Source organism: Corvus kubaryi, unplaced genomic scaffold (assembly GCF_017639235.1).
Source record: "Corvus kubaryi isolate FWS band 111438036 unplaced genomic scaffold, C.kubaryi_AGA036_p1.0 138, whole genome shotgun sequence".
NCBI classification, from domain to species: Eukaryota; Metazoa; Chordata; class Aves; order Passeriformes; family Corvidae; genus Corvus; species Corvus kubaryi.
Window position 1 is genome coordinate 18,519,249 of NW_024580672.1, and position 70,567 is coordinate 18,589,815.

The 70,567-nt window shown below is 41.0% G+C and overlaps 3 protein-coding genes across 4 annotated transcripts in view; 2 read left to right on the plus strand and 1 right to left on the minus strand.

The window, feature by feature from the left end:
- INPP5F (inositol polyphosphate-5-phosphatase F) overlaps positions 1–6,428 on the plus strand; it is a 41,551-nt gene extending 35,123 nt beyond the window's left edge. The window contains exons 16-21 of the mRNA XM_042019458.1: positions 1–35; positions 908–979; positions 1,073–1,146; positions 2,354–2,482; positions 3,215–3,302; positions 3,786–6,428. The exon at positions 1–35 is cut by the window's left edge and continues 164 nt beyond it. Coding sequence (XP_041875392.1) covers positions 1–35; positions 908–979; positions 1,073–1,146; positions 2,354–2,482; positions 3,215–3,302; positions 3,786–4,920 — 1,533 coding nt within the window. The 3' untranslated portion in view covers positions 4,921–6,428. The remainder of the gene's footprint in view (positions 36–907; positions 980–1,072; positions 1,147–2,353; positions 2,483–3,214; positions 3,303–3,785) is intronic.
- Positions 6,429–7,903: 1,475 nt separating this feature from the next.
- On the minus strand, positions 7,904–22,332 carry LOC121660249 (minichromosome maintenance complex binding protein). Its single transcript, XM_042019461.1, has 16 exons — positions 22,171–22,332; positions 21,487–21,572; positions 19,724–19,864; positions 19,377–19,418; positions 18,813–18,914; positions 18,205–18,334; positions 17,448–17,599; positions 16,624–16,724; positions 14,670–14,839; positions 13,723–13,846; positions 12,470–12,587; positions 11,674–11,839; positions 9,759–9,892; positions 9,034–9,198; positions 8,548–8,636; positions 7,904–8,281 (listed from the first exon to the last, which is right to left on the minus strand). The coding sequence occupies exons 1-16, from the start codon at positions 22,226–22,228 to the stop codon at positions 8,155–8,157; spliced, it is 1,905 nt and encodes a 634-aa protein (XP_041875395.1). The 5' UTR covers positions 22,229–22,332; the 3' UTR covers positions 7,904–8,154.
- Positions 22,333–22,418: 86 nt separating this feature from the next.
- On the plus strand, positions 22,419–57,162 carry LOC121660248 (SEC23 interacting protein). 2 transcript variants are annotated; one of them, XM_042019460.1, is made up of 19 exons: positions 22,419–22,607; positions 26,309–26,829; positions 28,232–28,427; positions 28,869–29,062; positions 29,383–29,472; positions 31,090–31,210; positions 31,543–31,632; positions 32,283–32,424; positions 33,667–33,875; positions 34,500–34,618; positions 35,205–35,375; positions 35,761–35,856; positions 36,037–36,243; positions 36,404–36,559; positions 37,129–37,231; positions 38,138–38,323; positions 38,729–38,891; positions 40,881–40,981; positions 50,581–57,162. In XM_042019460.1, exons 1-18 carry the CDS (start codon positions 22,466–22,468, stop codon positions 40,960–40,962), a joined length of 2,988 nt encoding a protein of 995 aa, XP_041875394.1. In that variant the 5' UTR covers positions 22,419–22,465; the 3' UTR covers positions 40,963–40,981; positions 50,581–57,162. The 2 variants fall into 2 exon arrangements, with proteins under 2 accessions (XP_041875394.1, XP_041875393.1); XM_042019459.1 differs by lacking the exon at positions 50,581–57,162 and adding an exon at positions 43,202–44,572.
- The last annotated feature ends 13,405 nt before the right edge of the window (positions 57,163–70,567 follow it).

The following is a 70,567-nucleotide window of genomic DNA, read 5'->3' on the forward strand; positions in this document are numbered from 1 at the left end:
CATGGAGGTTGGGCACTCATTGACTGTGATCCCAGGTTTGTTGAGCAAAGTTAAAATTGATCAGCTGCTGCTCTGACACCTCTGTTAATTACTCCTGATGTTAAAAGGTTTTGATAGCTGATGTGTAAACAGAAAACAAGTGGACAGTTCCTGTAGAAGGACAAGAATGCTTGAAGGGTTTGAATACTTAAAGTTATAAAAGAAAAGGTCCTCTGAACATGTGCTTTTCCCTAAGTGCTGTAAAAACGGTGCATGCTGGAATTACCTTTGAGATGTCATCTGGAAATGGATGCATTTGCTTAATATTGCCAAAACGTGGCAGGTACCATGAGGAGAACTAAGAAGGGTTAGAAGGGAGTGCTTGAGGAGCTGTTCGTTATTGCTTTATAGGGAAAGTGTACCTTGACTGATCAGATTGAATCCCTGGGGAATGAGTCAGCAGTAGGTCAGTCCTAGATTTCTGTTCATGGAAAGTAATGGGCATAAACTCTGGATTTCACTCCTTATCAAGGTCAGAGTTCAGTAGCCTGTAAGAGATAAACAGTGGTTAGATCTCCTGCAGTTTAAACGTCAGCACCTAAAACCAGCACAGAGCTGGTTGTTACAACAGCTATTCAGGGCACAGACTCATCACCCTCACTGAGTCTGAGGTATTTTTCCATTTCTCTGGTAACATTTTTAATAGCTTGTGGGCTATTTATTTTTGGACCTTCTGGTGACGTATTTGAGCTAACTTCAGGTTTGAGAAAGAGTGTTGCTCACATGGATCCATTTGATAACACACCATGATTGAAGCTTCTTGTAACTTGTGGTCAGCTGTAAAAGACTGTCCCCAGAACACACTGGGCATGGGTTACAGCTCTGCAGATAAAACCTTCTACCCTGTATTTATTTTTCTTCCCTTCAGTCTCATCGATGCCACTCACAGGGATGTGGATGTGCTGCTTTTACTTTCAAATTCTGCCTACTATGTGGCTTAGTAAGTTACCACTTTCCCTTACTGTGTGTAGTTTATTTTAGTAGCTTTGCTTTAGATTAGCAGGAAGCACTAAATTCTGTTTTTTTCTTCTAGTTATGATGATGAAATCGACAAAGTGAATCAGTACCAAAGGTTAAGTCTTGAAGCTCTGGAAAAAATAGAGATAGGTAAGAAAACAGTCACTCTGTGTCTTTTTTTGAGTGCTCTTAACGACGGCTTGATCACTTACCAAAGCATCCTGCAGCTGCATTGAAGCAGCAGTCCTTGAAGTGTGGCACATACCCTGGGCAGCCCACCTAGAAATGGCCCTTGTGGCTGATAACAGATGCCAGGTTCTTCCTACTGCTGCAGGTGGAAGCTTTGATCACCAGAAGGGTTCTCAAGTTTTCCCTCTTTCAAACGGAAAGAACCACAGAGTTATCCAAACAGATTTCATTATTTATCAAATGGCAGTAACAATTTGATCAACTTCTGCAATGAGTCATGGGTTTGTGCATTCAGTGCTCTCTTCCTTTGATCCAAACACAGCAGCTGGCTTGGAATTGTACTTTAGATCTGTTTCAGAGCTTTGTAAAACTTCTTTCTCAAGGTCTGATAACAAACATGCTATTACAAAAGCACCTGGTTATGCTGATTTAAGTTATTTGCTATAGAATGTAATATCTGCAGGCTAAATTCAGCATTTTCTGCTGGAAGCATTAAAGATGTGATGTCTTTGGATCATGAGAAAGGTGATCCAGTTGGAGAGAAGGGAGTGTGTGGCCCCCTGATGGAGTTTAATCCTCCATTACACAATACACAGTGATGTCATCATCCCTTGACTGTAACTTTCACTGTGTCTCTGCAATTTCTAAGAGTTCAGGGGAGAGGTCTCCCTCACCTGTGTATTGTGGAGAGCTGTATCCTGAGGTACAGAACGGAGAGAAACATCTACATCTACACCTCCTTTAATGCTGTAAATGATGCAGTGCACTGAAGAGTTGAAGTACTTGATCTAAATCTTGAAACTTAAATTATGTCCTCTTGATAAAAATATATTAGCTTTCCCTTTAATCCTTGCAGGAGCATTCCCTAAAAAACCCACAGGATGTAAAAAGTGTAAAATTTTTTTTTCCTTCTGTTTGAAAGGGTGATCTGTAATAAACAATCAGGCTGGATTGTAATAGACACACAGAGTCTAATTGCTTTTTGTAAGTTATTGATTGTTTAGTTAGTGTGCAAATCTTTCATTTAAAGTGTCTATCCTGCTCTAATGAAAACATGATGCCTTTTAGGCTGAAAAAGACTGTCAGCATTTACATGCCTTTAGGTACAGACTCTGCAGTATCTCTTTCAGTGTTTGGTTAAAGATTTCTAATCTGGTTTCTCTCTCAGGGCCTGAGCCTACTCTCTTTGGCAAACCCAAGTTCTCTTGCATGAGGCTGCATTACAAATACAAAGAAATGAGTGGATATTTTCACACTCTCAGGGCTGTGGTTCGCAGCCCAGAAGAGGATGGAAAAGGTTTGTATCCTATGTAAAAGATTGAGACATAAAAGTGTATTCAGGGTATCAGTGTTTCCCTAAAAAACAATTGTTCCATTGCTCTTATCCTTCTTCAGAAGTCATTCCAATAAAAATCCATTTGTGTGAAGTGGGAAAACAATTTAAAAAAATCACTCAGATGTTACTGTTGTAATAGAAAGGAAAATAAGTTTCAGATACAGCTTTGAAGCAATACATCTTTCTAGAACTGGAGTAATTCCTGTCCAGGTCTTAACTGCTCCAAAAACTTACAAAATCAAGTTAAAATTAGCTCCTAAAGACGTAAAGAAATGGATTTCTTTAGTGAAATCAATGTTTGGAAATGTTCTTGCTTGTTGTTTATCTAGATTAAATGAACACTAGCAGGGGAAAAAGTATTACTTCATACCTGGAGCACTGAGTTTTGTCAACAAGGATTAGAATAAATAAAATTGCTTCTCTTCCTTCCCCAAATGAAGCAGCGTGGCAGTGATCCACTTAATGCTGAGTATTTAGGGCTGAAGGAGAGTTTATTCTTTAGGCTTGTTTTGTAAGCTTTAAATGAGAATTGCAATTTGTAGGGCACAACCGTTCTGTGAGGTGAAAGGAAAAAAAAAACCAATAAAATCAAACAAAATTATGTTAAAATTAGACCTGTTACTTTGTAGATTGTGGAATATGGGTTTTTAAGGGTGTTTTTAAGGGTCTGACAGGCTGCTGCTTGGGTTTCAGACACTCTTCAGTGCATTGCAGAAATGCTGAGAATCACAAAGCAAGCAATGGGAATGGATGTGCCCATTATTGAGAAGAAGCTGGAGAGGTGAGTACCTAAATGATGTGAACCTTCTGTATCCCGCTTTTGCTCTCAACTCTACTGCTTTTCCCAGCTGAGTAGAAAGTGTAGTAAAAAAATCTTTTTTTACAGGTATTGCAGACTGAATCTTTGCTAAATATGGCTCTCGAGTACAGCATACACAAAGTCAGGGTTACAAAAATGGAGAATTCAAATCCTTTTTCATCGAAAACTAAAGTGACTGGAGAAACTGCCTGCTCCCCTTGTTTGGCTACTCTTCTGTATCAGCCCTCCTTTGTTTTTGTTGGTTTGAGCTTGATTAGCTTATATGGCTACAATATTATTATGTAAAAAAAGGATTAAATTTATTACTTATCTAAGGAAGGGGTAACTTAGGAATGCAAATGTCCATGTCTGTTAGAGAAATAGACTGGAAGACAATGAATACTTGGTGCTTATAAAAAAGACTGCTTTGATTGTACATTAAAGATCTTTTTCTTCCTCTTCTAGGAGGAGCAGCAAACCTCATGAAGACATCATTGGCATTCGGTCTCAGAACAGAGGGTCCCTGGCCCAAGGCAAGAATTATTTACTGAGCAAGTTTTCCTCTCTCAATCAAAAGGTGAAACAAACCAAATCCAATGTAAACATCAGCAACCTTCGGAAGCTGGGCAGCTTTGCCAAACCTGAAGTAAAAGTCAATTTTTTAAAGCCAAATCTGAAAGTGAATCTTTGGAAATCAGACAGCAGCCTTGAAACTCTGGATAATCCAGGAGTAGATGCTAAAGCCCCCAGTGAATCTGACACAGAAGGCTCGGACAATGACTCGTTCCACTCCGATGACTTCCTGACTAACTCCAAATCGGATGAGGACACCCAGCTGACGGATTCCCTGGAAAACATTGGCCCCACAGACTATGTGCTGCCCAGCTGTGGCATCATCGCCTCGGCCCCGCGGCTGGGCAGCCGCTCGCAGTCCATCAGCAGCACGGACCTGAGCATCAGCATTCCCGTTCCGGCTGAGGGCCAGGGCTGCCCGGCCGGCCGCTCCGACTGCGAGGACGTGCCCATGCCTTCTGCTGACAGCACAGAGCTGCAGTTTGCTAAGCCCATGGATGTGTACTGCCAGAGGTTCGTGCAGGATGCCCAGAGCAAGGGGTCCGATGTTCTGGAGCCCGAGGCTGGTTCTCGAGAGCCCCATCACACACTGACCCGAGCCAGCAGGAACACAGCCAAGAGGGCAGAACCTAAGGCTGAAGCTGTTGCAGACATTCCTTCCAGGCCGTCCAAGCTGGATGTTCAGTCTTCTGAGCCAAATCCTCAGCTCTTGGCTGTCGGTGGGCCTGACTTCGGTAAATCCCCCAGAAGCCCGGGATCTGTGTCTGGGAACCACGAGCCAGGACTCCACACCACTCCTTCCCCTGCTGACGGTAGCGGCAGCAGGGCCGTGTCTCCCTTTGCTAAAATCCGCAGCTCCATGGTCCAGGTTGCCAACATCACCCAGGCAGGATTGACTCAAGGGATTAATTTTGCTGTGGCAAAGGTCCAGAAGAGCCCTGCAGAACCAGAAGCTTTAAATGAAATCAAACAAAAAGAACTGAGAGAAATGTTTACGCAATGCCAGACACGAATAATTCAGATCTAGTTGCTAATTTGGGAAGTGTTCTTCTAGCTGTGGCTTCTAATAAAGTAACACAATGACATCAGGACTATTGTGGCATGAACTGCTACTGGATACTGGGATTGATAACAGGTAATTTGTTTACAGGCACTGAGAGATGCAAATGAATTTGGTTCTGATCAAGCTTCAGAATTCCCTCAGGCAGGTGAGACAGAACCTGTGTCAACCATATTTAAACAGGTAGCTTAGACACTGGGATTCAATAAGCATGCTGTCTGTCTTAGATGTGTTGCACAGTTATTTTTTCGAGACTAATTTTGTAGCTCCTCTGAATTATGTAGAAGGTATTTATACTCAAAAGGTGATACTGCACTTCTCTGACCTTACTTACCTTGCACTACACCAGCAAAATAAAGTACCGGTAAATTACATTTTATTTATTTTTGGACTAGTATTTTTACTTGTTTTCATTGAAGTTCTAGATGCAGCTCCATGAATTGTGCCTCTACAATGGGAACTGATGTGTTTTTGTTGAATTTGAGTATGTTAACCAGAAAGTAAGATTTCTTTGCTATCCTTTTCTTTCCAGACATCCTGGGACACTTTCATTATAAATAAAACGGAAAGACCCAATCTGAAATATCCACAATCCTGCGGTGCAAATTTCTTCTGTAGATTGGGTTTTTTCCTCACATGTTTTGAGGTGAGGGAAATGAAGCAAATGTCTTTGAATTGTCTTGCCCATGTTAAAAGCAATTCTGTTTTTTTAAAATTCCAAACTCTGCCAATTTGCTCTAATTTTTTGTCTCTGTGTAAAGCAAGACGAGCCAGATACCTGCCCATCAAGCACTGTGTCCCTGTGTGCTAGGATTCTCTTTAAATGTATCCTAGCTGCCCAGGTGCAAAATCCCAGCTAGCATCTAGAGCAGGAGGCCAGTGCACTGCTTTGTAAGATCAGTGTTGCATTAGAGCACAGCTGTCAGCATCTGCTCAAGACCAAATTCATGACCAACTCCAGCTTTGCAACTCGCAGGGTAAAGCGTCCGCTCATGCTGGGAACTGGATAAAAAATCCCTTCTCTCGGTGTGTCAAAGGATCCCATCTGTTAAATGCTCTTTCCCAGGAATGCCTTGCCATGCCATGCTCTAGTCTAGGACATTGTCCAAAAGCTGCTGTGAAGCAGGACCTTCCTGTGCTGTGGTTTGTGACTATAACCACCCCGACAGACCCAGTGCCTCTGTCCTCGTCCCTGTACTGTAGATAGGCTGCACGTGGTGTCCCCACAACGTCGTGTCCTGGGTAGGGTAGCTCTGTGTCTTAGGACTTGTACTGTGTCTGAAATCATTTATCACCTAACCCTATGGTCTGAAACTTTGATAAACAAATTTGGTTTATTTATTTTATTAAAGTGATGTGGGTTTGGGTTTTTTTTGAGTGTCTATAATTGTGGCTATATTTAAAATTAAACTACTGCTGTATTTTAATGTGAGCAATATACATGAGATATTTTAATAAAAAAAGTGGAATCAAAAGATGGGTTTGGTATGTGATGTTAAGGGATGTGGGACTGCAGGGCTCTGGGTGTTTGTTTCAAAGTTACAGACACGAGCCCCTGGCAGTCAAGGGATACAGCCATGGCTTCAGTTCTTTATCCTTTTAAAATGGTGCTGCTACAACTCTAAAAAGCATCTCTGGGCAACCTGTGCCAGGGCCTCACGACAATAACAGGGAAGAATTTCTTCATATTTAATCTCAATCCACCCTCTGTTAGTTTGAAGTCATCAGCCCTTGTCCTGTCCCTGTCCCTCTCCAGCTCAATGTCCTTCCAGCTTGGGAACTGTCCCATCCCTGGCTGTGAAATATTGGAGATGACAATGTGCACAAAACCATCCTCTGAGGCAATCTTAGAACCCAACTCTGCATTCCAGCCCAGCTGCCTTTTGAAGAGAGACTTCATTTTCTTCCTCGTATTTGTTGCTTCACTTCACAGTAATGCAGCACAAGTCAGCTGAAACCATGAATATTCATTTTTAGTGTTCAAAAAAAGAAATCGGTGATTTGAAATGGCATCAAGCTTGGCTCAGGTTTAGGATACACAAAAATGTTTCTCACAATAAGTACTCATTTTTAGTGTGAAGAGACAAAATAGCCAGATTGGCTGTACAGCAAAACCCCTCATGTTTAGAACAGGAAAATGCAGTAAAAAAGGGGATTCCTGTCCCTGTGATTTCAGTTAGGAGAAAGGACTTAGTAAAGGGGGGGTCTGAGCTTAATGAAAATTTGGCAGGAGCCTTTTGTGTTATTCAGAACAAGAGTAATTAAAATGTAGAAGTGGCTCCATCACAGGCTCCTGCAGGCTCTCTCCACACAGCAGCCTCCCTGGATTACTCCCAGCATTTCACTCTTTAAGCCACCCTTGGTAAATGAGTTCTGCAACTCCCATGATGGGCAGCACATCCTCTTGAGGACCAGCTCAAACTGTCCAGCAGGAATCAGGGATGGAGAGACCATTCTTAATGCTTCAATGATGTTATTCAAACCCTTTACCCAACCCTGCAGTCCTGCTAAGGCAGAAAGTAAAGATACATTTTATATGAGCATGTGCCTATCACCCATTGTCCAGTCACTGTGGGTTTTTTTTAAGCTGCACCAGAATAAAGCTCATCCAAGAAATTTGAGAAGTCATGGTCTGCTCTAAGCATAAGGAAAATGTATTTCATACCTGAGCTGGTTATGGGTAAGATCAAATCACTGCTTGATACCACACTGATCACAATGCTGCTGCTGCTCTGAGTGTGATGTGCCTCAGCTCACAGAACAGCACAGAGAATGAAGTCAGCACCTCCTCCAGCTGCAGCTGCTGGCCAGCTGAGAACTCTGATCCTCACAATTCAGCCATGCAGGAATTAGAGCACAAATGTATTCCAGAGCAGAGCCTACCACTGCTGTGTATGAAGGACTCTGGCTTAAATTATCTTCTTATTAAAGGAAATAAGTTTACACAACCTCATTATTAAAGTTTAATATCAAACAATTTGCTCAATGTTACCAATTTTCAATTACAAAACAGGGTCCAAAAAAATTCCATAAAATATGTTTAGGTGGCTGAACAGAGTTAAGTGTGTTCAGACTGCAAGGGTAAATATCCATAACTTTTTGGTATAAATTATCTACAAAAACTGGTATAAACAATATTCCAATCTTAGTATGGTTTCCACCTAGGATTAGAGAAATTTTCAGGGTGACATCTAGCAGGTGTTAAAGCTCATTGCCATTGACACATTTCTGCTGCTGCAGCCTGGCCTTCCGCAGAGCCTCGAGTTGCTTTGCTCTCAGCCACCTCTCCCTCGACAGCGTCGTCTGCCCCGCACTGAGCGACAGGAACCTGGGGGAGCACAAAGAGCCAGTCAGGAGCAGCTCCTGCAGCTGCTGATAAACCAGTACAGCTCAAACCCAGCTGGCTTTCAGGATCCCAGGAATTAGAAAGCATGGGATGAAAGTAGGGAGGGAATACTTTGCCTAAGAGGAACAGAATTGCCTGTGCCTGTATCTGGCTAGTCTGGCACAACTCAATTCAGCTGCAGACCAAGCCCTGGCTCAATTTGCAGCTTGCAGGGAAGCCTGGAGTGGTGACAAGGGCACCACACCCACCTGGCCACGAGCAGCATTTTGTGCAGGTCATCGGCCGTGACGCTCTCGGGGTCATTCTTGCGCATTTCCACAAAGTCTTCTTCTACTGCCTGGAACAACACAGCGTGGAATTACGGAGAAGAACAGATCTCCACTCCAAGATGGGCTTTTGAGGAGCTGCAACTACCTTTAGACTACAGGAGAACATTTCAATTCATTGCTGTCCAGAAGTGAGCCTGAGCAAAACCAGCTTACCTTCTCGTCTTTGAGAAGGACTAAGCTTGCAACCTGAGTGTTAGAAATCAGGCTACATGCACTGTTCCTTATCTGTAATAAATTCAGTATATACTTTACAAATCATTGAAAGAACATTCCCATGTGAAAATGCTTCTGTTTGGTTTTATAAAACTTAACGGAGAATCACTGACAGGGAAAGTACAGTAACTGTCTACTAAGGTGCTTTCTATCCAAATACACAGTTGAAAACTTATTAGTGAAGTGCCATACCTTGGTCACCTCATCAGATATACTGTAGTCCAGGAGCCTCAATAAACTCAGGTAAATTCGGAATTTGTTCAGCACAGAGGGCAGCACTGCAGTGAGGAGGCTGCTCATGTACTCTTCCATGTTTGGGGGAATAATCTGTGGTTGTAAGTGGACTTGGCAATCTGACTGAAAGAGAAAATTACATTTCATCTTTTTCCACATCCCACAGTTTTCTGTTCCAAGACTAATCTACTCTCAGAACCAGCAGAAGTCACTATTTCCCCGAATGAAGATAAGACAATTCTTTAAACATTCCACGGCTCCCATTTTGAACAGCTCCTGATTCAAGCAGGAGAGCAAAGGCTCAGCAGACAAAGCTGGAATGTCAGAGAGCAGACCTTTGCAAGCTCAGGCTACTGCAGGGGCAATGCCACATCTGTGGGCAGCACCTCAGAACCTGCCATGCCAGAGGGAGGCTTTGAGAATGGCACTTCTCTGCAGCTTTAGCCATCCCCGGGACCTTCACCACCTCACCATCCCTGTTCAGAAAGGAGGAGGGAAGCTCCAGCTCCATGTTTTCCCATGAAGAGGTTTTCTGGCCTGGCTGCAGCCATGAGGGAGAAGGCAGCAGCTCCTGCCAGTGTCACACCCTCCCTGGTCACAAGACACGTTTCCTGTCCCCACTTGTCCCTGGCAGGGCCTGCTCTGAGCAGCAGCTGCAGTTCCCCAGGAAGCCCTGCCCATACCGGCAGGAGGGAGCGGCCCTCGGAAGTGATCAGAACATTAATGTTGCATGGGAATTCCATCCGGTGGTAATTGAAGTCATAATCCACCTTCTGCCAAGTGATCAGGTTACCCAGTGCTGTCACATTATGGACACCTGCAAGAGCAAGAACAAATTCCCTGACCACTGCACCTAAACAAAAGTCAGCCCTGATTTTTGTCTCCCATCTGTCTTTAAGCAGCCAGAAGGATTCTTGCAAACATCCTGTTCCTTCTTGTGTTTGAGGTGTCTTCCAGATAGAGACAACCACTTCTTAATGTGAATCAAAAATAAGAATTCTTGATTTCAGGCCTAAACTTTGTCTGGCTTAGTACATGTGTTTATAGCTCATGTTTTCATTGGCCCTACAAAGCCAGCTATCTATTTACAGAGGAAAAACTAAAACAGAAATCTCTCCTCAAAAGTAGAAAAAACCCCTATCAATTTAATTTTGCCAAATTTTTTTATACTACTCACTTGCCTTACCTGGAATTAAGTTATTTAAAATATAACATGCTAAAATTGACAAATTAACTGGTTGACCCTTGGAATTTTCTCTTTGAAATACCAACATGTACCTGACAAATTCAATTTCTCTTCAGCAGTTACTGCATCAAATGACAAAACTAGTTATGGTTTTGCCTTTAAATAATTAGTAATAATTCAGTGTATTGTAAATAAAGGCAAAGTTAGCAAAATAAAGGCAAATTTGATACTAGGGGTTGACTTCTGGGACATTTTTCCATTTGAAATTTCTAAGCTGTTAATTCCAAGAGTTCCAAACCAATTACTACATCTGAAGACACTCTTCTCTAGGATTAAATTTTGTTCCCAATGTTGCTATAAGAAATTAAAAATTTTTACTTCTTTGCTCTAAATTCAGTAGAGAACAATATCAAACCAGCAAAAATGAAATAAAATTACCAAGCCTTTTTATCTGCAACTTTTAATACCTAAAGTATTATTTTCCACTAAATGCTGAGGTTTTTTAGACATTACAGACAAACATTTTAGAAAACCTATAAAGCAGCATAGCAAGAGTTCTCTCTAAATGGGAATTTATCATATTTTGAATTTTTTTTTTGAAACAGTGCAAAGCTTGTTACTAGTTTTACTATTTTCTTTAGTATAATTCTGTAGCTTTACTAAAGCTGAATAATAAAAAAATTACTGAAAACGGAATAATTTCAATTAGCAGCTTTTAAGAGCAGTAATTAAAAAAACTAAAGCAGCTTTCTCAAGACAGCATTTTTATTTTAAAATAAAGTTACTTGCAGTTATTTCCTGTTGTTCTTTCACAGAATCTCCTGAGTTGGAAGGGACCCACCAGGACCATTGGTGTCCACCTCCTGGCCTTGCACAGGACAGCCCCAGGAGTCACCACAGACACCTGTACTGTGCATGCTCCAGTTTTTAATATGCAACTCACCTCTTTTATGTGAGTTATAATTATATTAATTTCTAAAGCCCCGCTGAAAGCATGCTACACAGTGCTACACCAGCTTGTAAGAGAGAATCCCCACTCTTTTAAACACGGTAATAGCAACCTTCTCCAGTTTTTAGCTGTGTTCTCAGGGTGCTTTCCAGATATACAGTAGAAGTATAGAGCATATTGCATCAGCATATGCTTTGCCCACTTCATGCACTATCACAGGAAACTGAAAGGCCACTCTAATGAATCAGAGTTATTTTAGTAATAAAGAATTCTCCAATTTATCTTAAGTTGGCTGAGAAGGCTGCAGGAAGCTGCATTAAAGCAATGAAATAGGATGTAGAAACCACAAACAGTTTTGCAATAGACCCTTATCATCAGGACAGATCACAATTATCACAATTATCTTAAAACACATCAGCTTTTAACCTCCCAAATGAGATTTTAAACAGCAAAACCTGTGTACCTGCTGTGTCCAGCTGTCCTTGCTCGAGCTGGGTCTCATCTATGACCAGGGAGGTGTTGCTGGCCAGCTGCAGCAGCCCACTGACCAGGCGATTGGCCGTGTAGTCCTTGTGAGGGATGAAGCGCGAGTGGTTCATGCTCTCGATGCTCATCCGGAGGTGGTAGGACTGCAACGAGACAACAAACCATCAGCACCTCTCCTGTCCTCCAGCTTCCCTAGGGAATGCTGCTTCCTTCAGCTAGAGCTGGGCTGGGAACCTGCACAGTAAAACAAAATTTGTCAGCTCAACTCTTTATCCCAAATATCCAAATGCCGTACGCTTAAAAATTTCCCAAAGGAAAACATTGCTGTTAAGAACTCCTACCACCTCTCTTGCACATCTAGGATGAGCTCAATAACAAATTATTTATTGCAGCAGTACTGTTAGTGTGACCCCAAAATGAATTACCATGAATTTTCTGCAGAGCACTACGCACAAATTTGGGAATAAACCATAATGATAGCATAATTAAATGACCCAAATGTCTAAACACATCAATCCAAAAGACAAAATAAAGCAGGCAGCAGCTGTCTGTCAGTTCAATACCTCTGAGGAGAGGATTTCATTCCATATTCATCCTAGATGATGAGGTACAGAGACTACAACACACAGGCCAACCACATCTCTGTCGTTGTCTGCTCTCTAAATGGGTAGCAGGACAGCATTTAATCAACCTGCCCTGACCTAAAGCACTGTTTGCCTGGCTGAATCAATGAGAACACGTCCCCCCAGAGCCCTGCCCAGGGCAATGCTTACTGCTGGCACCAGCTGCTGGATGAGGCGGTACAGGTGCTCTGTGAAGGCGCTGTTCCGGGGACACCCGCTCAGGTTGACAGTGAATTTTCCCAGAGGAAGCACATCCCGTCTGGCATAACTGCACCAAAAATGACACAGGTTAGGCAAACAGCTGGCTAACACTGAATACAGGTGTCATTCAGCTTGAGCATTGTGTGGTGTCTCTGACAGCCAGCAGGATTTCACAACTAACACACCAAAATCAGCCAACTCCTCTTCCTTCCTTCTGCAGTGCCCAAGGAGCTGAGCCAGGCTGAACCTGCTCCTCAAGGCTTTGCAGCACCACACAAAAGCACTAATTTACAGCACTTGGGATCCTGCAGTGGCCTTTCAGACATTCTGCTCTCCTTGTACTATGCTGTTACTCAGTGAACACACTTCATTCTTTTCCTTACTCGTGTCCAATCTCAATTTCCCTGCTTACCACACTTGTCCATCTCCTTTACCTGCCCTCAGCTTTCCTCTCCCTCTTCTCACTGTGTATCTTCTCCCCATTCTTGACAACTCTCAACCTTTCTGTGATACCAGCTAAGAAAGAAAATACATTCTAGTCTAAGTGTTGGAACATTCACATTCCCACTAAAAAGAATGAAAACAGAACTCATTTTGATTTTGAAGACTAAAATGACTAACACTAAATTTGGGACTGACAACTACACTGAAGTTTCACACCTGAGATTTTAATGAGTCAAACGATGCTGCTCTTTCACCCAGAGACAGTTTAAATCAACATAAGAGTCAATTTCTATCCCTAAACAGGTCACTTGAACTTACCCTTAAACATGTTTACATATAATTAAAAAAATTCCCAGAATGTACCTTTCAGTACCTAAGCAATAATTGCTGCAGTCAGGAAATTATGTCTTTGGGAAGTCAGTGGCATGTCCAACTCATTAGAAGAAGCCAGAGGCAGGAAGATGTTTTCATACCTCTGTTTAAAAGTGTCTTGGAGATTTTGTCAGCTCTCAAAGCGGTACTGAAAAGATACACTGCCATAAAGCTGGTCTTTTATCAAATTTTACTGTTATTTCAGACAGTGAAATCTGCCTGTGTGTATTGTGAGAGGGCAACTCCAGCTGGAGAAAGTACTACTGAACCAAGTATTATTTAAGCTATTTCTGCCATTTATTTGCAGACTGGTAAAGAACCCTGTAGAAGGAGATTTCTTTTAAATGATAAATACATAACTTCTTAGCACACATCTAAATACTTACACTGTAGAGATGAGATGCAATATCAGGTATTCAGCAGCCAAACTGTCTCCCAGGAGGGCATGGGTGAGGAACCCCAGCAACTCTGCTCTCACTGGTGACAGCTCAGACATGAAATTAGAAACAACTGGCAAAAGAGCAGAAGACAAATGTCAGAAAATGTTCTGTTTCTCACCCTCTTCCCTCTATAAAAATCTGACTTTCAATCACAGTTTGATGAAAAAAAATGTTTATTCCAAAGGAGTCTAGGAAAAATAAACAAACATTCAGTTTTTCCAGCTGGCTTTGGATAACCTGAATCACTCAACATTTCCTTGAAAATGCTTTTTTCAAAAAATTAGATATTGTATAATGCATTTGCAGCAGGCTATAAAGTTTAGAGCCAAATTTCTAAAATCCATAGCTGATCCATTTTATATTAAAGGCAGAAAAAACCTCCTACATATAGCTCAGAACAAGCAATACAAGGCACTCAAGGAAAAAAGTTATAAATATCAGAGGTCTGCAAGCAATAATTCAATGAAAAGAATGAGTCAAACAAGGAATAGCACAATTGCTTAAAAGCAGAATTGCCTTACTTTGTGCACAGTATTATGAGTCTGTATATTATCAGTATGTTTCTTACTTCCAGTATCACACTAAATTGGAAATCTAATTTTCCAGCAATTCACAACTCCATTTGAAAACAAATCAAATCTTACAGCTGAACAGCTTGGTAAAATCCACGGGCATGGTGAATGCAAAACCAAGTTCCAGATAAATCACATTTATTTCAGCCAAATAAAAAAGCAAACATCACATAAACACAAACACTTGCATCCTGTGCAGCATTGCATGGTTCTTCCATTTAACAAGATTTAAATTTGAACCCTGCTGTTGAGGCATTTGCCTGTGAGCAAAGCAGTATTTGTTCAGATGTCATGGAAAGTGCCCAGAGTTCAGACACTCACAGGTTTTACTCTCCTCTTCGTTAAGGCAGGCAGGCAGCAAGGGGTTAATGTGTTGCAACTTCTGTGCCAAAATCACATGGATCCTGGGCACTAACGAGGCTGGAGGGCTGTGCACCCTCTGCTCCTCTGCCGTGTCCATGCACTCCATAGGATCAAGGGTTGAGCTGTCCCTAGGGAGAGGGCACAGCACAGCTGGACTTAGAAACATTCCACAGGAATTTCTCTCCCTCTAACCCAGAGCAGCTGGAACCAGGCCAAGAAGAGATGAACAAACAACATCCACTCCCAGCTCCTGGTGACTCCTCCCACATTCAAACTACCTTCTTTAGGATCTTTATAAACACCATAAATACTGAATCACAATTATATAATGACATATCAACACCAAAGCAGGCTTGACCCAAAATATCTGGATTCTATTATTTTCAGAAAATAATTAAGTCATACTTTGCTGAAGAAAAAAACCCAACAAAAAACCATAAAACCAAACTCTCAAAACCAAACCACATTTATTATTTGCTGCACCATTTAATAGGCTGTAGCTTCAAGTAAAATGTTACACACTGTTCTGTCCAGCCTGTACTGAATGAAGTCTAAAAAGCAGCTTTTAAAGAAATAAGGTCATGATTTATTCCATTTGTCTCTGTATGCACATATCCCACCAGATTCTGGAGCCTGACAAGATCTTCTAGACAGTCACATCACTGCTCTATAACCGGCTGAGTAAAAATCTATAAATAAATAAACCCTAATGTACGTCTGCTGGAACCTGGAGGTATTACCTCTTAATTTAAGAGTTCAGATACACAAGCTTTGCATGCCCTGAAGATGTCTTACAAAATTTCTTCCAGGTGGTTTTCGTTTTTCATTTTCAGAAAGTAAAATCCCTAAAGCAACTCTATCAGATGATAGTAAAGTTTAGCACCTATTTCATCTTCTTGTACTGGTTGTAAAAGCTGTCAGGCTTTATAGCTTCAAATCCAGTTCAGCAGTTCACCCACACACTATCCACTATTTCCATTAAAAGAGATTTCTTTTGTTTGCATTCAAAATGTTGCTAAATGCCACCATTTTGTCTTCTTGTTACAGAATGACACAGGAAAAAACCCACAAGCACCTGTGACAGAGCAACTGAGCTGCCAGTCTGGGATTAGCTGTCACACAGATGATAACAAAAAGCAGCTGACCAGGCTGAGTTAATTTTTAAGAAGTTGGCACTCTAAAGGATTCATATTGCACTCTGGATACTGTATGTGCCAGACAGATAAACAAACTCACCAACAGAAATGATTCAGAGTGCAGTGGCTCAAGATAACAGCAGTATTTATGTTAGATTTTGGTCAAGAGTTTTATTTTGAAAATTGATTTCTCATTTGTATTTTGTCAGGCAAGGAATTGCAGAACAGGAGGTGAAACAGGAAGTTTTTATCAGTGGTACAACATGATAAGATATCTTAATTAATGAAAAATCAACCCATTTTTTACTCATTTTGGTCTCTATCACTCTCCATGCAGACATGCAAACTTTTTTTTTAATATTATTCAGAAATGTTTACATTTCTGGTAACAACTTTCATGGACTTAGAAATTGGTTCAAAAGGACATTTTATAATTTTAAAGCTTCTTTGAAAGCTTTGTTCACTATTCACTCATTCCCTGAAAGTTTAGTAGGCATGAAAGAGTACAAAACATTTAGCTACAGAAGCATTTTCTGCTTTACAGACTGTACAACAACCTAAAAAAAGATGCACTGGGTATCCAAGGATATGGATGAACCAGAGCACGTTGGACTTCAGTTTACAGGATGCTGGATATAACACTTTGCTCATCAAGCTATTTTTAAGCAACAAAATTCACTTCTTAAGCATAATTACCATGTATTTACACATTTCCTTGTCTGCATTAAGGGCAGCCTGCTCATTGCATAAAAACCTGCATTTCAGGGCAGCCTTACCTCTCTTCACTGCTCACTATGCTCAGCACTGGGTCCACAGACAGAACACCAAAGACCTCCAGCACATCATTGACTTTGAAGCTCTCCCAGCTCTCATAGACCTGCCCCCAACAGAAAAAATGCAGAGGCAGATGGGCTAGATGCAGGACAGCAGAAAAACACAAAGGAAACTCAGGAGACTCAGCTGTGGACTGAGAACAGCCTGAGTGAAGAGGTCTTCCCCAGCCCTCAGTGTCAGCAAGCTTACACTGGAAAAGGGAGTTTCTATGATTCCACACTTTTTCTATTGGCATTCTTTGCCACACAAGTGTGAACAACTGTATTCTACTCTGATTCATCAAGATTTGCTGAATAAGAGAGAACAGCACAGCAACAGCAGAGGAATTTTGTGTTAAAGTTTTATAGTAATATAGCACAGTAGTAAATCAAGGACTACTTCAAATTCAATATACAAACATATAGTTTATTGGTTTTTCATAGCCATTTGTCAATTAGAAGAGATATCCTAAAAGCAAAATCCTAAAAGCAGGGCTCAATACCAGCTACATCCTCAAGCATCTAATACTGCAATCTTTTTTTTAAACTAAGTATGGTGAGAAGAAGGTGCAAGCTCTAATAAATGCTGCTGGAGGATTTCAGCAACTCAAATGCAGCACTCAAGAAGAAAAACACTGAGTTAGTGAAGAGAAAGAATGTTATTATCTCTAGAAACAAAGTTCTGGACCCGGGAGACAATTTCTGTGCCTACAAATCTCTTCAGCAAGGCTGATTCTGTCGGCCTAGCTGAGAGCACAGCCCTGCTCATCACCTCTCCTTTCTCTTACCTTTACAAGACACGCTGGTCCCTTCTCTCCTGGCAAGGGAAAATTTAGGTCAAGTGGAGGGGAGCAGTTGGGAGAAATGACATGATGACCTGCAGAAGCTTCTGTTTCTAATCTCTTTGGCTCCACACACCCATGGATATCACTTCCACTGCCTGAAAAATACACCATTTGCAGGCTTTTTAAACAGAAATGCAGAACTGAACAACACAGAGTTAAACTAATTTAATAAGGCATCTGACACAAAAATATTTAATCATGCAATATACTCGACAGAACATATTCTTAATATGAGAAGTCCCACAAATGCATATTTTATGTAATCAAGTGTGAGAGAGAGTACTGGCAAAGATCTATGTGTCTTGGAAACCCAAACATGGCCAGAAATCTGATTTTCAAAACGCAGTGTTTAAACCAGGGGAATGATTTTTTTTCTGGAGTCCATAGGACTGCAAAGGTGATATTTTTTTGCACTTCATGTTTAAAAAACCAGTTCTTAAAGGTGAGAATATGCATAAAACACAGTTTATATTAAAAATCTCTGTAGATTGTCAGCAAGTCATACAACACACATGTAACACTGCGGGCTCTCCCAGACTCCTTCAAATCAAATCACCGACATCAGCAAAGCCCCCAAATTACAAAGGCTGCAACAACACTGAAAATTCAAACAGCTGCAAATACTTCAATTTTTAGCAATGAATTTTTGACAAATTCTGGAATGATATCATAACAACTATTCATCAATAGCAACTATTACCCATATGTTGCTCCTTCTGTTTGGAGGGATGCAGATCCATGTCCTCATCCTCCTCATAGCTCCTCTTGTGGCGACTGGGTGTGTAGGAGGTTGAAGGGCTCACTCGGGCTTGGCTGGCACTGATGTATGCGTGGAATTGCAGGTTAAGGAAGCACAGACTGAGCAGGGAAACCTCAACCACACTAAGGTTGTTTTTTTTTGTTTGTTTTTTACAAAATCCTAATCTTAACATGCTCAGCTACAGCTGTTTTATAGGAGACTCTCACTGTGTAACAGAGTCCTACTGTAGAAGATGCCAGTGGCTCCACTGAAGTTTCCTTTTTCTAAGCATTTGCAAATGGAAATTAACAGAAATTTTCAAGACTCTCCCAAGCAAAAATGTCTAGTAAATCAACACAAAGGCTCCTAAATTCATTTGCATCCTCTTAGTGCATATTACATACCATCACTTTTCCTTTTTTCTCTTTCTACACCTACCACCTCTCCTGATTCTCTAAGAAAAAAAAACAAAAAAGGAAACTGCAAATAAACTTATCTCCTTATATCTAATTAATTAGTTGGTGACCTCTGATTGTATAACAAAGCACCAGCTCAGTCAAAAAAGATATTTCTTTCACCCATGCTGATTCACCAGGCACTGGAACACAGTAGAAAGTCTGTCTCTCCGAGGTGACTGTTTGTGAGGAGTTCAGATCAATTTCCTGCTGAGGCTGGAATCCAAAGAGAAATTTTGTTAAAAACCTGATTACACTTTGTTTTCTTTTTTTAAACTAATCCCACAGATTCAGTTACACAGGCAGAAGTTACAATTAACATACAAGACTACATAATTCAGGAAAAAGTGACGATATAACGCTTTGATTCAAATTGCACTGCACTACCAAAAGTAATTGTTTTCCATAGCACACAGTTTCAAGGTCATGGGCACTCCCCCCTCCACTCAACCAAAACAAATTTTAAATACAACACAAACAGCTGGAAGCCTGCTGAAATTAGAATGCCACTGAGCAGTTATGAATACTCTGCTTTCCAAACCGAAGATTAATTCTGCATTTAGAGCAGTATCTTCAGGAATCCATTGGCAAGTACCAAAGAAGCTCTGTCACATTTGGAAAACTGCAACACTCCATCTAATATTTTATCTCAAAGTTCACATAGTTTATGTAACTTACCCCACATTCTGCCACATCTCTGTATTTACCAAAATGCAAAACCTGTCAAGAAGGAAAAGGCAATGCAATCACTCTGTTTCTGACAGCATCCTGAACATGAATCACACCAAAATCACTGCAGCCCAAAGTCCCTCACAGACATACTGCCAAAGCTTTCATCATTTTAGCATTTTCTATTCCTCAACAGAAATGTTACATGTGATGTTTTACTGACGCCATTGGAGCTGAACAGTCACTATCAGTGTCCAGACTCCATAGGTTTAACTCACAAACTAGAGAAATACAAGGACCAGAATGAGTAAAATGACTAACATTTGCTAAAATAGTAAATCAGTATTTCCACTTACACGTGCATTTGTGTTTGGGTCAACTGTTTCATAAACTCCCATGTAGAACTCAGGATCAAACATATCTTGAACCATGCAGCGAAATTTCACTAAGCTGTTGGGTTTTAGGTAATGTACAGGAACATCATTCAGTGATGGAACCTGTGAATAAAGAGATTGTTTTATACAACTGGTGCATATTGAGCAGTGCTCTGAAGTAAGCCAAAACCAGCACAAAAACTTAATCTCTGATCATCCAGTAGATCCTCCTCCTCAAACCCCTGTATACATAGCACACTTACTATTTCCTGCGTGCATCTCCCATCCTAATCTAAGCAGTAACAAAGTGTATCTATCCCAAACACTTTCTGCAATGGCTGTTGCAGATAATAGTTACAATTATCAGGCACTTAACAGTTCTCAAATTCTTCCAGTCCCAAAGCCACCAGTCCCAATACTGGACTATGAAAGAAGTGGTTATAGGTCACTGGAACTGTATGAAAACTGTACAACATTTGAAACCAACTTTTAAACTTGGAATTATTGCAGCTGCATGATTAAACAGAGTTTATTACTTATCTTATTTCTACTTAACCGCACTTCCACCATGTGCTGTGTACCAGCAGTACTAGAACAATTTGCATGCACAATTTCTTATAACAAAAGGTCCTGGAAAACCTGTATGTTAATTTCCAAGTCACAATGGGGAAGTCTTTTTCACACAGTTTTACGTGACAATGGGAAAATAGAAAGAAAAAAAATCAATGCCTAAGCATGTGGTATAACTTCAAAGAATGGGACTTGCAATACGAATAGAGTTTTCTAAATTTGAAGATAAAATCTTTGTTGAAAAAGCCCACCTCCAACATCAAAATGTAGCAAAAATCCTAAGCGGCCCTATAGGAAGTTGCATTTTAACAAAAGTATATCGCCCCATGGTTTTTTTGAGTAAGAAAATGTGATTTCAATTCCTTCTAATGTTGTAAATTTTAGTCAATTTTGCCATTTATCCTTTGATTTAAGCTACGATTTAAATACTAAGTACAGAATACTTTCACTGACAGAGAAAGAAAACAAATATTTTTCACCTGTTTTTAGTCACAAGTAGAACAGATTTGATATGGATGTTTCTAATCCCCTTCGCTGTGTTCCATGATGTCATTTCTGCTACAGCCTTTTAGAAAAGTACCAACTTTTGAACTCAAATGTGCACATTTTATTTTTAAAACCTAAAGCACAGCTTCTCTGCTAAATGGCACAAACCATGCCTGACCTGGCCCAACACAGCACAGTTTTAGAAGGAAAAGCATTTTTTCCTTAAAACCTGAAGGCCCAGGCAGCTATTTATTCAACCCACACAAGAGCTTGAAGCATCATGATAAAAGCTCCTGAGAGAAGAGGTTTATAACCAGCAACTAAGAAGCTCGTGGCACACACTGAGGACTCGCACTTCCCCAAAAATGACAATATTTGTCATCTCCTGCCATCTACTGACTGTGCTGCAGAGTGGCAGCACCCAGCAGCGATGGCCTGGGGGACGGAGGGTGCTGAAGGCCAGGGGATGGACGGACGGACTATTCCAGCTGGGATTTCACATCCGGGCTGTGCACCCAGGCTAAAGCAGCCGAGGTGTAAATTCCACGTCCTAAAGCCTGGGCCTGAAATTCGGCTGCACACTTACCACGGAAAGGCAGAACTTACCAAAAGCAAGCCACCGCAATAAAATGTAAAAAACAATGACGCTTAAGAAAAAGTGTAACTCGAGAAGAATAAAACACTCTTACCCAGTTAGTAGCATTATTTTCTTTTAATTTCTCCCTGAAGTATTCGGTTACCTTCTTCTCCCAATCAGAGTTTGGAACATTTTGGGCTACAAAACCAACATATTTATGTGCCTATTAGCACCACATAAGAGACTCTTATCCAGCATTCTCCCAGAATATCAAAAACCCCCAACTTTCACTTGTATCTTAGGGAAGTAAGTGCACCTTAGACTAACTTATTCCCCTTGCAATACATTGACTTCCCCTTTCAAACCCTTTCAGGCCAACCAAGAAGCACAGAGCCATTCTTGGAAGCGAGGGAAAGCTCCACAACAGCCCAGCAGGAAAGCGCAGGAGTCGAGGCGCTGCTTTCCACGCTGTGTCGGCTGCGGAAATTTCTATTTCAGCACTCCTTAAGTTTAAATCAAGCCCAGCACGGAAACAGCCGCGGCTGATGGCACTGGTAACATCAGCACCGACCGGCAGCGCGGCAAAGAGCACGCGTTGCTGCCAGAACCCAGAAATACACGAGATACAAGAAACATACACTATATACAATATATATAAGATACGCGACAGAAATATAAGCTATAGAGCCGGCCTCGCCGCTCTCCCGCCACCACCCCGCGAGGGAAAGCGCCGTCCAGTTCCGGGCGCCGTCGGGGCGCTCCCGCTGCCGCCGAGGGGACGCGGGCCGCGCCTCACCGAAGATGCCCTGCACGATGCTGAGGGGGCTGTTGAGCCAGTCTCCCACGCACGGCATGGCGGGGTCGCGCCTCGCCGCGGGGCTGCCGGCACCCTGCGGCCGCCGACTCCCGCTCGCCAGCCCAGCGCGGGGACCGCCACCGCTTCCTCCTCCTCCTCTTCGCCCTCCTCCTCCTCTTCCTGTGGGAATGGCGGGCGGACCCGCCTCCTGCCCCTCACGGCTGCGCGCGGCCGCCGCCGCCATCTTGAGTGAGGGCGGAAGGGGCCGGGGCAGGGACGTGGCCGGGGCGCGGCCATGGCGGCGGCGAAGCCCGGGGGAGGCACCGGCACCAACCTGCTGTTTTCGTCCTCCGCCACCGAGTTCAGCTTCAACGTGCCCTTCATCCCCGTCAGCCAAGCGCCGGCCGCGCCGCCCGGCCCCGCGCTCCTGCCCGCCGGTACGGAGAGGGGGAGACAGGGAGATAGGGAGGGAGGGTGCGCAGCTGGGAGCGCAGGGGCTGTGCGGGGTCCCGCCGGGTCCCTCCATCGCCACCCCCGCCGGGAAGGGGCGGGGGGCCGGGGGACCCCCAGAGCCGAGCCGGGGCTGCCAGGGGTGGCTGCGGGCCTGAGGGGGCCCGGTACGTGTGGGCTCGACCCGGCTCTGAGGCTCTCCGGGTGTCCCTGGTGGTGCCTCAGGAGAGACACTGATCGGGATTACATATTCCGCTTTCTGGCACTTAATTTCTTCTGCTTTCCCCTACTTAATGCTTGTGTTTGTGGTTTTTAGCGCTGTGTCTAAGGACGGGCGCTGATCATCGCGTTTCCAGCTCACCGACGCGTCAGTGCTTCCATTCAGTGTGTACTTGCTGTTTTCGCGTTTTTTAAGCTTCTCTCTCATGTTATTTTCTGTTTTACCGGTTTGAAAATAGCACGTTAAGCAGCCACCTTAAATATCCTTTGCTAATTTAATCCTGGTTCTAATATCCTTTCCTCGTAAAGCATTGATGGTACTCCTGACACATGCGTGTGGAACTTAAAATCTGATGCTTAGGCAGTTTCAGATAAAGGAATGGATTTTTCTAGGAAGTCAGAGATTAAAGCTTTAAACACTAGAAATGCATCTAGAAATCAGATATGTCAAATTTTACTGCATTGTATATGTTGGGATTGGACAGATGACCTTTAAAGGTCCCTTTTAACCCAAAATATTCTGTGCTAAGTCTTCAAGACTTCATTTCAACACTGTTGTGTCTTAGCTAAAATAAGTATTATATAGCTGGAAATCAGTGCAGTAGCTCTCTGTAGATTTAATAAAATGTTTGCTAAATATGGCTTTGGAATAGTTTTTTAGATCAACTACTTTTTTTGGGTAGGAGGGATAAAAGCATCAGAATATTATTCCTACTTACTTGAGGTATCTAGGTAGTTGATACATTTACTAATTCCATTGTGTAATTCTTATAGTTTTTCTTCGATGCAATTATACATTAATTTTTCATTAAGAAAATGAAGTAATTTTTAAGTGCTGATCTGGCTAGTAGCTTTGCACAAATGACTGTTCTGGCAATTTCCTGAACATTTTTAGGCCAGCCAGGGATAAAATCGGATGGAATTTGATTAATGTAGTGAATCTTATACTCTCCATGTGACTTAAAATTTGATCGAGTGAGGATTCATGGTTCTGCTGCTGGAGTGAATTTCAGTGTCAGAGATTGTGCCACATTCCATGTCAGTCTAAGTAAGGCCCATGTCCTATTAAATGTTCTGTTTCCATGGTCAAGTGTTCTCACCATCTGTCCAGCCAGGTGTTGTTGGGATCTTGCTGAGTACAATAGGTTGTATTTGGAATCCTAGTATGAAACAGGAAAGAACAAGCTCTTGAGTTTGAATTTCAAATTGTGTAAAATGTAATAAGAAACAATCCTGGGATTTGTCATCTGACAGCCAACATTAGGGAGCTGTGTGCAGTCATTCATTTGTTTGTCTCTAAGAGTAAGTATTTAGTGGTTTGAGCTCTGCAGTTGGACAATAAGAGACATTCTCCGGCTCAGGTGTGGGTGCTGTAACTAATATATTTACTGTAGGAAGGGAGGAGTGTTCCCAGTGAGGATGTGGACTGATGTCACTTGTGGTTGTCTGGTGACAATCTGTGAATGACAAGGTTCTGCCTTGTTAGAGAGGGATGTCCAGGAGGTTGACGCAGTCACAGTTGAAGAAAGACTGTTTTGTGCATGGGAAGAACACATGTCAAAGCTGTACACTCATTTTTGTACATTTGTATAACATGCTTGTCTTTCCAATATAGTTTTTTGCAAAATTAGAAAAAGGATAAAAAGATAAAAGATGCAAGATAAAAAGTAATGTTTTGTGTTGGAAAACTGGATGTGCTGGAAAAATGTGTATGTATAGTTTTGGGGTTTTTTGACAGAACTTTTGTCAAGCCTGTTTTTCAGGGAAAGCTGCACTTAGGCTGAATGTCCAAAGCCTGTTTGAAACTGGGGAAGAGCAGCTGTTTTGTGAACACTCATTAGCTAAAGGCCTTGGGAGCTCTTGAGCATATTGCTGCATGTTTATGGTGACCTGACACGGTGAGGTGAAGGGCCTGCTCTGCTGCCAATTGTTTGGGAAAGCTGAGAGTTGACTGTGGTTTGCAGTGTGCTTCTCTCTGTCCCACGGTGTTTGTGAAATATGAAAGGAAGGGGATTTTATTGTTTAGAAGTTGAGACCTTTTATGTAGTATAAATGGTTACTCTGCTTGCAGCTGGGAGATAATCCCCAGGCCTGACTTCAGAGTGGTTGCTGCTTCTAAGTGGTTTCAGCGTTCTCCACACAGTGGCTTACACACACAGATTTTGGCTTTGTTCCTCAAAGGGGGATCAAGTACTGTAAATGAAAGTAAGAGGAATTGATAAATGCAGGTGATGCCTCAAATTGATGCTGTCTGCAAAGTCTAAATAAAATATGGTTAAAATCGTTCTTACTAATCTTGGCAGCTGAGTTTTTTTATGATTAATTAATTAGAACAGCAGCTTCCTAGGGAGACTTCTCTGTGGATTCTCCTGTACTCCCTTGGTACTCCCTATTACAGTTGTGTTGGCTGTGGGTAAAGACATTTGTTGTTGGCTGCTTGTAGCTGCAGAGGCTTTTGGTCTCTCTCTGCCTGGGGACTGAGCAGCAGAGATACTCTGTGGTGTCTTCCCCACAGCCTGGGGTCATTTGATTGCCAGGCAGGTGAAACACTGCTGGTTTCTGCAGATGGCACTGACTCCTTGCAAGGTACTGTTCTCTCAGCAGGCAGGCAGTGCTGCTCAGGCCATCACAGCCTTAGGTGAGCTTACTGTGAGACCTATAATCATGACAAACCTCCTTTTTTCCCACTTGTTCCTAGATTACTGCAAAATAGAAAACTGTGATTGATCAGGACCTGTTTTATTTATTTTCTCAATGTGAAAGGGCGTTCATGGCCTTGCATCTTTAAAATCCTCTCCTGCAATTATGCAGAATGAGGACTGATTTTTTCTGCACCAGAGATGTGGCTTTTATGCAAGTCTAGAGTAGGATTTTTTAGAGAGAGCTGAACTAAGTCCTGCTCATTAAGTGGCTTGGGATCATGAGTTATGGCCACCTTGCAAGTCAAATGAGAAACCTTTAGAGGGCTCTGCTGAAGGAGCAGTAAAGAATGAATGGGTTACCCAGTAGGTTTGGCCTGTTTAGGAATGTTTTTAAGCTCTATCCTAAAAATTGGAGCATGAAGTCCTATGCTTAGTAGCTGTTTTCATGGTGAAAGGATATGAACCAAGGCTGTTCTTGCATTTGAGGGATAAGTGAAGTTGGGAGGGATTTTAGTGCCTGCCAAATTGCCCTGGGAAGGTCCCGAGTCCAGTTATATTATGATTTCTTATTTAATAATTTTAATATTTGTTGCTTTTTCTGTGTACACTGGTGACTTTCACGGTCCATTTAAAATGTTCTTGAAGACTTGGTATCTTTTGTTTCATTTTATGACGTGCTGAATCAAGGATGTGTGAGCTTTGTAATCCTTTTGGCTTTCTGGGGGCCAGCAGTTTTGGCAATAGCTGATGATGTTATGGAACATTTTGACCCCATACAGTGGTTTGAAGCTCTCACAAGATCTCTGGCGATCCTTTTGTTTTTACAGATGATTCTGCAGATGCTGGGGAAGAGGACAGCTTCTTGGGTCAGACTTCTGCCAGCCCCAACCCGCCACAGACTTTCAGCTACTTCTCTCAAGTTCCCAGTAGCCGCGATCCCTTTGGAAGTATTGGGCAGCCACCCTTAACAACTGTTTCAACACCTGTTGGAACACCGGCCTTCTCCAGACCTCCCACTTCACTTCCACTTGTGTCTGGGTCACAGGATGGGCAAAATGCCTTTTCACCACATATTCCCAAATCCCAGTCTTACAGTGCACCGCCCACTTCCCAGGTGGGAATGGCGCCTTATCAGCCCCCTCAGCAGAGCTGTCCCCCACCGGCCAGCACTGCCCTGCCCGCAGGGACCCCCCAGCAGGGCTATAACCCCTACAGGCACACCACCCTGAGCAGCAGGGCCAACCCCTACCTCACCCCGCCCCAGCTGCAGCAGAGCCACCCCCCTGCCACAGCTTCTCCTGTGCCACCTGTGCAGATGTACCAGACACCCCCGGGGCCACTGACCCAGGTATGTGACTCCTTCCAGCTACCACAGCAAAACAGTCACTTTCCTCTTTGAACTGTGTGTTTTATCTTCTGAAGATTTTTCTTCTCTGCAAAAAAAACCCAGAAAAAAATCTTGAACCATTTATAACAGCAAAGTCTTTTCACTAGAAATAGCTTGGAAATGTTGTTTCAGGAAAACTTCCTGATCTTTGAAGTGAGTGTACCCTGAGGCTGTGGGAGCCTCTGGGCATCAGAAACAAAGCCAGGTTGTGAAGTTCTGTTGCTCTTTTCTGTGGGTTTCTGAGTTTGCTGAGTTTCAGCCATGCTGCTGCATTTTTTGTGCCTCAGCTGTAAATCAGGTCATTCAGCTATTTGCAGGATATGGGCAAAAATGTTTTTTGAAGCTGGTTTTGTTGGTGAAGCCAGAACTTTTTGAAACTAATCACATAAAATTGTCAGCAAACTCTTTGAAACACATTGGTGGAGGATTTTGTGTGATATAAAGCATTAATCTCCATTCTTTTTTACCTGCACAAAATCATTATTAAAATAATGCTAACAGGTTAGTAAAACCTGGCACGTTTGCCTTGAAAACAGCAAAAAATTTTTTTTTATTTTTGCCTGAGCTACTGCTACATTTCTGTTATGAATAAAGAATGTAAAGATTATATAATGACAAACATAGCAAAGGCAGTAGAACCTAAACAGTCTGGAGTTTTAGATTATATAATTTCCGAATTTCTGTTTGTTGAATTTTACATGTTGTACAATATTTTTGTGCCTTTTTTTTTTTCTTTTAAATATATCATCAGCCAAGGCAGTTGCTGCTGCTGACATCAATTGCTTTTAGTTGTACTGATTGGGATTTTTGTACAATTTGTATGAAATCAGCTTTATGTACACTGTAGACCCGTTCAAAATCAGTTACTTTTCTTCTCCCACTGATGCTACATTTCAGTTTGAAATCTGCCTGTTTTGATCACTTTGCAGGAAGAGAGCTACTTAAGTGGCCACTTGTTAAAACTGGGAGTCTTTATGCAAAAGCATAGTTATGTGTAAAAGAATAATGAGAAGAATGCATTTTTATTTCCATGTCAAATTTTGTGGCTGTAAGAAACAAGCTCAGCTCGAGTTTTGAAAATTTAAGAGAATTTGAAATCTCACTGATTTTAGGTGATCGTGAAGCTAAACCATGGCAGCTTTTAACATGTTTGTGGGAATGAAATTCACATTCTTTCTCAGTTTGAAAAGGTGTAAGTTTTCAAACACATGATAAGGTGGACAGTTTTTTTAAAATGGAAAGTAATGTTCTTGGGGAGGAAAAAATATTAGAACTAAAGGTTCAGAGTGTTCCCTGTAGCAAAGTATAGAAAAGTTCTGTAAAAACCATGTGAGATTGAGGTGCTGAGCCCATCTCTTCTCAGTTTCCACAGTCCCAGCCCCAGCTCCAGCCTGCCAGGCCTGCAGGGCCCCTGGTCCCAGCCCCTCCTGTGCTGCTGCAGAACCAATACGAGCCAGTTCAGCCGCACTGGTTCTACTGTAAGGAGGTGGAGGACAAGCAAATATGGATGCCATTCAGCATTCTGGATTCTGCAAAACTAGAGGAGGTCTATAATTCTGGTAAGCGAGCAGAAGGACTAAAGGAAAATATGGGGGTAATGCCACTTATGTGTACGGCAGTAATAAGTAAGGTTTTGAAGATGTATTTTGTGCCACTTAATTTGTTTCACTGACATCATCACTGCTTGATGCTGTCATTGTTGAACTGAACCATCCCAAATTTTCATATAGAACTCCTAGTTATTTGTGTCTTGGGTTGCCTTTTTGTTAAATTGCCAGTTCTGGAATAAGTATTCATATTTGGGAATTTTTCAAAGGTTTTTTGTTGTGTACAGAGCATATAGAAGCGTTTTAGAAGCATCACAATGTTACAAAGCTTCTCTGCCATTGTGTGGCTATCAGTCCTAATGGCCTAGTATTGATGCCAGGAGTGGCCGGGGCTGGGCTGAGATAGGAGGGATGTGTGTTAGTGTGGTAACCACGTGTGGCTGTGTGTCCCAGTCCAGCCTGACCCTGAGAGCGTGGTGCTGTGCACGGACGGGGGCCGCTACGACGTCTTCCTGTACGAGCGCGTGAGGAAAGCCGTGTACTGGGACGAGGAGCCCTCGGAAGTGAGGCGCTGCCTGTGGTTCTACAAGGGAGACAAGGACAGCCGCTTCATCCCTTACACCGAGGATTTTAGTGACAAATTGGAGGTTAGTAAGTCACAAAGCGTTAGATCAGTGTATTACTCATCTTAGAAACAGTTCTTTCTGTTTCATTAAGATGATTAGCAGAATGAACTTTCTGGCACATAAGCAAATCCTGGAAAGAGGAGTGTCTAGAAGGCCACATTGCTCCTGCATCAGTCCTGCACTGCTGTGACCTAAAATCTACTTGTGTAACTCTACATGTGATATTTTTATATGAACAAAGTTATGTACATTTTAACTGTAGCATTACAGATGATGCATGAGGCCACAAAATACTGGGAAGGTTGCCATGCTGATTTTGTGTAACTTGTTTACTGTTTCAGGCAGAATATAAAAGAGCAGTAACTACAAATCAATGGCATCGACGACTTGAATTTCCAAATGGGGAGACAATTGTTATGCATAATCCCAAGGTAATGATTTTGGCAATTGTGTCTCACAGGATTCATTAGGGGTGAACGAGCAAATGGATGGAAGCAAAAATTGAATGCAGTCTTAACCTTGCATGAAACAGTACCAGTTGGTTGTTCTGAGTGTGTGTGCATTAAAGATGATCAAGTTTACAGAACACTGAACTTCAGTGTGCTGTCATGTGGTTCAAAGACAATGCTTTCTGAAACCTAAAGAGAATAAGGGTTTGCATAGTAAATATTTTGGCTAAGCGTAACTGGCAGCAAATGGTAAGCAATTTGAATTAATTTAACCTCAGTCTGTGCCAGAAGAAAGAGAATTAAAAGTAAGAGCTTTCATGTGGAGAAGAGCATTAATCTAGCTAGAAGGTAAGTAGTCAGTTTATTTAAGCCCTGAGAAGGTTTCTGCTGTGACTTTTTAGGCCATAAGAAAGCATAGCAAGACAAGCTGTAGAAGTTATTCTAAATACTCTGTGAACAGTCTCATGTGATTAAAACATGGACTTCAGCCTTATTGACCAATGCTGTTAACTGTTCCCTTATCACAGGTGCAGTAATTAATACATAGAACTACTCAAGGGCCAGAAAGGATCGTGGTTGTTATGCCATGGTGATTTTTTGCCTTTTCTTTTTGCCTGTTATACCTTTTTATAACTTCTGTATTCTTAGTGCTTTTTTGCCTGCATTCTTGGACTTGTTAAGCTAGGAGACTAAACATCTTAGAAGCTTTGTAGTTAGGGATCAGTGTGCCCCAGACCCCAAGGTCCTCTCCAGAACACATTCTGTAAACTAAGATAGAACCATCCAGGGGAAGGTTCCTTGGGGAGGGGGGGCTCACTCGAGCCTCTCATTGGGGAATTTTTGATAGATATGCTAATTAGTAAGACCTCTAATGTTATACCAGATCTTTTGGGGAGGGATTGTGGTGTGCATGGAGGTGCATTCAACCTGGACATGTGCACCTAAGGATCCTTAAAATAAATACCAAGGTAAAATCCCTTTTCCCCTTCTAACCGTGTTTGATTCTTGATTTTAAGACCAGGAAAAGGCATCAGTTGCTCCTACTTTAAGTGTTTAATAATGCTGGTTGGGGAATTCTGTCCAGTAAAAACCTAGAGAAGGAGCATTTAAACCACTTGGTGTCATAGATATGAATTCAGACTGTAATTCCTATAAACAGCTGTACTACTGAATTCCTCACTTTCTAGTGTTTTCAGACTGCTTCAAATACTGTTGTCTTTCCCTGAAAGATACTGCACATTTTTTTTTTCCAGTTTCTCCTTGTGATAGAGTTATTGTAAATAAGGTAGTATTCGATTTCCTTACATAAGCAGCAATCTGCTAAGGAAGAGTGGATACTGGAGAGTGGGAAAGAGGAGCTTGAATAATGCTTGGCTGAGTTAAAATGGTTCAGAATTACTGAGCAGGCCCAGCTTCTTCACCTAGTGGTTAGAGTCACCTGTTTGCTTTTCACACTAATGAGGATTTTGTGGAAGAAAACATTTGAGTTTCAGATGCAAGGTAAAGCAGTCAAAAAATGCATTAAACCATGCAGTGCTTTCAGACTAACATGAGTCTTGAGGGCTTACTGTGGTTAGAATTGGACACTATTTGTTGCAGGTCATAGTTCAGTTCCAGCCTTCTGCCACACCAGATGAATGGGGCACCACTCAGGATGGCCAGGCAAGGCCAAGGGTAGTGAAACGTGGAATTGATGATGACCATGATGAGATTCCTGATGGTAGGTGATGAGATTCCTGGTGTACTTGGGTCTGCACTGGGGGCAGTCATTTTGGGTCTGTACAAAAGCTGGCCAATACTGGGTGGAGTGGCTGTGTGCTCTTTGTGCCTGGAGTCTAAAGATTAAAGTTATTCCTTCATCTAAACTGCTTGAAAGAGGTTATCTGGTTTTAATCAATGGAGTCTTGTGGGCTGTGTTATATCCTGAACCATGTTGTGTAATAGGCTTTATAAAACAAGCATGTATTACACTTGCTTGACTCTAAACTTCACTCCTGCAGTACATATTGGTGCTCTGAATGTTTTTTTTTTCTTTTTCCTTTTTTTCTACAGGAGAAATGTCCCAAATTGACCATCTGGTATTTATGGTTCATGGCATAGGTCCTGTATGTGACTTGAGGTTTAGAAGCATTGTTGAATGTGGTAAGTTTGGGCTCGTATAATGAGCATTTATATTCTTAACTGTTTAAATGTGATTCTCTCTAGCTTATATTCAGATAAGCACATCTTAATAACTTTTTTTTTAAAGAAAAATCTCTGATATTAGGAAGTTCAGTTTTTTCATGGTTATTTTCCAAAGGCCGAATCTGTGTTCTGTCAGACTTGAAGCTTTAGCTCAAGTAGTACTCAATACCAGACTTGCAGGGTGATTTGGGTTTTGGGATGTGTGGTGAGGGGTTTTCTTGGTTGGTTGCTTTTTTGCTTTTTCTTTTTGTGGTGTGAGTGGATGTGTTTGCTTTGTGTGTGTGGTGTGGTTTTTTATTTGCTTTTTTTTTTTTTAAATACATTCCAGTACGATTGAATAAATTAAAAAAGCCCTGTCTGGTTACGGAGTGAACAGGCAGTCATTGTGAGATAAATAGAAGCTTGCTAAAAAATCCACTCTAACAGAAAGAAAATAAGAAAGTGCACTTTCTTATTGTTAGAATAGTAATACTTGAAAAGATTTTACCAGTTTTCAGTTTCCATCATTTGTATTCTGATTATGTGTGAAATTATGGGGCAGGAGGGACTATTCACGTGTTACTTGAGTACTGCAGCTCTCAGTTTTTCATTATTCTTTTTCTTTACAGTTGATGATTTCAGGACTGTTTCTCTGAAGTTGTTGCAGACTCACTTTAAGAAATGTTTGGAGGAACGCAAAGTGAGCAGGGTGGAATTCCTTCCAGTTCACTGGCACAGTTCTCTGCATGGAGATGCAACAGGTGTAGACAGGTGAGGGTGTTGTTTAATGTTGAAAACCTCTTAAAAGCTGCATTTTAAGGGGTTCTGGAAAGTGGAGAAAAAGCAGTTCATATACTCTGCAGGCTAGATGAGTAAATGTATGACTGAGTTTCAAAAGAGAATTGCTAATTTTTAAAAATTAGTATTTTGATGAGTAAAGCTGGAAAGACATGAGGAATATTTTCTCTTGTTTATTTTCATGCACACACCTGTTCAGTACTGCATTTGCATGAGAGCGGCCAGTGCATGATACCTGATGATGAGTGAGTGCGTAGAGATTGTGATCACAAGTATGAAGTAGTGAGCATGGAGATGTTTTGTCCAGTACCATGTGTGGACAATTCAGAGTGCAGAGTTCTCTATTCATTACCCTCCTGCAGTCTGATTGAGTTTGACCCTAGGAGTTACTTCTGAGGAAGACATGGAGCCCTCTGTCCAGTCCTAGAGGGGTACCCGAATTATGATTGGGCACTTGAGCTAAGGGGTTCTTTTTTGAAGCAAAGTATCTATATTTGGGTAGGAGTGTTACAGCATTTAAAATTCTGTTTTAAAATCCCTTCTCTGTGCCTACCTTTCTGTGACTTCACATTTCAAGCTGTTTTCCCTTGCTCAAAGTTGGGGAAGTAGAAATTGTGAGGGTGGAAACCTGTGCCACTTAAAGTGATGCTGATGCTCTCCAGACTGTTCGAGCTCAGTCGAATCTCACTGCTTTCCTCCAGTCTTGGTGTTTTATTTGCATTTGAGCACTGCATGAGGAGGCATCCTTATTCTGTTAATCAAACCAGGCAGTCTCAAGCCTATAGCAATTCCACTGCAGCTGTCTTGACTCCAGGCAGGCAGATGGTGATGTCAAGCTTTTTCTTCAAAAAGAGAGTATTATGATTCTATGATTCTAATTTTATATGTGAGTTCCTTTTTCTCTTCCACTTCAATCTGCTTACCAGACTTCTCTGGTACTTTCTGAGAGCAGTGTTGGAATAGAGAAGACGTTATTTCAGGCATCCCTTCAGCCTGGAGAGTAAAAAAGGGAGCTGTATCTTTCTCAAATATTACAATCAGCAGGTAGCATTAATGTATGAATATGCAACAAGGCCAGAAGGCTGTATGGTTTTTTAAAATCTCTTTAGAGACCTTTTCTGTAGAATTTACATGGCATTAATTTCAAAAGCTAACAAAGTCCTCACGAGTGTTTCTTTAAAGCCTTTCATGCTTCTAACGATTCTGTGTTACCAGGAACATAAAGAAAATCACTTTGCCGAGCATTGGTCGCCTGAGGCACTTCACCAACGAGACGCTGCTCGACATCCTGTTCTACAACAGCCCCACCTACTGCCAGACCATCGTGGATAAAGTGGGCATGGAAATGAACCGCCTGTATGCGCTTTTCATGAGCCGCAACCCCGACTTCAAAGGGGGAGTCTCCGTGGCTGGGCACAGCTTAGGTGATTGTCTGAGGAATGCTGCTTTTATCCCAAATCAGTTCCTTCTTGAGGGAATTGGAGCCTTCATTAAGCATAAGGCTCAAATTAGCTGTTAGGGCTTGGCTGTCTTTCAGAAAACAGCTGACTGAAAGACAAACACCTCTCAACAGCTGAGTTTCTCGGCTTTGAGAGAAAGTCAGTACTTCCCTTCATGAAAACTTAGTATCTAATCTGCATTTAAAGTCAACAGGTTATCTGGTGTCTTGTTAGGTGGGTGATTTCTGTGTCTCAGAACCCCACTTAGTAAGACCACAATCATTTTTTGGAAGATAGAATAAGTGTTAGAGCAGCATATTGACATATTGGTTTGGAATGGAACTTTTCCTTCAGTACATCAAGCAGTCTCAGGTATTGGAGGAAAAATAATTTAGTCATGGCATCTACATAAAGCATGAACAGAGAAAAAAAAGGGTTGCTTTTAGTTGAGAGTGATTATGTTCAAGTTAATATATGGGTATTTTAATTCAGCCATCTCTTTTGATCAATCTGTACTGTGACATTACTATTGCATATAAATCTTGCTCAAGATTTAGGGACAGGAAAACCTGATATTTTTCCCAAGTCAACTCTAATTCCTGTTTGCAGGTTCCTTAATTCTATTTGACATATTGTCTAACCAGAAGGACTTGGCTTCATCAGTAAATTCTGGACCATTCTCTGGTGTTAATGGGAGTGTGAAGGATGTGGCTGTTCATGATAAACAGGTAATTTGCATGTTGGTCTTTCCAAGCCAATAGATCTGATATTTTCAGTCATTCCTTTGTTAACTTTTCAGAATTTATTAGCTGAAACATGTTTGTGGGTTTTGATAGTACATTTAAACATGTTAATGGAAAGATGCAGTTTTGTAAATATTGTCAGTTCCCAGGGCAAATTAATTAGATCTCATGTTAAGTTCCAAGTAGGTCAGTAATGACATTTGATGGTGAACATCAGCTTTGACCCTTGTGAGCATGTAACTTCGTCTAACACTATCTAAATTGTGTGAGAGATGTATAAGAGGGAAAGAATTATATGTGTGTTTAGTCTGAATATGGTGACCAATTGTTTGATGAATAAAAGGAAGCTTTTCTGAGAGCATTTTGTCCCTCATAGTAATTTTTAAATATTTATTTTGCAGGTCTATTTTAGTGGAAAATCTGTGTCCTGCTTCCCTAAAAGTGGATGTATGTTTACAGAGCTTGCATTCTAATGTTTTTAAGAGAAAGTAGTCCAGCTTGGTTTTGTTTGCTGCATATTGGTTTTTCACTGTCAGAGGATGTGATTCTGTTTCTGTGCTGTTTTGTTAAGATGACTGAAGATACCAGTTCCTTGGGCTCCTCCATTGCTACTTCTGGTGATGATCTTTGCGAGCCTGAAGCGGATGAAGATGTTCCTACTTTGCAGAAGACTCTGGAAATGCTCAGTCTGTCAGAGTACGCAAGCACCTTTGAAAAGGAGCGAATCGACATGGAGTCTTTGGTACAAAAATGTTCACTTGACTTGTAGGGATTGCCCAGGGTATGGAGGTTTACGTTTGGGTTTTCTTGTTGTTTTGTTTTTCCTTTGAGTTCTGTGGCCATGAGAGCAGTTGCAAAGATAAGATAATCAATGCATGACTTGAAGACTAAATGTTCTGTGGCTCTTGTCGTTTTTTTCTTGGTGTGGTGCATTCCCCCCAGTTATGTTAAGGCACTTTGTGTCACATCTTTTTAATTTTTTGCATTTTCTGTAGCTTTACAAATTGACTTAACAAATTCAGAAGTCATTGCCAGTAAGAAATGATACATTTTACTAGAAAGGTTATAAGTACTTTTTCTACTGGAAAAATATGTTCTGATATGTGTGTTTGGATTTTTTTTTTTAGCTCATGTGTACAGTTGATGACCTGAAGGAGATGGGGATACCTCTTGGACCAAGAAAGAAAATAGCTAATTTTGTAAAAGACAGAGCAGCCAAGCAGGTAAATACATATTTCAGGATTGAAATAAAAAGTTGTTAGGCAAATGTAACTGACTTCCTTGCTGTGGAGTAGCTTCTATTCTTGAACACTCTTGTTAACATCCTGAATATATTAAAGGAATTTTGACAACTGTGAAATTAACTTTTTTTTTCTCCCTAACTTTAAAACTTTTCTCAAAAGGAACAGAAGAAAGCAGTGGCAGAAAAGAAAGCAGTGCTGGCTGCCACACTCCAGACTCAGGAAGACACCCAGAAACCAAAAGAAGCAGTTTCTTCTGTCTCCCCTTCAGAGTCTGGTCAGATGCACTCAAAGAGGAGGCTCCCAGTTGGTGCATCTGTGTCTTCTGTGAACATTGACTATGAGTATTTTGAAGTTGGAACTGGCCAGGTGAGTCTACATAGATTTAAATGATTTCGACAATTTAAAGGATTTGAATAATCCTGTCTTTTCATTAAATTTTTCTTTAACGTTGATGACCTTTTGCTACTTTCTTTGAAGCTTTGAAGCTGACAGTTCTGAGAGATGATGTCTGATTTCTGTCTGGTAGGTTTCTGTGGTTTACAATGCACTGGACTTTGAACCAGATATTTTCTTTGCTCTTGGTTCCCCCATTGGTGTGTTCCTTACTGTGAGGGGTGTGGAGAAGATTGATGAAAACTACAGGCTCCCTACCTGCAAGGAGTTCTTCAATATCTATCACCCAGTGAGTAGCAGTGTGTTTGAAATTTGATTTTAGTTGATGTAGATGATAAAAAAGGCGGAATACTAAGTTTTGGCTTCTGAGCATTACACCTCTTGTTCCCCTGTGTACATTTCACAAAACGCTTTCAGGCATGGGTTGGTTTGGTAATATGTGCCTTGTTCCTTTTCAGAACTAAGGAAGTTTTTTTGGGGGGAGTTGGTTTGGGTTTTTTTCATTAGTTTGAGGCCACTTTTGTAGATTTTTATGGAATGTTTGTATTTTTACATGTAGTGTTTGTCCTTTTCTGTCTCATTTTGTTTGACAATTCCACAGTGACATGTTGATAGAGATTGAGTGCAAGGAAATCTTGCTGTTGTGTTTCCTCATTAGAATCTCCTTCTGTAGGAGAACAAGACCAAAGTAGTTCATGAACCTGCCTAATGTGTCATGAACTGAATTCTTGTAAATTCATAGTACAGAATTCAAAAATGGTTGTCTATAAACCATAAATAGGGATTTTTTTTCACTGAAATGTAATAATTAAAATAATTTTAAAGATAACAAAATGTCAATATGTTGTTTCTTAACAGCTTGATCCCGTAGCTTACAGGTTAGAACCAATGATCATTGAAGACCTGGATTTAAAACCAGTTCTCATTCCACATCATAAAGGCAGAAAAAGACTTCATCTGGGTAAAAAGAAAACTTATTTCATATGGATTCTATTCATTATTTACTCATTTGATGCCTTAGAATATTGTAAGATTTTAAGAGACTGATGAATGTTCCTGGGTATCTGACTCCATGTTGTTCCTAAACATCAGAGGTGATTCCACCCAGCCCCGTAAGTTGGGCATTCACAATTTCATTCAAAATTAATAATCATATTTCCTCCAGATTTAACCTTCTCATTACCTAAGTTCCATTAAAAAAATGCTGTACATTGCTTGTTCATTTCTAAGATCTGAAACAGAGACTAAATTTATTGGTTTTTTTAATCTTGACCCTAATGACCACCATGATGTGTTTAACCAGAGTCTCTTCAGTGTTGGAAACCCTGAGGGAGAAGGAGGTTCTGTAGCCATTGGGACTGATTTTGTTGCTCCTGGGTGCACATCAGACCAAGGTGGTCTACTTAAATTTTCCACATCTAATAAGGAAAGTCAGTTTTGCTGTTGTGCAAGTTCACAGAGCCCTCCTGAAAGCCTCTCTTCAGGCGCTTGGAGAGATTCTGTAGCATCTGTCCTTTAGAATTGTACATTAGGGTGAGTTTTCTTTGCTAGACTTGACAAGGTACTTGTTTTAGGTTACAACTCTCCAAAGGTGTGTATAGTAAAGGAGAAAAATACGGTCTGTTGCTCTTTACTCTTTACTTTGATGTAGGTGGGTTCATTGACCTACTCAGTAGGAAGTCGATTGTGTATTAATTGCATTTCACCTAATCTTGAATAGAGAAGCAAGAAAGACACATTTATGACATAGCAGGCCTGTTTCTCCTGGTAATTGGGGTGTTTATTGAACAGAGCTTCATCATTCTGATTTTAGTTTGTAATTTTAAATCCTTCTGTAGTAAATTTTTTGGTTTTTTTTCTTTCTCAGAGCTGAAGGACTCTCTCTCTCGTATGGGATCTGATCTGAAGCAGGGCTTTATTAGCTCTTTGAAGAGTGCATGGCAGACCCTTAACGAATTTGCACGTGCTCATACATCTTCAACCCAGCTGCAAGCAGAACTGGAGAAAGTGGCTAACCAAATTAAAGAGGAGGAAGAAAAGCAGGTGGTGGAAGGTATGTGGTCACATCACTGGTTTTCCTGTAACTTACTTATCTCAAATAAGTTGACACTTGGATATCCCAGTGACTCTTGTTAAGGAGGCCTCTGCTAAAAGCTCTGTCATTCTCCTCTTCAGCTGGGTGGGGGAGAGAAAATACAACAAAAGGTTTGTGGGTTGAGGTGAACTCAGGGAGAGATCAATCAACAGTTGCTTCTTAAGAAAACTGTTTAAACAGTTAGGAAAGAAACAAACCAATAGTTCAGTAACCTTTCTGAACCATGCTGGACAGTTCAGGTTGTTATTATTGTCTTACCACAAGCACTTGGAAATTACAGTAGGAAAAATGGTAATATTTCTTAATTATAGTCAAGCAGGCTGTGCTTGAACATAATTTAAATCTGAAACTCTTTAATTTTAGCTGAGAAGATCACTGAAAGCCCAGACCCTCCAAAAGATGAAGATGTTTCAGTGAAGGTTGGAATGCTAAATGGAGGGCGTCGCATTGATTATGTTCTACAAGAGAAACCAATAGAAAGCTTCAATGAGTACCTGTTTGCTTTGCAGAGTCATCTGTGCTACTGGTAAGGGGAAATATCTGTGATTCTAGAAATACTGATTAAGATACATAGCATGTATGATTGTCCAGGGGCTCAGGGTGTTGTGCTTGAATGTCACTATTTGATAATCCTATTTCAAAATAAAGTTCTGTGTTAGCACACAGTAAACAAATGTGTTTGCGATAAAGACACTGCGCACTGTTCTCTTGACCTTTGACCCTCCAAACACACAGTTTTAGCTACTGTCATTTTCAGAACAAGGAGAGCTCTGAAAGCATTTTCACAGCTGTAGATTTTCAAATAAAACTGCTCAGGAAGGAATTTTACTAGATTACAATAAGTGGTAAAACTTTATTGCTTCCTCTGGCAGAGCAAAGGATGTGTGAACTCTATTTAACAACCCACCTCTGTATGTAGTAGTCAACGTTGGGTGTGAGCTGTGCAAAGGGGTGTTGAAGGAGGAGGAGTGACTGGTCTCTCATTTTGAGTTCAGCAGGTGCTGGACAAAGGGCGCTCTAAATTCTTTTTGCAGGTTTTGATTTTCAGTAGGTAATTTTAGCAGCAGGCATTTTTCCCAGAGGTTAAAATTCAGCACTGAAAGCGTTACCTGAAGGGTCTCATTAAAGCCATCATCAGTTCCCCTGTGAAAGCTCAGCACCTGCTGGGGAGGGGTTAGCGAGTCTTGCTGTGAGCACTCTGTCGGGGTGACCCGGTGGTGGCAGCGCCGTTCCACAGGCGGGGCTGAAGGGATGGGAATTCTTTCCACAAGGTGGCAGCCGATCACTGCCAGGGTTTCGAAAACGGTACCCGTTGCTGGTTTTTGTCATTCGAGTAAGGAAGATGAGCACGGTGATTAATGACCCAAATAGGAGAGCATTTTTTCTTAAGGAATGGTGGGAAAAGCTTTGAATTAAGTGCTCTGAGTGTTAGAGAGATTGGAGCTTGTGTTGAACCCTCTGCTTGCTTGTTTGCTGCTCATTTAATGCAGAGACCATCAAGAAATGTCTGTGCTTAATTGTGGAAAATACATATAGTCCCTTAGCTTGCATGTTTAATTCTGTACTGGTGTTCTGCAAATTGTGCTCCTCATATTTGGTGGATCACAGTTCTGGCCATCTAAATCTCTTTTACTGGCTCTCTGTGTCACTATTTTAAAAAGCCCAGGAAGCTGCCCTCATCTAACAACACCTGCAGCTCTGGAACTTTGTTCAAATTTGCCTGTTTAACGTTTGCTATTTTTTATGTCGGTATTGTTTATGTGTATTTAAATAGCATTTTATAGATGAATAAGAAAATTAAATCTATTCATGTTAACTTTAAATTCAGATAGCCTGAAGCTTTGATTTTTGAAAAGAGGAGGGAAAACGGCCACTTGGAAACATGGCACTTGAATTATGTTAATCTTTGTTATTTGAGAGCTATCTTACATTTTAGTGGTAAGGAAGAGAGGAAGACTATGGGTATTTAACACAGTCTGTTTACAATTAAGGGCCTGGCAGCTAGAGAAGAATGAGAATATTGCTGCTAGAACTGGCAAGGCTGAGTTTTGACACTGGGCTAATTAATGGAGTGGGACGAGATGAATAGAATGAAGTGTGGAATCTGTTCAGGACCTCAGTGCAGACAAAAAGTGATGCATTATTTGAGGAGATTAAGACAAGGAAGTAACATCAAAGAGGTGGATAGAGGAGGGGATTTAGAGTTGCAGCACAGGAAGTTAGGGAGGACAGAGGAGGAGAAGGTGCAGTAGAAAAAAGGTAAATGCATGGGCTAGGGCTGGTAGCAGAACTAGTTCTAAGCTGGTGTAGAATTGTAGCTTGAAGGAAGTTGGTAGAGGTAAGGCCATGTTCATGAAAAATAAACACTAGGCCAAGAAGTTGTGCAAACTTTAGAGAGCTGAAATAGGATGAAATCTGACTTAGGAGAATTAGAACATGGACCATAGTGAACTAACTTATTCCTTTTTGGTTTTTTTCTTTTTTCCTTTTGTTTTATTTATTTCATTCTTCATAGGGGATCTGAAGACACTGCCTTGCTGTTTCTCAAAGAGATATACAGGACTATGAATATCAATCCTGAGCAGCCACAGCATTGATGTATGAGCACATGAATTTGTAAGTTTGCTCTAATGTAACTTCTGTGCTTGTATCAAATTCAGCTGAAGCTTAGATGTCTTTACTTTCCCTTTCTCCTCTGAAGTTTTTATTACAAAGCAGACAGCCATAAAATGTCATTTTGATTGCAAAAACAATTTCTAAACTTGAATGCAGAGGAAGCCTTTGAGTTCTTCCTTTAATTCCCAAAAGATGTCTGATGTTAGTGGTTTTGGTACTGGATAATAATTGCCAGTACAAATACAACCAAAGTATGATCTCTTTATCGTGCTTCTCTCTGTTTGGTTGTTCAGTGAATGTTCAAGAACAGGAAAATTTGGTGAAATTGAATATGATGAAACTTCATTTACAGTGCAGTAGATTAAAGAACCCCAAAAGTGCGTCACTGCTGCAAGGTCCATATTTGATCAGTTGACCAATGGTGCACATTGCCAGCAAAAAGCTGTTTGTCTCCTAAGAAAGTGTTAAACATTGATATTGATAAATTACTGAATGAGACCCTTACATAGGTCAGTATTTTATTATCTTTGTATAGCTTGAGAATTTCAGTAGACCAAGTGAAAGGACACAGCATGGAAGCTGGTTCCCTTGGGAAAGAAATTAAATACACAGTATAATTTAATATCTTAGATCTGAAATATTCTTGCAGGTATTTTTATTTTAAGATGTATGGTTCCAGACTGGGGATCTGTATTGTACCAGTTTGCATCACTGCATGTTATAGAAAAGAAAATACTTCATTTTGAGAGGCAAGGAAGAAATAATATGCACCTTGCCTTTGTGGAATCATACAAGATAGTTTCTGATGTATTTCTCCATTTGCAGAAGAACTGATAATGTCAAGGTACATAAATACCCAGCATGAAGAGAAATGCTTGACATTTCAGAGGAATATTTTAGGTGTCTTTCATTGCTATCATACAGTTTTAGTACTCTTTTGTAACAGAATGCTTCTGATGGTCAGTTGATAGCAGCTTTTTTAAAAATAAAATGTCAAGGCTGATCAAATGCATTTCTTTAAAGCATTGAGAAGTAAAAGGAGAAAGGCAGCACCAGCTGGCTGCACAGCTCTGACAGTGGTGTATCAGTCATCACAATGGCTTATGCAGAGTCTCAAGTCACAGTTGCAGAACTTTTTCCCTACTTCTGTTTCTTTATGATGGCTCTGGTTGAAATCATAGGAATCTCATTGCAAAGGAGATGCCTTTAAGTCTCATTGCAGGGGGGAGTGGGATGTGATAATTTACCAGTGCAAAGCTCAGAGGAGTTTGTTGCTCAGCTGCAGCAGACACTGGGTTAATTGTGGTTTTTTCATTGAGAATTACACAGTTGGGGGACAGTTTAGCAGGATGTTACACAACAAAGCCCAGTCAGGGAAGTCTGTAATTCCATTAGCAGTTGCTCAGAATGTCCCTCAGCACTGGCTTGACTGAACAGCCTTTGAGACTGGGATTCAGATACCAGAGGCTGAAATGGGAGGGCAGGATGCACTGAAGTGGTGTCTTGGGAAGGCTGCACACCAGGAAACGGGGATCTTTTTACATGAGAAGAAATGTCATTACATGACCTGTGTAAAATATTATCACATCACAAGAAATCTGGAAGTACTGAAGTGGAAAATTCTCCCCCAGTGTTAGCAGCCATGTGGGTTTTTTCTCTGTTATTTTTTTTTCCTGTTCTTTTAAGACCTTCAAACGTGAAGGGTGGCAGTGTGAAGGTAATGGATTGTCCAGTAGTGCCTATGACAGCAACATCCATTTTTTTTTTTTTATGAGTGACTTGGTTTAGCTCTTCTAGACCATCTTGAAGCTGCTCTTTGTGAAGCAGTAATACAGGCTTTCATGTAAACAATAGAATGTGCACCAGCATATTAAAGCTTGGATGTATAAACTATCACCATCCTCACTAGGATAATTTATTACCAAAAGCTAAAGAATCTAATAGCTGGTTAAAATATATAATGAATGACACCCTATTAGCAGTTGTTGTGAGCTTTTTCTGTTTGCAGTTGTAATTGCCAATTTGTGTCCACAGAAAGTACATTTCAGAGGCTTGCTGTATGAAAAGTTTCATTAAAAAGATGTATGGATTTTTAGATCTTTTTGAGTCCTCTTGAAATTGAATGGTGGCATATTTAATTTGACTAGTGCTACTGCAGAAAGAGAAAACCTGATACATTTGCTATTTCCAATATGTCCATGTTCTGTTTTCTCTGCACAGCCATACCTGTTGCTCCAGCAGACCTGGTGAAAAACCCTCTGAAGAACATCTGGTATTTTCATAGTTGCACATGACAGGATAAACATCAGGGGTTTTTTTCCTATCAGTCCAGAACTTGCTTGGATTCTACCTTCTTGTGTCACTTCAGGCAAACTTAAATTATGAGATGATCAGCACTGTCATTCAGGAGATGGATGGAATGACAGAGTTTTGATCTTAAATCAATTTAATTGTACCATTGCTGAATATAAGGTGATTGAAGAAGGTTTTTTTGGCATGCAAATCGTAACTTCTCTCCTTCAGCTCTCCTGTCTCAGCTGGCTGCTGGACATGCTTTGCCTACCAAGGCAGCATGTCCTTAGTAAAAAAGACTTGTTGAGGAACAGCAATAATCTACTTTTCTTGACACATTTGTTCATCCACCTTTAAGAAATGAAATGTGAACTGTAGTTATAACCATCTTTAATACAGATTACACAAACCAGCTCGTATTTACTAAAAACTAGCAACTAGAATAATTTTCTTACTATTGTAAGTGTGATGGAGATTATTTTATAAAGACCTTTTTAAGCCTCTGTTAAGAGTTTTATTGTGGCTTTTTTTTAAAGTAAGAATGAACCTTTGACTTTGAAAATATTACAAGTTTGTTACAGCTCGTTCAGTGTTCACATATTCTGAAATGAGGAACAATTTAAAATGACATTTTGATCTGGTAATTACAGAATCACAGACTGTTCTAAGTTAATTAAGGCAATTTTAGTGAAACTAGGCTGCAGTTGTGAGAACTAAAACACTTACCTTGACCTTGGAGTTTAACATCTCAAAACAGTTATTGTAAATAGGAACCCAAAGCTTATGGGTGCTAGATAATAATCTAGATCCAACCCTGCAATCCAGACTCCATTTTCATGCAATGATGTTGAGGTGAATTAGGTGTTGTGAAATCCTTGGAATTCATGTCTCTGAATACTGAACTTCTGTAGCTTTCATTTGGCTTCAATTTACACACACATTGTGGCTTTCTTTAATATTAGTGGCTTAACCTTAGTCCTGACTATTTGCCTCTGTTATTGCAGTAAACAAGTTTTGAAATGCAGTATGGTTTTTTTTTTCTTGATATATGTAAAATACACATTATTGTGTATATAATTTGATTGCTGTAATTGAAATTACCTTACTTCCAGTGGGTCTTTACAACAAGGTTTTGTATTTAATCACAAAAAATAGCTTGGAGAGGTTGCTTAGACCAACTTTGCTGCTTAGGGCCTTGTTCAAGGCTGGAGATCCTTTGCCTCTCTGGCCCTGTTGTAATGGTTGACTACTGTGATTGCAAATTTTTTTCTAATACACAGTTGAAATTTTCTAGGTGGAGCTCGTGTCTGTGGCCTTTTGTCCTTTCTCTGCATCTTCAAGAATAACGTCTCTGTCTCTTGCACTCTTATGTTTCATAGTTGAGGACAACAACAAGATTTTCCTGTTTGGCTTCTCAAGACCCAACGCTTTTCTTGGCATCTCCTTGCCTGCCATGTGCTGTGACCCTCTAGTCAGTCTTGGGGCTTCCCACTAAACTGGCTTTTCAAAATCCTTTTTGTTCTGGGGATCAAGTTTGTCAAAGGAAACTTTTTATCCAAAACAGCCAAATGTCTTTGTATCTTTAAAAATTAACCTCTAAGACAGAATTGTCTAAGTTTTACAATGTTCTTTGGTAGTTAGAATACAAATTTTTTTAATATATATACACAACAAAAACCTCACTGGCCACTCAACAACAAAGACCACTGGCCTCATTTTCATCATAAATATCACAGAGTAGAAGGTTATGTACACTTGTATTTATCAACTCTGTGCCACGCTGAGCATGCTGATGAGTTTGCTTAAATAGCATTTTTAAGAAGCTGCTGGGCTGTGACACATCCCTTTGGGAGGGGCAGTAGCACCAAGGAACAGATTTTATGGGTGTGTGAGAGGAGTTGGTGCAGGGGCACCCTGGCTGGCAAGGAGCTGCCTCTGCCATGGATGGGTGCACAGGAGGATGCTGCAGGAGCCAGGACCATCTGGAGTGCAGAAATTGGTTTGGGAATATGGCATAAAAGTTAGTTCTAGTCATATAAAAAAAAAATTGGACTGCAACTACAGGCCATTCTCACTTCTTAAAAGCAAATGGAAGTTTAGACATAAAGGAAGGAAAAATGACTGTAACCTATGGTTATAGAAAACAAAGAGAAATAAAATAAATAGAGTTTATAGAGTGATTTTAAATCTGCTACAGATGAATACATTACTTCCTCAACAGAAATCTTCCTTGTGTGCTGCAACATACACCATACACAGCACAGCTTCCAGTAGCTGCTGCTGGTTTTGATTTATTTTTATATGAATTACAATGCATAATGAAACAGATAAGGCTAATTAAACTCTAATTAGTCAATCCACATACAAAAATTATAGGTTTTCCCTGCTGTATTTTCATCTTTGCTTAAGTGATTGTAAACAATTAAAAAAAAAAAAAAGATTGTCCAGAATAGATTTTTTAAAAAATCAAAATCACTGTGGAACAGGGCATAGTAGGACATGAAAGGAGGTGGAAATTTTTATTAATTAATTCCAAGCAAAAACATCAGAGTCTCTCTGAGAAATCCAGCACCTTTCCAAAAAATTCCCATTTGGACAAAAGTGAATTTTTCATTGAAAACTTTTTCTTTTGGAAAACTTTGTATCCACTGCTTCTCTCCTGCTGTTCTAGGATTCACTGCCTCTGCCACTAGGAATCTTCCTATCCTTTGAGAACACCTCCTCACACAGCTGTTCATAAAAGTAGCATAGTTAAATAATTTCTCCTTGTTCTGGGAGATGTCTTGCATAGCACAGAAAATTTCCAGTAACTCTGCTGGAGTTGTCCTGGTCCTTTCCCAATGAATGCTATATTAATGTTTATAACTTCACGTCAACAAACATTTTACAAACTCTGTCTAAAATGCTATTTCCATAATATTCTCCCTGTCCTCCCTGCATGTGATTTTTTTTTTTTTTAACATGTGATGAATAATAAAATCTAGCATTTCATTTTTCCTACAAAATGATCAGTGCTAGGGTGCTGTTGGTGGAGACTGGCTGTTCAAATAGGAGCAGGGATTGGGGAGCAGCCCTTTGCAGAGCTGTGTTACTGAACTATTATTTTTAATCATCCCTTTGAATTAGGATGTGTTCTCCAGAGTTGAAATAAAAAAATCCCATTAATTTCTGTTTAATAATGGGAAATATTATTTCACATGCCTGTTCCCATTTCAGTGCTCTTGGCATACTTGTGCTTAACCCAAATGGTGCAGTCACTGACACCTAGTTGGATTTAATAGGAGCAATCTGGGGATTTTTTTCACACTGTTCTAACAGCAACTCTTAAACTCTGAGCTTGTCTCTAGACTCGATTTTCATAACTGTAGATCAAGATTAACTTCCCAAAGGCTGATGGAACCACTCCAGTGTAAATATGATTGCAAACAGCCTGCAGGGCATTTCCACAGAGCCAGTGAGGGGCTTTTTATTGGCTTCAGGTGCAGATTTACCAGTGATGACTCCTGAAGAGTTCCCATTTTCCCATGGTGACAGGAATGGGGTGAAGGAAAGCAGAAGATGGGCTCTGGGTTCCGCACAGCTCCTGGATGTCTCCCCACCAGCCTAGGCAGGAGGCTGAGGGAAAATGGGCATTGCAGCAGTGAGCTGGGATCTGGAGCATCCAAAGGGGTCATTAGAGCATCTTTGGCCCTGCATGTGGGGGTTTGACCAGGAACATGGGAATATGTGAACCTTACGTTCATCTGCTGTGTGGTGCAAATGGGTAAGAAAAGCAGGAATGTAGATGTCATCCACAATCACCAAGACCTTCCTATGGACAGAAAAGCATAAACTGCTCTGCCCTCTGTTGCAAAGCCCAAAGATTGAAGTATTTGTCTTTTTTCCACAGTGGAAATTTTCAGTGACCTGAGCAGAGGTGGCCATGAGTACAGGGTTTGCTCCCAGCGCTCAGCTGAGCTGTTGGGAGGGCAGAGAAGCCCACCTACTGCACCCTCTTGAAGGTAAAATGCAGTTCCCCAAAGTGCAGGAGGAGTGGTGCTCAGCTCAATGGCTCTTAAAATGCAGGACTCTCAGGCTTCCTTTACATATGGAGGCTGTAAAAGAAACATCTTTTATATGTCAATAAACCAGCGTCAGATCCATATAAATCCAGGCAATCAAAAGTGAAGTGTGTCTATTTAAGAGATGGTTATAGAGAACAAAAGGCCTGAGAGGAGAACAAATCCAGCAGTTGACCTTGTAGCTCACTTTCTGCCAAAAATGAGTTCAAATAACTTTTAATGTAACCTTATTAAAGTGGCCTCATGAACACAACCAAAGCAATGTTTGTGCTTGAGATTGCTCTAAGTGCATGAGTAGGGACAGGGTTTATTCAGACACCAGGAGCTCACTTGTGTGTAGTCAGAAGCCAAGTTTTCCTAAGCTGAGGTTTGTTATGGGTATTGCTTATTCATCTGTTGGTAGCTTAGGGGATTCACGGTGTTCTCTGCATTGCAGGATGTTCAGGTATGATTGTCCTGTCCCCAGTGTTCTGTCTGCACAAAGGACTAAGAAAATTCAGCTCTGAATTTCTAAATAATCAGCTCTAGCTCTAGTAGCCACCAGGGAGGGTTTAAAGTGGTGTGGAAGGGAGCTGGAGAAGGGACGTGAGGGAGAATCCGATCTCAGCTTTCTGCCCATATAAAGTAGCCAGGAAAAGGGGAGCTCAGCTTTGTCATGGCAAATACTTCCTCTGGTTTTTCCCCTTTGCTTTTCAGTGGAAGCTCCATGTGGAGAAAATACTGACAGTGAAAAACAGGAGTTGCAGCCAGAGAGCAGAAATAAATCACCTCCAAAAGTCCTTCATGAAGGTGGCAGCATTTCTGCAAAATACCTTGGCTAAATGATTTGTTAAGGAGCCATTCTTCTTCAGAGCTGAGCTCTGTCAATAAACAAGATTAGTTTTGCTTTTCAAGCCATCCTTTGTACAAATATATGTGGTTTCAGGCACTGGAAGCCCCTTTGTTAATAGGGTCATGATACAAGTTTATTGATAGAGATGTGGCGACATCTCATATTGAATGATTTGTGAAATTCACTTAGGAGACAGCACACTTAGAAAACAGTGGTGCCTGACAACAGCATCAAAAGATCTATTAACAGAAACGACAAACTGAGATGGAATTGACAATCAGGTACAAATGCATATGTATATCCTATGTGTTTATGTAAAGAGGCACCTGTTTGAAAAGTCCTGAGGACAGAAGAGGGATCTCTCCTGTAACATCAATGCTTGATTTGTGAAGAGACTGAGAACCTCTGCCCTGGAAGCCCTGTAACCTCTGAAACAGGAGCTCCTTGCAGCCTCAGTGCCTGGGCACAGAGAACTGCTGGAGCAGGAGCTGCAATAAACTGGTTTTGGCTCCCAAGTCCCCCTGAGCTCTCCCATCTGTGCAAAACTGCTCTGTGCACCCAGGTGTTTTATTAATCATAAACTGGAAGATGAAATAAAGAAGTGCCAAATACATGTGCAGATGGTGGGCAGCTTCTTCAGCCTTTTGTCCTTTATTTTGATAATAGATCCCACGTCTAACCTTTCCTCCAGGAGAAATTATACAAGTTATAAACCCTCTAAGATGTATTGAGCTGAAATACACTTGAGTTATTTTAACATGTCCCAAATATTTTTTAATACGACCTTGACTTGTTGCCTTTCTTTTAAATGGCATTAAGTTCAAAATGCCAGCTGCAGCAGACCACTACCACAGCAGATTCAAGGTAGGGGTGGAAATGCATCTGTGCTGTGTTCAAAGGGCTTATGTCAGGCTCCTTTTACTCTAATGTGAACTTAGTAATTAATTCTGCAGTCACTCAGGTGGTGTTTTGACATATTTTGAGTAGTAACATCACCCTGCAAGCCTCTTCCCCTATTTTGATCACTCAGCTGCCTGCTTGGATGTGTCTGTGCAGCTGTGAGGCCACTCAGTGACCTGGACTCAAGGTCAAAGTAGTTCAGAAGGAAAAAAACCCTTTTTCCTCTGGTTCAGCTCCTGGTTCTGGTGAACCAAACAACTCTTCAGCCACAGCAGAGGTGACAGCTTGGGGATGTGGAATTTAGGCCAGCAACACTGCTGGAAGGAAGTGCCCATCGAGCTGTTCCTTGAGTGGTTTATGTGACAACAACTATTTTTTTATTATTTGATGTAAAAACATGTAACAGACTTTCTGTCTGCAACAACAGCTCCTCAGGTATCATTTGGTATCTGTGCAGACTGGACTGCTTAGCAGATATCTTCTTCATTCTTTAATCTGACTCATTGTTACAATGTATAAAGGATTTTTGTGCGCTAATGTCCATGGGAGGCTTTTAGCGAGGCAGTCTCCTGTTGACTACAAGCAAATATCCTCAGCAAAAAATCTCAAGTACCATTAGCACAGGAGTAAAAATCCTTTGGGCAGCCGGTGTGTGCTGAACTCACAGTGTGCCTAATTTGCTGATAAATGTACCTTGTTAGGTATCATTTTCTCCAGATAGGCATTGACCTTTCCTTGGATTTTGGCAGGAGGTTCATAGTTAAAGTACAAGATAATTAATGGCCTAGCTAATCATATCAGATGTTGTACTGGAAGCACTGAGGGTAAAGCAATTAGGGATTAGTTCTGTAGAAGTTAAAATCATCTGTAGGCTAAAAACATTGTGGGCTTGAGCTTGGCCAGCAGTGAAACTTTGGGAGTTTGTAGGAAGGATGAACTTTCAAAACAGGCATAAATTCAATGAGCTTAACCTTGGTGCTTTATCAGCCACAGCCCTAAGGAAAGCTTGAGGCATCCTGTGCTTTCACTACCAGGGGTCAGGATTTTGAAGTTCACCAAATTTATTTAAAATTGAAGCTGATGGTTGGACAGGGAAGGAATTGAAAAGTTTGTGCAACCTTAATTGCTGGAAATTGTTAAGAAAAACAGTATGAAGATTGGATTTGGGGGTAAAATAGAAAAACCTTTTGCAGAAAAGTTGTCTGTGCAGGCAGCTGGACCCTCCTGTGGCTGAGCAGCTCCTGGTGTTTACCTGGCACAGTACCTGGGATGCCCCTGATGGGAGCATGACTGGGCCTCTGCTGGGCTTCTTGCTCCCTTATCCTGCCTGAGGAAAATGCCTCATTCCAAAAACCCTTCCTTGCCTGGTGCATCGAGTCTAAGCTCATTTCTTCTGGTCACAGAGCCAGCTGTGAGGGCTCAGAGCCTGCAGGAGGGCTCAGCTCTGCCCACATGATGTGTCTGCAGAGAAATGAAATAATATTTCATTTTCCTTTTACTGCTCTTCATTCCAGGTATCTCTGACTGTAACTCTCCAATGCACCCTTGCAGCTCCTTGCTAATCAAAGCCATATTCTGCAACATTGTTTTTTTACACTGCCCACATTTATTATATTAGAATTTCCACCGGGACAGAGCAGCCAATGCAGCAGAATGGTTACTGTAAATAACCCTGGATCTGGGTGAAACAAGCAGGAGTCCAGAATGTGGACTTGATGATGTTATAATATACCATATTAAATGCAAATAACAAGGCAGTAACCTGCAAGACATCAGTGCTAGAAGAAGGAATTCCTACTGGCAAAGGGCGATGCAAAAATATTCACTGCCTGGCTTAAACTAGATTTGATCATTACAAACCTACAATTTACAGCCTAAATTAGGCTTTTGAGTTGAAAACATTATTTCTACCTTAACTTATGGATGTGGAAGCAGAGAAAACACCAGAAGTAGGGACAGATGGCTTGTCATCTTTGCAAGGAGTTCCCTTAGGAATGTACCAAATTTCAGATACAATGAATATGTGCCACTTGCCAAGATTTGTTTCAGAGCTCCACAATCCACTGCCTCCAGAGCTGCACAGGAAAGGTCTATGTGAAGAGCACAGCTCTCTGGATGAATTGTCTTTTTAGGTACCTAAGAGAGTGATCAGAAAATCCCATTGGAATATAAGGGAAGAGAGTCTGTTCTAGATGCCTGATAAACCACAGAAGTCATGCACAGCACGTCTGAGGACAGACAAGAGCAGTACAATTCCTTCTGTGTCCCCTGCAGTTTTTTGGTGGTGTGTCTGACCATGTCTGGGCTCCAAAATATGCTGCCAATGTTTTAACAAGAGCTTGCTACAGATAAAAAGTGTTCCTGTCCAACCTTGCCCATTATCCAGTGGTAAACTTCATGTGCCAGTGTCAGCCTGCAATGCAAAGGTAATAAATGTCTCATTTCTTGCTCTCTTGAGGGCACTTTAAAATAACAATGAACTCCACAATCTTTACCTTTTCATGCTGAGTTTCAGGAAAGAATTCCTTCAGGAGGGAAAGGAGTTTTTTAAATTCTCTTCAGTAAGGGAATTTCAGCACATATTATTAAGGACTTCACCTTCAGCACAGCGAGTTACAGACTTGGGGCCGAGCTTTGTGCTGATATATATTGTAGAACTCCAGCTCTAACAAAGGAGCTCCAGCAATGCCTGCCAGCAATAAAAGCAAACCTTGTGTTTATCTTGGCAAGACCCTGACTTGCATTCTATCCAAAGCCATAAAATGCTACTATTAGCCCCGAATCCATTGCATCTGAGCAATGAGCTTCAGGATTCAATTAGTGTATCATTATTAATATGCACAAGAGGCTGGCTCTAAGTACCATTCGTAGAGATAATGACAATGCCTTTCAGTCAGGCAAGGATGGTGCCCATGAGACACCCTGTACTAAACAGAGACCCTGATACTGTGTGTGCATAGTGTGTTCATGTCCTGAAAAAATAGCAGCTGGTTTAAACACAGCCTGGATGTGTATTCTCAAATACAGACCAGGGTCTGCCCTGCACTGTGGCAGGGGAGCCCTGATATTTCCCTCTGCTGGGGAATTATGGCTTTTAGGAGCTCTATTGTATTGGCCATCATATATACATATATATATGTATATATACATATATATACTGCAGAACTTGCTTTAATTTTATCTTCTTGAGGGTGCTTGGGCAGAAACTAATTGGCTGTTTTTCATGCCCAGTACGGAATGTGGGAATATATAAAATGAGGATTAATCATGTCAGAAATGGAAAGTCAGTTGAAAGAGAATGGGAGTTTGTTAGTGCTTCAGTAGGATGCAAATATGGCTTGGCATGATTTTGGAGAGCAAGTCCTGTATGTCCAGAGATCCTATTTGAATGTGAAAATAACCATGATGGGCCCTTCCTTTTAAGCTCCAAGATGTAAAGGGGAATGTAAGTGTTCATTGGCATTAAATAGTCAGATACAGGAATAAAGGAGGGCAAATAAAATGTTAATACCTCTACCTTGCTCTGAGACAATAATTTGTCTTGCAGCATAAATTGATTATGCTCACACAGACTTTTCCTGAGAAGGTGTTTCAAGAGGTGGGTCTTCATTCAAATTTTTATTCAGGAACAGGGAAACAGAGCCATGGAAATTAATTAAAATTTCTTCTGTGACATGGGAAGGAAAGAACAGCAGCAAGACATTTTTCCAGAGAAAAATGAATACTGTGAGATACTCTTGCTCGTGCCAGTCCCCCCACAGCCGGCAGTACCCTCCTGTCCAGAAAGATTCCTTCACAGGGAAATTTCACCTGGCCTAAGTTGTTTTTTGGGAAGTAAAACTTCCCAATGGTCTGTCCTGGTTTTCCTGCTCTGGCAGCAGATCGTTTTTTCCCAAGAAGCAGAGAAATAAGAGAAGCAAAGGAAGGAGCCATGTTGAAATTCAATCCATTCATCCTTCTTGTCGTCCCTGTGCAGTCAAGCTCTCTCATATTTCTTGAGGAGACACAAGGGCCATTTAATCTCTTGGAAGGAAGAGTTGATGAGCCAGAAATCGAATGAATTATCAGCAAGTGCAGACTCCGTGGGAGAACAATACACGCAATGTTGACCTTGTGTAAGAGAATTTGTGTGCAAGATGTGAAACCAAACACTGATGATTTTTTTCTTCCTTTAGTTTTAACTCTAAGCAGTAAAGAAAGAATTGCAGGTTGAAATTCTACCAACCTGGATGGCCTATGTTAACTATTCTGTCATGTTGGTCATGAAAACCAAATTTCAGAAGTTTTCTCTCTCTCAGGCACTTCAGTTGTATCTATTAATGTTGTCAGGTAACTTAGGTTTTGTGAGAAGGCAAAATTCTTTTTGTAGGATCAAATATTGATTAACTTATATTCTTGTATTTTCATCTTGTTGAAATGAAAGGAAAGGTTTACCCAGAAATCTCTCTGAGCACTTCACATGTTACAAAACCCTGTTAAAACATGACATTCCAGGAAGCAAAGTAATGACGCATGTTTTTATTGCCCAAGACATCTAATGTGTGAGTGGTAAATTGCTGAAGAGAAAATCAGATTTTAAAAGGTTCTTTCAGATTTAATAACATGGAATACTATCAGCAGCACAGGTAGGGCTTTGTTTTAATAAGATTTTTCAGCTGTCAATTTAAAAAATCCCCCAAATCAATACTTTATAGGCAGGACAGCTGCCACAAAATACGACACCAAGAAAAACAAAACCCTGTTTAACATGAGAATGGTTTTCCATTTTGTTCATTTCTATGCTTAGCAGCATTTAATTCCTGGAACTATTTTGGTCCTGATTACAAATTACAACTAATCACAAAATCACTCCCTTTGGAAACTCTGTCTTTTGGCATGTTGTGTAACTAACATTATTCGTGGAGATCCTAGCTCAGTTCTGTGCCCATCAATCACAGCTTCTTTTGGGTTGTTTTTAATGTTTTTTATCTTCTTTCTTCTCTTGGTTTATTGGTTTCGTGTCAGAAATGGAATATTGCATGACAGCTCCATTTATATCTAATCCACAACATGAAATTATGACATTTCTATTATCTCATAAGAAGTTAACAGTTGTAATGTGTTCCTGCAGAAGGTATAAAACTACATCCAAAACATTTATATTAAATAGATGGAAGTGATCTAATTAACACAGCAAACTCAACACACATTAAAATTGAACTTCATTCCAAATGCCTCATTAAAATATAAGAAAATAATTAGAATAAAATCCTTAAACTATTAAGAAAAAAAATTATTGCCCAAGTACATTTACACTGGTGAGACAAGTACAGCTTCTACTATTACCAGTCAGCACAGGATGATGTTTTCCCTCCAGTCTAGCTGAATCATAAAACTCTAAACTCATCTATACATGTGTCAGAACTGATAATCTAAACTGTTAAATGCAATCTTTGTAGATAAGAGAGAATGAGTTTGTTTTACACCACCTTCAGGATCCTTTATAAATGAAGCTCTGAAAGTAGTTCAGCCAAAATTATTTTTGAGTTTCACTGGTTCTATAGGAGCAACAGCTCTGCTTTCGAACAGCAACGTGGCCCTTCCAGCCAAGGGCAGGATGAACCTGGTTACTCTTGGTGATCTGATCTGCTGAGGGAGTTTTTGTAGAAGTACCTGTGTCTGTACAAAACGGGATGGAATTGTGCCAACAGCCACCATCCTCTTTCTAGACATTACTCTGCTGAAATTTGAGCCGTTCTAGTGTAGAATAGGATCAGTTTTCCTGCAAGCTCAGCAGCCAGACAAGACAGCAAATAAAGTTGCTGTGGGTAGTCTTTGCTGGTTAAAATCATTAACGATGACTTTACTACCAGCAGCCATTGCTTGTTTAGTTTTCTTTGCTATAAACACCATGAAGAGGCAGCAGGCAGGAACTGATGCCCAGGAAGTTCCATCTGAACATGAGGAAGAACTTCTTCCCTGTGCGGTGACCGAGCACTGAACAGATTGTGCAGAGTGGGTGTGGAGTCTCCCTCACTGTGGGTATTCCAGAACCCCCTGGACACAATCCTGTGCCCTGTGCTCCGGGATGGCCCTGCTTGAGCGGGGAGGTGGGACCAGATGATCCACTGTGCTCCCTGAAATCCTGTGACTCTGTGGAAGTCATGCAGCACTGTACTCTATTTCACCATGCTATGAAATTTTTAGAGCTAACAAAGATTTTTCTTAACCAATCTTAAGAGCTTAGAAAGGGATTTCCATTTTCCTTTTCCTGGCACATTAGCAAAGCTACCGTGGAGCTTCAGGGGGAATTGCATCTTATATGGGATGCTTATAAGCTGCAGCTGCAACTCACTGATGTGAAAGCAGAGAGCCAAAAAATATAACCCAGATCAGCTTCACTTCTCTTTTGATTGCTCTTGCCCTTTCTGTAACTTGTGAATTCATTCCTGACTCCCACCAGTGCTCTGACACCTGCAGACACCTTGCTGGGGACATGCAGAGCCTGTCTCAGCCCCTTCTCCTTTCCCTCTGCCTTTCACCTCCTGCAAATTGAGGCAATGGAGGGTAATTAAAAATGCTGAAGCCTGTATCACTCCTAAACAGTTCTGGAGCTGGTTTGTACCACCCGAGGGCCTGGCACAGCTGTGTCACCATCCTGAGGGCACTAAAAACCTTAGTGGCAACAACCAGTCTCACCTGGGACCTCTACCCCCAGCCCTGGGCTCAGGGATTCTATTTAAGCTCAGCCTATGTGTAAAGAATGAGATTACTGTGAATGAAACATGAGAATTTCTCATTCAGGAACAATTTGGGGCAGCTCTCTTATCCCACTGAGCTGCTATGACTTTCAGTCAAACTTTAAGTACTTCAGAAAGCATTGTATTGCCCCAAAACATCAGAAAGTGGGACCCTGCCCCAAAGCCCAGACAACATGATAGAAAATATGAAAATGAAGTAGTGGCAGCAAAGTATGGATAATTATGCTGATGTACCCCCCATGACTTTAAAGCTTGGGGGGAGATATTTAGGGAACTGGTGAATTGCTGTAATGAATGTTTGTGACACTCAGAGCAATGCACACGCCACTTGTGATAGCTCATTTTAGTTCACTCCCCAAAATTCTCTCTAAACTCCTCAAATACTGCATGTTCTTCTGCTGACATTCCCAGCAGACCAGTTTACCAATGAATCCAGGGGTGGGGAGAATTCTGCAGCAGTGGATTTGCAGGTGCAGTGGATTTAGGGAGAGGAAGGACATGGAATGAATGGCCTGCTGCTTCTCCAGCCTGCATTCACAGGTGACTGTGGCACTTTGCAGAGCAGGATAGAGGGCTTGGGGTTCAGCTGGAGAATTACGAAGTGATGGCTCCTTTCCAAAACCATTTTGTGTTGCTTTTTTCTGCCACCTGCTCTGCTGGAATTGCAGGGGTTATTGTAGGAACAGCACTTGATTAAAGCAGGCAGGGCCAGTGTCTCATCAGGAATCTGCCTTCAGCTTGTCCTGCTGAAGTCAGGACAGCAATGTGACTACACACCAGCTCGTCTTTCTTAAAAGAAGAAAAATCAACTCAAAAATCTGTCTAATTATTCTTAGCATGATTAAAATAAAAATATGTTCTAGCAGATTGGTTACATGTGCTTTTTTTTTTTATCTAGGGCTCAACCTGTTATGTAATATTTCCCAGGGTTCAGTGTCTTTTGTTAACATCAGTAGAATCCCTACCAGGGGGATTTTATCACCCCTGTGCTAAATACTGTTGTGTTTGTTGTGTGTCTTTGGTCTCAGTCTGATGTAACTCAGTGGGAACGATTTCCTTCCTCTTGATGTACTTTGGAGTGAAGGAAAGGGATCACTCTCCCCTTTTTCTGTTCTAAATAGATACCATATCAGTATAATTTTTGCAAATTCTATCTCTGAGTGTACAGAGAGAAAAAATTCCTCCAGGAAAAAAACTTGATGAATAGTTCTTGTGAGGTTTTGTTGAAATTAAAAATCATGCCAAATACAGGGATTAGAGCCCCATCACTCACTTTATTTTTTAAAATGTTTTGCTTGAACACTGTTTTCCTTGTACCAGCTAATGATAATAAATGGGCTGCCAGTAGCAATCCCACCACCTGTTGAGTTTCATTTCTCAAACCCTCCCACCGACGAACAGATCGACACAGCTACAGCAAGCAGCTGAGGCAAGGAAAAAAGGGAAGCAAGGCTGCCTGTGTCCAACCCTGCTGTGACTGAAACCAAAACAGAGGAGTGCAGGAGCATCAGGGAGCTCTGCACCTCGTCTACCCACGGACCCAGCCTCCTCAGTGACCTTGGAATGCAACGTGAACGTTTCCGAGCAGCAGAGCGGGTATATGGGACAGCATTCTGCTGTTTGATGGCAGCTTTTTATTCCAAACATCAGCATTTCCCTATGAGCCTTCAGAAAAGCTGAGAACCGACTTCATCAAAGCATCAGCGTTCACCAGGCTGCTGGAGATGGGCTTTGCATGTCACCAGTAATAATGGTCTCTATTCTCAGAATGGGAAATGCTCATCTGGAGTATTTAGCTATTAAAAGGAGGAATTGTTATTACCTGAAGCCAGCTACTATAATTTGTTTTATTTTTAAATGGAAGGTACATTTTTTTCACAGGAATTCCTGGTCATTTCTTTTCTAGGACAGATGATTGAGGGCCAAAAAATATAAATATGTAAAAAATCACTTTTCTATATCCAAATATAAAAAAGCAGTCTCTAAGATGGTGCAGTATACATAGCTTACAGAAAAAAGAGACGAAAGTAGTAAGTGGAACAAACTGAAACATTGATATCTATCACTGTGGCATTGCTATAGCAAAAAAGGCTAAATGTTCAAGTCCTAAATACTGCCTTTAATCAGTTCACTTTGAAAAATATAGTATTTCCTTTTCTGTTTCCCTCTAAAGCATAAAAAGCCTGTTTTGTGCAGTTATATAAATGCATAGTTCCAAAGCTGGATACTGTTATATTTCCAAGCAGTCAAGAATTTTTTTTTTTTAGCGAAATCAGTCAAAAATCCAATTTCTCTCGTTATTTTCAAATTGCACATGAAGAACTGCCTGTAGCAGCTTTATTATTGCTGCCTGTCACTGCTATGATATGAGACTGCTTTGAGGCCAGAATATGAACATATTGGAATATGGGAGTTACTGTGGGTGTTGGGAGGCTCCACATCATGGTGAATGGCTGGATCTGTTCACAGTGCAGCCATTTGGTTTTGGAAGTCAAAGTCTTCATCCAAAACCTGCTCCCATTTCCCTATCAAGACAATAAATGAAAATTAACAAATAGTCTGCTTTTAGAGTAGGTTTAGATTGGATATTGGGAAGGAATTGTTCCCTAGGAGGGTGGGCAGGCCCTGGCACAGGGTGCCCAGAGCAGCTGCGGCTGCCCCTGGATCCCTGGAAGAGCTCAAGGCCAGATTGGACAGGGCTTGGAGCAGCCTGGGACAGTGGAAGGTGTCTCTGCCCAGGGCAGGGGATTGAAACTGGGTGATTGAAACTTTAGGGTCCCTTCTTTTTGATTCTTTGACTTGAACCTTTTCAGTTTCTGGCCAAATCCAGTACTCATTAATGCTGGGAAAAGTTGTTTGGTATTCAGAACTTTGCTAAGGTCTACAGGATTTCGAAGGGAGGAGAGAGTTTGTTATTATGTAGCACTTAATTCAGAGCCAATAAAGAATTCAGGAGTAAAAAAATTCACTGAAGGGAACACAGTGATTAAACTTAAGCAGAACTTTCCTGCTAAGTTAATAGATAGTACAGGGATTAAACCCATAGGATCATTACTACAGCTCAGCAGTGTAGTCTGTACTCATTAAGGAAAAGCAGAATCAAACTGCAACTCCTTTTTTGAACCTGGTTGTTTCTTCTGGGATTTCTTCCATCGCATGGATGAGATTCAGGGCCCGATAAAAGATGCTGGAATGAAGGATTTGTACTTCAGGTAGAGTTTGCTTCAAAGTCCTACATCTGACACTGTCTTTCAAAACAAGAGCAAATTCTGTGCTTCTGATTGATACTGGCCTCTCTAAATGTCTGACCACGGGGAGGAGAGGACATATATGGCCTCTGTATGGAAAAAGCTGAAAGTCCCAGTTATGGAAAAACAGTACTTTGGCTCTTCTCTTGATACCTCTCTTTCCCCAGATGCCATTGTCACAGATTAGAAACCGTACAGACACGTCCATTTGGGAAAGATGATCTGGCCTTAAACTGTGCCCTCAGGAAGACCTGGTTAGAATTGGATGACTGATACTGAATGGTTCCAAGCTGCCCATTAACTGTGAAAATCATCTGTTCTTTGGTATACTTTAAACAGAGACCTAATTAAAGTTCTGAAAGAGAGGGATGCTCATGGAAGTTTTGTTTCCTTTAAAAAAGCCCTTTAATAGCCTGGGCTTTTGTAATTCCTGTTTTTTGATCCCTTCCCATTTGCTTAGATCATTTGAGACACTGATTCAAGTGGCCTGGAAGTTATTTTGAAAACTGTAAGATAATCTTTCATACTTCTGAGTGAAGGAATCACTTAGCACTGATAAATGAGGGGAGAAAAAGTATCAAGTTCCTTCCAATCTACACATTGACTGTTTTATGCTGCTTTTTGTATTGGCAGCTTGCAATACAGATACATTTTAGTGCAGTAGCTGAAAAAAAGTTAGAACTAATTTATACCAAGCACAGCACTAATCCTAGAAACAGTGCAGCCCTGAATAAATAACAAAGAGAAAATTCCACCAAATTATTTCTGGAATGGAAACCACTCTTTTTTTTTTTTTGCATGTCATTGTTTTTTAGGGCATTCTTCTGTCATGGGGTACACCACTACCTTCTAACTTTTGCCCAGCTACTGGACTAAGAGGAACAATAAGGGAAAAACTCACAGACTGGCAAAAGAAAAACAATCAGGAGAAACCCTGAAGGCAGGTGAAGCATCAGCTCGCTGTGGTAGAGCCCAGGAATAGTCAGGTGGAGCAAGACTGAAAGAGGAAAAAGCTCTGCTCATTCCAGCCTTCTGCAGTCATTGGCCTTTCATGGTTGAGAACGATGCAGAATTTGGGGCAGCCTGTGTAAAAGTGGTTTGTCTCCTAGATTCCAGCTTTTTTCCATGGTAATATTTCACTTTTTTCCCCCCTTACTGGGAGGCTGTGACTGTCACTTTAGGATTTTATGGAGTGATGCTCCCTTTACAGCAACAGCAGCTCTGAACTACCTGGTTGGTAAGATAGAGAAGTGGGATCATCAATTTTCAGTTTTCTGTGACAGCAATTTCTTTGAAGTCAAACAGTTTCTAAAAGCTGATGTTATCTTTTTGAGTGTCCTTAGAGCTTTAGAGGCCACTACTATGATCAAAAACATTTTCTTCCACTCGTTTTATCTTCTGCTGAGCTAGTGTTGGCCTCCTCTTCTGGGTTAGAAATTCCAGAGTGGAAGTTGCTTGGTATTTATGGCACAGATGAGCTTAAGTTATTAAAGCTTATTTCACTATCTGACTTTGAAAAAGCACTTCCATATTCTTGTGTCACTTTTCTTCCAAAATAATCAGAAATGAGTGTTTCAAGCTCCACAGAAATCATTTGACACAGCCTGTCAAACTCTACTAACTCTGTGTCAGGTTCTTAGAAGCCATCCAGTGCTATCACAGCGGCTTCAAATTTGCTTTAGTGACCTTCTGCACACGAAAGAAAGTCAGAATTTTCTTTCAGCTCCTCAAGACTTCAAGGTTTTAATTGCTTCTGCAGTACCTGTCACTAAACTCAGAGAGCAGAGGCTCCATTAGGATTGTTCTCAAACCTTTTGCGTCTGAAAAAACGTGCAAGTAAGAAATCTCCTTGATACTAAAGGAATTAAAAATCACACTTAAAATTTTTAATGCACAGGCCTTTCAAGGGATCATTTTGAGGCCATTAAAATTAATGGCAATCCACGCAAAGGGTTTGATGAACATCAGGGCAGGCTGTTGTCTCCTAGACACTTTCTGACACAGTAAAGAAAAACGAATGAGCTGTAATTAAAATCACATTGTTTACTATGTGTTATTTGGCAGAGGTAATTTTTGCTTTCAAGTTAAAGTATGGTTCTGTTCTGGAAAGTCACTCTGAGAGTGGCACTGGGAAATGGCACATTTATTTGTCACTTTACTCTTCCCAGGTGAGTTTGCTCAGTTCATAAGCAAAAGGAAGCATTTCTTCTGCCTTATTGCTTGCCCTGTAAATGGCATTTTGAAAGGGAATTTTAGCCATGTCCTTCATTGCTTGTGATTGATCATCACTGAGCATGCTAAAGCCCAGAGAGATCAGAGCTGAGATAAAAAATGCAAACGAAAGGTACCTGTTGTAACCCTGATTTAAAGCTACACCAGTGATTTGGAACAGATTTCTACACTGACTCCAGTTACTTTTCCATCTGGTGTTTGCAAGTTAATTCTGAAAGTGTTTATACATCTACTTAACCCTCATGCTGAAAAAAACCACTGTCAGCAAGTGGAAGCCCCATCTATTCTGATTATGCCAACTTTTTCATTTTCCACTGACTCTGTGAACTTTAGCTGCAGAACTGATGGGGGGGGGGGGCATGAAATAAGGAAGAAAAAATAAAAGAAAAAACCCATTACTTTGTATTCTGATATTTTCTGAGTCTCAGGCCCAGGTCCTGAAGCTGCTGTGTGCACAAGCACCCTCACGGACTGTCTGAGCTCCAGCCTCAGAGATTCTGCTCAAATCTGACAAAAAGGTCACCAAACATACCCAGGAGCAAGGATGTGTCACCAAGGGGATGCATTTGCATTGTGTCCTGCAGGTCTTTAAGCAACAGAAATGAAAACAAAGTCACCAGTGCCTGGCCCAGGGGCTGTGCAGGGTTAGAGATTCACACAGAAGCTCTGCTGTTGTTTTGTGTCTGGCATGGTGACCAAGGGGGTGGCGGTGATGAAACTAAAGATTATTGATGGATGATTTGAACCAGAGTGGGTACCAGAATTCAGGGAGTTTGTGAGTGCTCAGTATGTGCTGCATGCCTGGGCTGTATCAGGCACCACTGCTGCGCTCCCTGGCTCCTCTCATCACCCTACTTTTCCTGCAACGTGCAGGTACAGGCCAAAAGTGGGAAGGCAGTGAAGAGTGAAAAATGGATTAATTACTGTGAAATAAGTTGTGCTTTAATACACTGTTGCTTTTCTTTGGATCAAAGACAGTTCTTTAAAGCATAAATCTAAGGTTTAGGCCAAATCAAAGGTTGTTAAGCCTTCATTTATACGAGCTCTATGACAGGAAAAGGGCTGCATTGTACAGAAAGACATAAAAAATACTAAAATTATTTTAATTATCTATCACACAACCGAGCCCTCTAGAGCACAGTCTTTTGCTGACAGCTGCTATTGCCGTTCCCCCAAGTGAAACTGTCCCCATGTCCCCACAACAGTGTTCAGGATCGCTGCAGGGCTGCTAGAATTACAACAGTCAAACATTTAAAAATTTAGAGACCCTCTCATTCACCAACCCATCACAGTGACACAGTACCTTGGAGTTTAAAACTGGCTGTCTGAATGAGAAAAGGTAGATACAAGGGGGAGAAAGAACCTGAGGGCAGTTTGGCAGCTGTTGCCTATTAAAAAATACTAAATTACTGAGTGATGGTGCAGGAGCAAGGCAGCAAAATGAGGGCAACAGGCAATTACCCCTATTGATTCAACTCTATTGTGCTCCCCTAAGAGGAGTTTTAGCTTTTATACTGTGTAGTAAATAATTCTGATTGAGCTCTTTTGTCTACTCATTTGTCATAATAAATAATTCATTTTATTTAAACTTATCTGATTTGCCATTTTAAATCGCATGGGACAAAGTTACTTAAACTCTAATAAACTTTGTCTGAAGCTCCCACTCCACCTGTGACAGGAAGTTTGTGCATCCACAGAAGGAGCAATGGTTATTTGTCCACTGTGGGTGTTAAAACTCCCTTTTGCACTCACATCCACAATATTTCTTCAGGTTCATCTTTCAGAACTCCCCTGAATTGCTCCTTGCTGCTCAGCTGATGTTTGCTTGAACATAGCAGTGCTTGTGTTTTCTGTGGGGCAGAAAACTTTACTTGAGCTAGAGCAGTTGTAACATTCCTACTGAATTATGCTGTGTAAATACCTGTGCAAATAAAGACCAAAAGCCAGGTGAAGCCAGTCCCTAAAAAGACAAATCAGAAAGTGACAGCATCTGTAGGACCTGCCTGGGAACACAGTCCTGGCAAATCAGACCTGATTGGAAATCGATCTCTGTAATTGATGACAAACACATTCTAACTCAAATCAGCTGCTGTTTGTCTTCAGGCAGCACCACACACACCAATTAACACTGATTAACTGAGCTTGGCACGGCCAGGCACCCAGAGCTGCGTGTGGAGCAGTTTGCTGCTCACATGGGGAGAGGAACTCGTGAGTCAAGAGACCTGCTCTGCAGAGGTTGGAGTGTCACATCCATTCCCCTCCAGCCTCAGGGCTTCCCTCCACATCCTGGGAGTGCTGCTGTGCCTCAGTGTCCTGCAAGGCAGTGGGGGAGAAAGAAGGGGCTGGAAATGAGGAAGCAAACAGTTGCTTTGTGAGAAATTCTTGAGTCTGGTTACAACCATCTGTGTGTCTATTTTGTGAATGATTACTCTGCAGCGTAAGTCTTCCTGTTGGATATGGACATGTTACGCTCATGGCTCTGGGGCAAGCACCTGTCCCAACCAGATTTTATTTGTGCAGTGAAATGCTGCACTCGCTTTTGCAGGGAGCAGGTGCACCTCTTTAAGACTTCCAGTTTCCTTTTCTGAGATAAGAAAGCAAAGCACTCCCCTGGAATGGCAACGTAGTGCTTGAGGAAGAGCTGGAGGTATCTGCGAGGCATCATCTGTTCACTGGCAATGGAAATAGGAAAAAGTGCATGAGGAAAAGCAACTCTTCAGTCATATTTCCTAATCTGGAGGGACAAGTGGGTGTGGGAAGTAATGACAGCCTGTAATAGCCTTGGCTGGCCATCTGGTAGGGGCTTTATTTCACTCTGTAAAATAGAGTGAATTTAATACTCAGAAAAAAAAATTGTGCTGTCTGAAAATTCAGTCAGCAAAACAAACTTCCACGAGGAGAGAGAATTTCTTTTGGCTCTAAAATGTTTGTAGGCATGGAAGTTCTGTATATACATACATACATGCATATATATATATGGTTTTTTTTTTTTTACATGCACACGCACACACGTATATGTATCAAAGATCTCCAGAGTATGCTTGTTAGGTTGTTGGGCTCTAGTGGGTTAAAGAACTAGTCACAGAAAGATAGGAAAAGTTTGAATTTTACACACTGAATAAATTGAAAGACACCGGCAGGAGCTTAAACACAGTCTTCAGTCAACAGCTTTAAAATAACACTTGAAGAGCTGTGAAATCAAACATTCAAAGTTTCAGAGATGGTGAAGTAGCAAAACTGGCATTTCTAATGCAGTCAAGGTTGGTTCATCTGCAACTTTGAGTGTGTTTTCTTGAAGGCTGAGCTGCAGGAGGCTCATTCTTTCAGCAATACTTATTTGTTGAGGTTTCCACTAACCTGCAGCTGTGTCATTTTGGCTCAAAGCTGGAATTAACTTCTTTATGGAATCTTCATGGAGCTTTTTTCACTGGGAAGGGAAATATCCAGCAGGTTATGATCCTGTGGATTGTTGTGCAAAGCAACAACCCAAGGCTTGCCAGCTCTCTCCTCGTATTTCATGAGGCAATCTTTGAGCCAGGACTGAGAAACAGATTCTGGTGTGTCAGAGTGAAGGTAGATCAGTGAGACACTTAATTCGTAATTATAGAATGGTTTGGGTTGGAAAGGACCTTAAAGTTCATCTCATTCCAAGCTCCTGCTGTGGACACCTCCCACTGGACACAGGTCAGTCTTATCCTCGAAGCTTGAACAAAGCTTCCCTGGTAGCAGTCACATCTACAAAGGTGGAGCATTCAAAAAACCCATCCCAAAGATTAAGGCAGTGCTCAGGTTTCATAGCAATCCAGTATTTACTGTACTGTGAATAAAGATTGCAAAGCTACCCTCTGACTGTTGGGAATTTATTATTTGAGAGAAGAATTTCTCCTATGAAGAGGAGGCACAGCACAATTTCCACGTGCACTGCAAATCATCTCAGCATGATGACTGAACTAAAATATTAACTTGGGCTCAACAAGAATGCTGGATATTGACTTGACATTAGCTTGAGGTACTGACTGCCTCCAGAAATACAAAATACTCAAGGATGCAGAGACAGATTCATTTAGCCTGCACGCACATTCATTCACGGTTCTCGTCTCCCAGTGTAAATACTTTGACAAAATATCTCATTGTATTTAGGGTTTTAAACCCATTTTTGTCAGTAATTGCTAGAAACTCAAGCAACTTTTTATTTTCAATTGTACTGCCTAAATAGTTTTCTTTATCCACATGGAAGAGGACAAGCAAAAAATATTTTTGTTTGATCTTTGAATAAAAGGCAGCAGGTGACCACTCCAAAAGCAGAAAACTTACTTACAAATTTGATATTTATATCAAAGCAGTTCTCAGTGTGTTCAGACCACAAGGAGCATCCAAGTTGCTTAAAAGGAGACACAATTTGCAAGATATTTTTTAATAATTTAAAACATCAGTGCTAATGTTGGTCCTTATTTTTTGTTCTGGTAATGTGGGTATTATATTAGAATCCATCTTTTTGCTCATTAACACTCCAAGAGATTAAATAAAAACATGCATCAAGCAACAAATGTGCTTTCTAAATTTTGATGTTTATGGCACAGAACCTCATAAACTCAGCCTTAAAGTGTTTTGTCAATGTTAGACACTATAAAGATTTGGCTTTTATACTTTCATTTCACAGCCTATCATTTGCCCATTACAGGCTCATTTTTACTGAATTCCCACTGCATATCATTTCTTTTTAAAAACATTTTCTTATATACTCATCTGAAATGTCTTGATGTCTGCATGCTGGGAACATCCATATCTCAGCTCTCTTTGATGATGTTCTCTCTGTTTAATTCGGGTGCTTTTCATATTTGGTGCACTAATTGGCTTTTCACAGTCTGGCTTTTCAACTCTGCATGATAGATCTCAGTGCATTAAAACCATTTTTACCTTTGTTTCCTCTCCCATTCTCCAGCTTAGTTTTTTTCCTTGTTATTAGTTCCGTGCCATTGTCTTTCCTGTCAGCAGTATGTAATCACACAGATCAAAACTGCTTCAAATTAACTTCTTGCCCAACTCTTTCCTTGCTCCATGAGAGCTTATTTAAGGCAGGCTGACTGAAGCTGTGGGCTAAAATCTGGAGTCTGGAAAGGAGTTGTGGAGTCAACCAATAAATACATATCTTTAGAAAATGATTTGTGCCAAATAAAAACAGCCTTCCTACATGACATTTACTTGCAAAGGTTATTTGGATGGAGAAGTCCCTTCCATCTGCTTTGCTCTTCACATGAAATGCGTCATTTGAAAAAAAAAAAAAAAACAACTTTAAAAACCCTAAAACAACTAAAACACACCCTAAAATGTTTAGTCCTTCACCCAAAATGGGATAAATTACCAGAACTAGACCACACTTATATTAACCTTTTATCAGTATTAAGGTTGATATCTGCTAAGGAAAACCACCATATCTATGTTCAGGGGAGCCAAATGAAATGGTGGAAAAGTGAAATAAATAGTTCCACCCATTCCCAAAGGAGTGTCAGTGGAGTGTCACCCATTCCCTAAGGGGTGCTAAAACCAAACAACTTCAATCTTTTTCCTCACTTTTAAAAGTTGTTCCAAGTTATAATGATGGCTGGCAGCAAAGCAGGGACTCGCTAGAGAATGTGGAAGGGACAGGAATGAGGAAAAGGAAATCCCCTTGTATGTAGGTCACTGCTCCTTACTTGGGAGTTTAGGGAAGGCAGCAATGAAATCAGTTCAGTCCCATGCCATGGAGAAATTACCTATATGCTCATAAAATGAGACACTGGTGAAAATGAAATGCTCAAAATCCTGTGGCTGAACTGGAGTATATTTAATCTCTCTATATGAATGCTTATTTCTGTCAAATGCTTTACTCGGTTTTTTTCAGTGTGCCAAAATTATTTCCAATACAAGCAGCAGAGCCTGGATTTTACAGGGGAAGAAGACTTGGCAGCCTGTGTCTGTTTCCTTATAAAACACTTAGTGAAGTGCACACAGTGAATTAATTAGAAAATAGAATAGAGAAATACAAAGCTTTGCTCTTTATTAGGCTTATTAGACAGACTAATTAATATTGCTAGATACCATATCAGGTTTGGTGACTAAGTGGCCAATTCCAGCTGGTTGGGAAAAAAGTAACTGAAGCCTAAATAACTCTGATGGGTTGAGGAGCCTCATTGAAATGGAAAAACTGGAGAGTGTTGGGTCATGACATTTGAGTTGAATGTGTGAATATCCACACCACAGCTCTGGAAAGGTTCCTCATGCACAGGGCAGAGGAAGAGCAGAATGCAGGCTCTGGACATGGCACCAGCCCTTCCTCCATGCTCCTGCTTCTTTTTCAGCACCAGCTTGGGAGTGTTGGATTCATTTGTAGCTTAGAAGATAAAAATAGGTAACTGAAAGAAAAATTATTTGCAAAGGAGAGAGGAATGGTTTTATACCTCATTTGAAAAGCTCGGAAGCCTTTGGAGAAAGAACAAAGAGCTTATTGCTGGTCTGTGAAACATCTGGAAAAATGATGAAAAGGGGCCACAGAGATGCTCAGAGGGCTGAGGTACCTCTCCTGTGAGCAGAGGGTGGGAGAGCTGGGGGTGTCCAGCCTGGAGGAGAAAAGGCTCCAGGGAGACCTTAGAGACCCTCCTAGTTCCTAAAGGGGCTCCAGGAGAGCTGGAGAGGGACTGGGGACAAGGGATGGAGTGATGGGACAAAGGGGGAATGGCTTCCCACGGCCAGAGGGCAGGGCTGGATGGGATATTGGGCAGGAATTGTTCCCTGGGAGGGTGGGCAGGCCCTGGCACAGGGTGCCCAGAGCAGCTGTGGCTGCCCCTGGATCCCGGGCAGTGCCCAAGGCCAGGCTGGGCAGAGCTTGGAGCAGCCTGGGACAGTGGAAGGTGTCTCTGCCCAGGGCAGGGGTGGCACTGGATGGTCCTAAGGTCCCTTCCAACCCATTCCACGTTTCTATGATCTTGCTCAGGTACCCTCACAGCTTCTCCAAACCAAGCACTGCCCTCAGCCCCCTGCATGGACCTTCCTCCCTTAAACCTGCCTCCATGGTCCCAATTCCTTCCTGAGCCCCCTCCCCAGGGGACTACTCAGGGCACTCCTGTTGCATCCAGGTGCTGATGACCAGCACACCCTAGGAAAGGATTTTTATTTTAGCTGCTCTTCCTGAGAACAGAGTTTGCAGATGAGGGAGAGGCCCTGGGAGCCACTGGTGCTTTGTGTGTCAGTAATTAAAACCCAGCATTTCTCAGGCTGAGTGCCAGCCCAACTGAGCATCACCAGCAGAGCTGCTCACTTAGCTCTGGCTGGTTCCACACGGTGCAGACTCCAGGCTGCTCTTTCAGCAGGGCTAATGGGATTAAAGACAACTATCCCCACTGAAGTAAACAGGAATGACAGGCTGAATTATATTTAGCTTTTAAGGTTACATAGATGGTTCAGCAGACAGAAATTCTGCCCTGTTTGTCTCAAGTTGAAATACTTTTCATTTAAATTAAAATAACTGCTGATTTATGCAATCAAGCCAAAAGTTGGAATAAGTAACATGGTCTTTTAAGGTAATCACTTAAAAATATCCAACATAAATGGAACTGCTTGCTTAAAATAGACAAAATATAATCTATTCAGAAAAAAAAGAACCTTCAGATGTAACCATCAGTATTTAAGTGCAAAGCAAGCTGTCCTTTCCACAGCATCATCCATTTGTTCAAATGTAATATGAGATGTGAAACACTTTTAAGAATGTTTTTTCCACCACATTTACTTGGTTTTCTTTTATGTATTTATGACAGCACGGCATAGAATTGTTGGAGATTCTTGGAAACCTTTTCACCTTGCATTCTTTAATATTTTATACACTACTGGAAACAAAGTGGTCTGAATGACAAATATAAGCATTTAAAATGAGTTGGGAAACTTGTCTTTAATACTTGGATTTTGGTAGGCACTGTGCCCAGCCAACAAAGCACTCAACGTGTCCCTGTCTGAAAGTGTCATAATTTTACACAGGGAAATGTCTGTGTGCCAAATATACCACCAAATGTTCAAAACTGCACAAAAATGTCTTTTTTTTTTAAATTTTCTTTTCAATACTAACATAGAATTAAGTAATTGCTAAATATGAATTCCAGAAAAAGCCCTCGGGTCCCTTATTCACATTTTATGGATAGGTCACAGTGTTACAGGGTTAAAGTGATGATCTTGTAAGCATGGATTTCAAACTCAAATACGTCAAAAAAATTCATACAAAATTCCTTGATGGCAAGGCTGATTGTTCTGTGTTTTTTCTTTTTTTTTTTTTCTTAATGTGTTATTCTAATGAATTTTGTACAGAAAAATTATTTTCACAGGGTATGTCACATAAAGTCATTTTAATTTTTTTTTCCCTTCTGCTGTTCAACAAAATTGCTAAAAGTTATTTCTAAACAAGGCAAAAATTATAAAGCTGTTTGGTGCCAAAAAGTTCAGCTCAAAAAGTAATTTTCTGTCCCAAGAAGTAGAAAATGGGACCCACTTTGATTCACTGAACAATAAGGCAGAACCTACTGGAAGACTTCAGCTTTTTTATTGTTTTTTCCATTACTGTAGAAGTGCTTCAAAAGCCATAATGAACCTTTTAACTCTGAATAATTTCACCCAAATGCTGTTTGCTTCAGGACAGACTCTGCCCTCGCTTGCACCTTGGTGAGAGTGCTCTGAGCTTGCAGTGAAATTGTTTCCAATGATTCCAATTCCCAGTGATTGACTGTTGGAAAGGCTCACAGCTGATAGCGTAGCAGAAGGAATTGAAACCTAAATACCACCTTTGTTACAAGTTTTGATTCAAGGGAGCACCATCCATTTAACTCCTGCTTCATTTTTTAACAGACTCGTTTGTGTGGCTGTCAAAACCAAATTAAAGGCACAGTGTGTCTGCCGTGCCAAATACAGTAATTCTTTTGAAACTTGCTTTTCCAGCAATGATGCTATTCTTTCTCTTCTTTTTTTTTAAGGAAATGGCTGTTTTAGAAGGCAATGATGTGTGTTAGCAACAACTTTGTGAATACTTATTATTGTAAGCAATAGTTGTCCTGTTTATTGGTCAAAGTAGAGAAAAACATTAGAATTTCGTGAAATGAAAAAGTGGTGCTGTCTCAGTGCAGTGCTGTCACCCTTCAGTTTGTGGTATCAGAGTTTAGGAGTTTCTTTCCTACTATAAAGGCCAGTATTTCTGAGAGGAAATGGCACAGTAAACTTCATAAAATTGATTCAAACAAACAGAACCTGTAATTAGGAGGGATGAG

Bases quoted from the DNA above. Each gene is read 5' to 3' on its own strand.
- LOC121660249 (XM_042019461.1), bottom strand. From the start codon at position 22,228: ATGCCGTGCGTGGGAGACTGGCTCAACAGCCCCCTCAGCATCGTGCAG. The intron at 16,725-17,447 runs GTAAGAGAAAGG...TGTTGGGGGCAG, and splicing joins GACCAGCGTGTCTTGTAAAG to GTCTATGAGAGCTGGGAGAG. The intron at 9,199-9,758 runs GTATGGGCAGGG...TTTCTCTTTCAG, and splicing joins AGGGCCGCTCCCTCCTGCCG to TCAGATTGCCAAGTCCACTT.
- LOC121660248 (XM_042019460.1), top strand. From the start codon at position 22,466: ATGGCGGCGGCGAAGCCCGGGGGAGGCACCGGCACCAACCTGCTGTTT. The intron at 29,063-29,382 runs GTTAGTAAGTCA...TTACTGTTTCAG, and splicing joins ATTTTAGTGACAAATTGGAG to GCAGAATATAAAAGAGCAGT. The intron at 38,892-40,880 runs GTAAGGGGAAAT...CATTCTTCATAG, and splicing joins CAGAGTCATCTGTGCTACTG to GGGATCTGAAGACACTGCCT.